The sequence below is a fragment of the Mytilus edulis genome, chromosome 11, assembly GCF_963676685.1.
Source record: "Mytilus edulis chromosome 11, xbMytEdul2.2, whole genome shotgun sequence".
NCBI lineage: Eukaryota > Metazoa > Mollusca > Bivalvia > Mytilida > Mytilidae > Mytilus > Mytilus edulis.
The window spans coordinates 28,411,555-28,483,643 of record NC_092354.1 but is presented as its reverse complement, the minus strand read 5'-3'; the positions used below and the strand labels follow the sequence as shown (position 1 = coordinate 28,483,643).

The following is a 72,089-nucleotide window of genomic DNA, read 5'->3' as shown; positions in this document are numbered from 1 at the left end:
TCGACAGTAATGTTCATGAACTTTAATGTTCATGAACAATTCATGAACAAGAAAGGTTCATGAAGATTTAAGTGTTCATGAACTTCAATGTTCATGAACAATTTATGAACAAAGTTCATGAACAAGAAAGGGTTCATGATCATTGTTGTTCATGAACATTTAAATGCTCATGAACCTTTCTTGTTCATGAATTGTTCATGAACATTACTGTCGATTTTCAGTTCATGAATTGCTCATCAAATGTTCATGAAGATATGATGAACTGTTCATGAAATCTGTTCATGAACAGTTCATGCAATGTTCATGCATATTCATGAATTATTCATTATCATCTCACAGGGGTACTCTGTTATAAGAGTGCTTTTGCGTATATTTTTAAACTCAATTTTCTTGTTCTAATGAAATTCACCGGGAGTCTACCTGGTTTTCATTAGTCAAGGAGTTTATCTGGATCAGGAGTCGACGACTACGGAATTTTATATTGAGTCATTGACTTGGAATATAGTTGCCGTGTAGTTGGTGTATAAATGTTGAGTTACGGTTGAAGTATTTGACAAAATAGTATTTTAACCACAGGGATTTTCAATAACATTCATTATTAAAACAGTCATTTCATAAATTGGATTATATATCAACTCTGTTGCAACAAATTTAGAATCAAAATTTAGGATCAGGATTCAAAAAAAGATTATGAAACTTTCCCAAAGAAAATGGAGTGGAGTGTGGTAAAGTCCAATATCAAGGTGCTCCGATTAGGAGGAACAATAACTTCACAATGCGCAAGACTGTTCAACCCAACAAGACGTGCTAATCTTGGTACCTCGAAGACAACGAAGTCAAGTGACTGATTCAGTGACTATAACAGATAGTTAAAGGTGTGTAGCAATGAGTATAAACGCCCATAACTGAAACACAACAACTATAAACGACAAATTTATTTTCCATTACCTGTGGTACAAACAATATCATGAAACAGTTGAAGTTATCGTGTATGTATGATCAAATTGTTCAACGCAGTTGAACGGCAAAAGATTTAATGGCGTCTGCATCAGAAATAAAATTCAACATTACTGAAACAATTATCTCCACTTTTATCAAATCGTTATGGATTTCAAGTCAAATGTATTGATTCAAGTCAAATGCCATGTAAATACTGTGTTGAAGAAAGGTTTGCGATGTTAGAAATTGCACAAGGGAACAATGTTTTACAGGACAATAGTAGTGTTGCGAAAGATTAAGTAGCAACCTAGCATACGCTGTTACACACATACATTAGAAGTGGGCTACATTTACTGTATTATAAAGACATTAAATACATAATTGACATAAAATTAATTGCCAAAAAAAGTGCATGGAAGGGACGGAGACCAGGAGAATAACATTATTTATGTAATGGTGACATATACCATCAACAAGAGGTATGTGGTTATGTACAATGTTCTTTTACATTTCCCATTGTCCATAGCGATCATGTGTATTCCTTATTATTTGAGGTCGTAGAGGAATAAGGATAGGGATATTCTGTGGTGCTGGAACATTAATTTGTTGCCTCTGCTGAGCATTCAGTTGCTCACCGTTCATTAACTCTATCAAATCCCAACGAAACCTTAAAAGAACACAAACTACAACTAAAAAAAGCACATGTCTACAACTAAAACCAAAAAAAAACAAACTGTAACACATTATCTATCAGTAAAGATTAAGTTTGTTTTCAAACCTGAAAATATTTTTGTTTGCGGTGCCAAGTTATCAACAGATGACGGGTTGGTAGGTAGATTACAAAAAAATCTTTCTCAATATTATGATATTTAAGAACATATATCATTTGTGCATATCATATTTTGTTTGTAATTTTTTTTAGGTTATATTAATTTTTTTAAATTGTTGCCTTAGTTGTGAAAAAAAAAAACATCCCAAAAATTCTGTTTGCTAAAGGTAAATAGAAAATAGTTTTAACGTTTTTAGTTGGTTGGCAACAGCAAACAAACATCTTTCCATTTTAGACCTAAACACTTTCTTCTGCAGTTACATTTTGTTCCCTTCTTTCATTCATTCTTTCCGAGATTGATTTCTGTCTGAATTTTTATTCTCTGTTGCCTTTTCCTCCTTTTTCATATCTTCAGAATAACTTAAACAAAACTACAGCCAATAGATCCTATGCAATAGACAATAGCAACTGTTATCAATGAATAGACATTGTTCAATAAACTGAAGGTTAAGCATGATTTTCAATAGTCACGACCGTTAATTACAACTATGGTTAACAAAACAAATGTCCTTGGTTACATCTTCTGACATCAGACTCGGACTTCTCTTGAACTGAATTTTAATGTGCGTATTGTTATGCGTTTACTTTTCTACATTGGTTAGAGGTATAGGGGGAGGGTTGAGATCTCACAAACATGTTTAACCCCGCCGCATTTTTGCGCCTGTCCCAATAGTTATCAAAGGTACCAGGATTATAATTTAGTACGCCAGACGCGCGTTTCGTCTACATAAGACTCATCAGTGACGCTCAAATCAAAATATTTATAAATCGTTTATACATGATACTTAAAAATAAAGTGTACATGTCAGTTCTTTTATACCTATAGTATATCAAACAAACATCACAATTTGTACGGTTACACTACTATCCCAGGTTAGGGGAGGTTTGGGATCTTGCTAACATGTTTAACCCTGCCACTTTATGAAGGTGCCTGTCCCAAGTCAGGAGCCTGTAATTCAGTGGTTGTCGTTTGTTGCTGTGTTACATATTTGTTTTTCATTCATTTTTTGTAAATTGATAAGGCTGTTAGTTTTCTCATTTGAATTGTTTGAATTTGTTCTTTTATAGCTGACTATGTGGTTTTGGCTTTGCTCTTTGTTGAAGGCCATACTGTGACCTATAATTGTTAATGTCTGTGTCATTTGGTCTCTTGTGAAGAGTTAGTTGTCTCATTTGCAATCACACAACATCTTTTTTTTTATATTATATGGAATATTTGCAATTTTGGAACAGATTATTCGAAAAATAAATATAATTAAATAGAAAGTTCATTCCAAGTTACCAAATAATTACTTTAAATCAAATATTTCTAAAATTATTCATGGATGAAATCATAATCTTTCAGTCAGTTTAATTGAAGTCTGGAGCTGGCATGTCAGTTAACTGCTAGTAGTCTGTTGTTATTTATGTATTATTGTCATTTTGTTTATTTTCTTTGGTTACATCTTCTGACATCAGACTCGGACTTCACTTGAACTGAATTTTAATGTGCGTATTGTTATGCGTTTACTTTTCTACAAGTCAGGAGCCTCTGGCCTTTGTTAGTCTTGTATTATTTTAATTTTAGTTTCTTGTGTACAATTTGGAATTTAGTATGGCGTTCATTATCACTGGACTAGTATATATTTGTTTAGGGGCCAGCTGAGGGACGCCTCCGGGTGCGGGAATTTCTCGCTAAATTGAAGACCTGTTGGTGACCCTCTGCTGTTGTTTTTTATTTGGTCGGGTTGTTGTCTCTTTGACACATTCCCCATTTCCATTCTCAATTTTATTCAATATATCTTGGGTCAGTTAGCCTATCTTTCCAAAAGCACCCCTATGAATCTTTGATAGCTGATCATCATAGCAGTCCGTAATTGCAAGACAGTCTTCGTGCTTTGATTCATTTTTAAACTGGATAGGCAATGGTAGCACTATGGACCTTTCTGACATCTTTGTCATAAACTCATGAGGGATGTGCTCAGGTATTGTCCTTTTGAAATGTTCAAATGCACGAATTTTGCAAAAAATTCTTCCTAACAGTACACTATAGGCAAGGCACACCTCTTAGAAGAAGTTGGTGCTTTCAAAAATGAATCACATGAATGGCTTAATTTTTCCAGGAAAACACTTGTTTTATTTACAAGGTTATAACAGTTTCTGCACAATGAGGCATCGTTTAGAATAAGTTCATTATAGGTGTTCTCATTTAACAAAGAAGTCAACTTTTCTTTAAAGTCTTCATTAATGAGCTTCCTTCCAGATAATTTAAAAGCTGTTATATTAGAACTAAAACACACGAAACAGTCAATGTCACGATCTTTGTGTGGCGTTTGATTCATATTATTAAGTTCACCTATTTATAATATTAAGTTCACATATTCATATTATTTAGTTCATATATTTATATTATTAAGTTCACATATTTATATTATCTAGTTCACATATTTATATATTTTCTATATGAAGTCAACATAAAGGTTAATTGTGTCGAATTTACATCGTGCTCTTATTTACTATTTCATATCTTCCGCCATGTTGTTCAACTTCCTGCTAAAAAATATTGTCACATGATCTTTCTTGAACACGTGTTTTGGGACTACTTTTGAGACATTAGCAGAGATTGAGAGAGAGCAAGGACCGACAACTCTGCATGGGAGATTGATTCTGGGACATGCATATCTACTGTAGAAGCTTAATTAGTTTATATAAATAGAAATCCCAAAACGACTGTCATTTAAAACTAGGAATTAGTCTACCAAATGGAACATTTAAGAATATTGATAAATCAATCATATCTTTTGTATGGAATAATTGTAAGATGTTTTTGACTGACTGGTTGCATTTTACCTGTTACCTGTAACCTGTTACCTAATCTTTATCTCCCTCCTCTAGCAGGAGCTTCGCTTTCACAGCGCACTTATCTGCGCCCTTATTGAGACCCTTTCACACGGAGCACTCTTAATTGCAATACTGTACATATAAAACGTAAAACAAATAACTGTTCACCACTCATGCGAAAAGGTATTTACAGCATTCTGAATAATCCATATATATGAATGTATATATACGATTTATTATACGATTAAAATACAAAATATTCATACTGTGAATATATATCCATTTCTCAATGATTTCACATAATCCCTAATGTTCTATATATAGCAAATAACTCCTGCCCACGGATAATCGTTTACTGTTCAAACATATCCACTATGATAAAATCTAAAAGAGGGTACTATTTCCTCAACGCTAAGCGTTACAATGCATTATTTCACTCACATATTTAAAATGTAAAATCTTGAGACGGACATCGTTTTCGTTTCATACACCTTGGATACGAGTTATCAGTTCAAACACTATCCATCACATTACCATGTAACATATGTTTCAGTTTTCTAAGATCGGTTATATTGGTGATATTTGGTTCTTAGTTCTGTTCTCTATAAGTCAGATGTTAAGTTTAATTGTTGTGTGAAAATATTGTGAAGCCTATTTGTCTGTCTTGAAGGGATCATATAACCTTGACTGCATGTACATACACTCTAGTATTCATATATTGCTTGATTATTTTAATAACATAAAGCCAATTATATATATATTACTTTTAATATCGAATAATTAGATAATTGATGTATTCAGTACAATCACTTTCAAACAACTGTTACATGTAGTTCATAGTTGGTTCATTAAACAAAAGAAGTACATTCTGAAGTTGAAAAAAACATGACTAACATGAAGTATCCATCATACAACTCTATCTATTCAAAGGAAAATATTGTTCATGGAAGATATTGAAGATGTCATTTCATGTATGTGTTTACCATGCCAATAACAATTAGTAAAGAAGTTTGGAAAAAAACCTTGTCGATTTTTATATTTTGGAATGTAGATTTATAAACATTTTATAATGATTAAAAATGCGTTAAATAAAAATCTTTTATTAAATGTGCAAGTGCATAACACTTCATTAAACAAAAGAAGTACGTTCTGAAGTTGAAAAACATAACTAACATGAAGTATCCATCATACAATTTTATATATTAAAAAGATAATATAGTTCATGTAAGATATTGAAGATGTTATTTCATGTATGTGTTTTCCATGCCAATGACAATTATGTTTCCTGAAAGTGGTTTTCTTGTAAAGAAGTTTTGTAAAAAAAAAATCTTGTTGAGTTTTATATTTAGGAATGTAGAAATATAAACAAGGAGAATGATTAAAAATTGCATTAAATACAAATCTTCTATTAAACGTGCAAGTGCATAAAACTTCATTAAACAAAAGAAGTACATTTTGAAGTTGAAAAACATGACTTACATGAAGTATCCATCATACAATTCTATCTATTAGAAAGAAAATATAGTTTATGGAAGATATTGAAGATATTATTTCATGTATGTGTTTTCCATGCCAATAACAACTATGTTTCCTGAATATAGTTTTCTTTTAAAAAAGTTTTCTAAAACAAAAATTTGTTGAGTTTTATATTTAGGAATGTAGAAATATAAACAAGGAGAATGATTAAAAATTGCATTAAATACAAATCTTCTATTAAACGTGCAAGTGCATAAAACTTCATTAAACAAAAGAAGTACATTTTGAAGTTGAAAAACATGACTAACATGAAGTATCCATCATACAATTCCATCTATTAAAAAGATAATATAGTTCATGGAAAATATTGAAGATGTTATTTCATGCCAATAACAATTATGTTTCCTGAATGTGGATTTCTTGTACAGAAGTTAAAAAAAATTTGTTGAGTTTTATGTTTAGAAATGTAGAAATATAAACAAGTATAATGATTAAAAATTGCCTGAAATTAAAATCTTTTATTAAACGTGCAATTGCGTACAACTCATATACTTCAATTTGGTACTAATATCCAAGTAATTCAAGTTTTCATTCGAGTTTCGAAAATACCTTCATTAAAAAGGAAGTGGCGTGTTCTGTTTGAGGAAATACTTTTATCAAAGAATGTTTTGTCCGTGTAAGTTGTTTTTTAAGATTAATCAGAAGACTTATAATTTTAGTATGACATAAATAAAACTATGTGTAGCCTTTTTAAACGGTATCATCCTGGTTTGTCTTAATTTAATTGAAGGTTTATTAAAACATAGGGTGTTTTGTTGCTTTAACAATTATAGTCTTTTTTCTGAATTATAATAATTATTTTTATTTTACCTGTAAACAATTTATGAAAGATAATTAATCGTAGCTTTTAAATCAAGGAGAATGATAAAGAATATTTTTATAAATTTAGCAGGGAAATGTATTGAATCTGACAAATATTAAAAAAAACACCCCAAAAAATCGATATATTATTTTAAGATGTTGATACATTTTTGAAAATAAAAAATGAAAATATTTTTTTTATAATTAAATTCTTTGTTCAAAACTTAAAATAAGCTTTTCTAATATTACTGTTTATATCACAATATAAAAAGATATGAACTTCAACAATTTTGTGTGTGCATTTTTTCGCATAATCTTCTATTTTAAGATATCATCCCTATTCTTTTAATAAATCATTGTAACCTATTCTGAATTTTGTTATGAATTAGTATACGACTTCATAGCAATGAGAACCGTTTAGGAACTAATTTAACGTACCAAAGAGAGTATTTGCTACTTTAACTTGTATATTATTCAATTAATTAGTATATGACTTCATAGAAAAGAGAACTTTTTTTTTATAATTAGAATAAAAAAAGATTTTTTATCTGCACAAATAAAAATGGAACTACAAGCAAAAATTAAAAAAATACCTAGATACATCAAAAACACATATAAACTATATATTTATAAAATGTATGTAATACCAGGTATAAAGTTGGAACAGACTATACAATTGCATGTTCATTAAACCTTTTGTCTATTTTGTTTTCTTTACCAATAGATAAAAGATATAATTAAATGTAGACAAACCAGGAGTAAACCTTTTTAAATGTGTAGCGTTTTAAAATGAAATAATCGAGTATGATATTGTAAACATAGACATTTGGGGTAACAAAAATCAAGTTCATTCATCAAACGTCTCTATATAAAAAAAAAATAAACGTGGTATAACAAAAATTGTAATATTGAAATAAAATGTTTTGCAGTTAAATGACATTGATCTCGAAATATTGATCTCTTTTAATATAGAATAAAAGTTAAACTACAGTAATATTAGGAATACATTAATGAAACTGATTATTATAAAGAAAATACAATCTGGAAAATAATTTTACAATTGTTATTCGATTTATTTTACGATAAATATGGAAATCAGAGTTCATAATTTGAAAAGATTCAGTTAGTACATATGATTATAAAACTCTTGAATAAGACAACCATCAATTACTTATAATGGATGAAGTGTTAATTTATTTTAAATAATTTTATGACTGGGTTTATTGAGTACCTGCTAAACAAAATGCACGTGCAAAAACATTGATAGACTATAATATATATAATGAAATAAATTAATAAATCTCTTAAACATAATAATAATGAAAAAGGAATCAAAACTTTAGAGAATAGTAGATTCATATTTTGACTGATAATATTTGTAAAAAAGTAACATAAAAACTGCATTTTAGCAACCTTACAAACACAAAGCATTTTGAACTTAATTTGTTACATATTTTCACGTGAGTGAACATAGTGTGAACTATTTGTGTTGAAGATCCATTGGTGGCCTTGAGCTGTTTTATGGTCTTTAGTAGGATTGTATTCTCTTTGACGCATTCCCTATTTACATACATAAATAAACTACTTTTTATTGTACAATTTTAGTAACGGTTTAGGAATATTCTCCGTTGGCTCCCAGGTGGCTTCAGATGCCTTACATCCCTCCCAATGAATTTTATATAAATGTTTCCTACCTTTTCGTTTCTTGCCCATTATTCTGGCAACTGGGTACAGTCCCGATTCTAACTTCATTTTAATCTCATCTGAAAAAGTAATCAATAACTATATTAATATAAAAAAATAATTTAAACAAATCCAACATTGTCTGTCTGTTTATCTATTTCTTTTTTAGTCATGACTTTGTCAGTTTATCAATTTTACTTATGAGATTAAACGTCCCTTTGGTTTTTCGCTCCTCTTTTACAACCACCGGGTCGATGTCTCTGCTGGTGGACATTTTGTCCCCGAGGACATCATCCGCCCAGTAGCATAATATGCATGAATACACGAAGATCAAACAGAATACTGGCTCGGACGTCGCCCAGTATAAAAAGGTCCGAAACAGACGTCGCCACGGACACGGTGTCGTCTGATATGGCAGGTGTCCCCTTATCACCAGACATGACAAATATCTCAAAAATGACACATTCAGATCATCAAACTAATAACAACATCAGTAATTTACGTACGCAGCCGTGTTCAGTTCTTCTGAAAGACATTTTGAATTTTGACGACTCGGAACAGCACTGTCTTATTTCAAAATGTTTTGTTAAATCTGGAGGAAGTGCAATTACGAAATCTTTGCCAAATTTCTCTGAAGTTAATCAAGCTTTGGTTGAATAAAAATAAAAAATTAGAAAAAGTGTAACAATGATCTGTAAATTACCATAGGAAAAAAGGAAATAAGTGATATGATTGCCAGTAATACATTACATACCACCCCCCCAACCTACACAGCCAAATATCAAGCAATTTAATTCAAACCTTTGGGTAAAGCAACAGATTGCTCCTCTTCAAAAAATTCCCCCATCGTGTCAGCCAATGATTCAAGAACATCTACAATGCAAAGAGTATAATCGTGTAGATTAATATGTGTATTTCTATTGTTGTAAAAATCAATACATACTGTTAAGTTACATAATCCAAGGTAATAATTTCTAGATAATAAGTAATTATTATGATAAAAATATAATAATAGTTAAGATTCCGGTAGTTTTTTTCTCATTGCTCACAAAGTGTTGTCATTGCAGGCGTATTCTACTTGAATGAATATTGTTAATGCTTCATAAGCCTCTAAAGAATTGCTGATATGGTATACTATTGATAATGTATTGAAATGTAATTGTATTGTTATGTATGATGTATCAGGCTGCACTTAAAAATATATAAAATCTAAATCTAAATTTACTGTTGCCTATTTACTCTACAATACTCGAATATAAATTTTAACACATAATCCCAATAATACATATTTGTACAATGAAAGATTTGAAGAATTCAAATGTTAAATATAAAATTAGTCATTTATCAATTGCTTAACTAACGTATTCATTTATACTTGTAAGAATACGAATACGTTTTTCACTCTTTACTTATGATAGCGCAAACTGAATACAAACCTAATGGAATATCTGGCGCACCTTCTACTTCCTCCATTTCAACATTTCTCAAATCTATCAAAAATAAAAAATAATTATCTTTAAAGAAATTCACCTATCGCCCATATAGGGTTATGCTCCGCCCATTTATGCTAATTAGCTATTGCCACGGAGACTCGGACAAACAAAGCGGAAAAGATGGCGACCGCTAAGCCTTATCGTGCGGCAAGTTTGTCTGATCTGCCAAACAATTTCCAGTTGGGGTATCTTAATTGTGAAATTTCTTTGAAATGCAAGCAGACTGGTTTCAAATATTTCAGCGAGGGATACATTCATAATGTGAAAATGTTGAAACAAGTCGTTGAGCAGACAGTAAACATCTCCGCGAAATGTCATAGAAGTCAACGAAAGAACGAGATCCCACACAGTGTTGAGATCGATGTTAATGGAGGACAGATAGAACTTTCCAACTGTTCATGCACTGTTCATGCACTGCAGGGTACGTTTATTTTTCAATCATGAATTTTATTTGCAAAATGTTCAATTTTCAGCTGCAGTATTTTTTGAAAAAACGAAATCGACGACTAATATTTGTTTTGTCAAAATTTGATTCTCTGTCTATTGAAGAATGAAATATCTTCAAGGGACAAAATTCTGACCGTCAAAAATAAACTGTTGGATATGACCTTAAGGTAACATCTAATACAATTATCAAAAGAGTTTTCAAATTTACAGTAAAATGTAGAAAAATCATTATTAAAACCGTTGGCAGGTTTGGTGTTACATTCTATACAACTATCTGTAGAATATGGTCGATATACTGTAACATCTTATTGATGACCGATTTAAGGTAACATCTAATACAATTATCAAAAAAGTTGTCAAATTAATACATATTAGAAAATTATCTTGATCAAATGACCGATTAAGGCAATATCTAATTCGTTTATCAAAATATGTCATATATGTCATTATACTGGAAAAAAGACAAAGACAGATTTCTTGGCCCCATGAGGCCATTTTAGTGCCAAGCAAATTTGACATTTTGTAATTTTTAACAATTATTTTATAATCTTTGATATTTTTTTTATCAAAAATGATTTCCTTCAGTATGCGGAAGGGAATTAGGCCCAGCTACACAGTATTTTCTCCTATGTATTGTATGAGACCATCTCAATGCTGCATCTCTAGGATCGCATCTTATAAGAGCTTCACGTACTTTGCCCTCTTTAATTACGTGGCCAAGATTTCTCAAACGAGCCTGGACAGATCTTTATCCCATGAATGGGTTTCAACTTCCATTGGGGAAATTAATAAATCTTACTCTTCATCCGAAACTACAGAGAAGGTGTCATATATTGATAATGTAAGGAGCAAAACAAATATTCTGCTTTAGTTAACAAATTATCTTGAAAGACGACTTCAAGTCGTCAATCCTCTATGGGGTTGACCCGAGTGACATCCCCTCACATCATTAATTTTGTTTTTAAAGTGAATAGATTGACTTTAAACAATTATTTACTCATTTCCCTTGTTTCTCGTGAAGTTATCGTATGTTGAGCTCTCCTTTACACTATGTTTCTTTTACGAAAAAATCCGTTTTTCCGTAGTAAAGTCAGGACAAATAATGGAGTGGAATCATTATATGGTTCACCGAAAAACTTTTACACAAAATAAACTGGAACAGGCAGTATCACAAGTTTAATAGAAATACTGGTAAAAGATTTTGTGCCCGACCAAATAAGTACGTACAGAACTCTGAATTATCTGTATTCCAGTGAATACCGACAATACAATCAACACATTCATATGTTCTTGCATAACTTGTCAAGAAATGTGGTCCATTGTCTTACAAGATTTGTTTATGCTGCAAATTTCAGTGGGGAACACATTGATCTTTCTAGAGGGTTATTACTGGTTAAGATTGAAACTGAAGAAAGTCTTCATTACACTGTCTTGCTCGTGTGGTGACTTCATAAAATCATTTCTACCTTGCAAACATATATTTGTAATCTTGCGTCATACACTCTACTGTTGATATGACGTTGCAGATATCTTGAAAGTCCATATATGGGTAAAGCCATAAAGGTGGTCTGGAAAATGTGACATTAGGATATAAAATTGAAGTTTTTGACATCTCTACCAATTCACATTATTTTGTTAGCAACCATCTGTATCTTACTACCTCTTTTTATTTGAAACCCATGGTCTTGCTGTTATTTTGTAAAATTGAACTTCCTTGTATATTTTGTGTAAGTTATATTGACAAAAGTGCAATCTTTTGCTTTAAATAGTTTCTTATGGGAATTATGAAATGTATCAAAACTTAGCTGCACATAATATCTTTCAACATCATTATATAATAGACAAATTCACAGAGATATCCCTGATTTTCTTAAATGTCAGTGCTCTGAGCAAGATCAGTATGTTATGGATGTCCAAAATAAATTTTTCTTCTAGTAACTTGTGTAAAACGTTTTTTGAACATAAATTATATTTGTAAACATAATTATTATATTTCAAATGAAATATTTTATGTAGTTGTTGTAAACCCATATCTTCGTTGACATAATTAAATCCAAATTCAATGTATGTTATTTTTCTGCCTTAATTTTAAACAGGCCACTCAAAAAACAGGGGGCAACACTAGCTGATTTTTGAAGTAGGGCAAAATGTATCCAATACAGCTTAATCTTCTAAATGAAAAAGATGACTATTAAATCTTGTATACCATATCTTTATACGTGTAGGTTATATTGAAGAAGAGTGTTTAAATTTACCCCTTTTTAAAATCATTTTGCCTTGCTACATGACACCTCTCAAAGAGTTCTTGCAAGGGTTCTTAACGTGCAAAGAACGTGGAACTCTCTATACACGAGGCATCGGATTTAACGACCCCTTCTGACCTGCGAACTTGATACATCCCGCACAGCCAAACGGACGCCCCACTTCGGCAAGCGTTTTACTGACGGTCGGGAAAAGACCAAGTGACCATATTTCTATACCCCGGGAACTATTCAATTAATTCCTTTCTAGAAATATGATTGTATCATAAGTGGTCGAATCTTTTCCTGCCTTAAAAATAGTTGCCATAAGTTTGTTGGCCATACCTGACCACATTTTTGTCAAAAAAATGCCTAACCATGTTCTGGAACTACGCACCTTCGTATCTCTAATAGAAACAAGATGTGATGCTAAATCATTGAATGATGTGTTATCAATGCCTGTTTAACTGATGTACTCTGCATCCCTTAACTTAATGTCTTTTTCAAATTTCAATCTTTTGTCATCATTTTTTAGGAGTAGCATTCGTATTTTTTGAATAAGTTCCAAAATATCACTTCGGTTAATATCTGTTGTTTTTCTTAAAGTCAGATAAACATTCAATGGCTTGTTCAATAAAATTCTCATCAGAAATATGACAAGGGCAACATCTCGCTCCAACGACTGATAGCACAGACAGCACATGACAACAGCGCTGCTTAATCCAAAGAAAATCTGGTAGTTCCAATAGGAGTTAATGTAAAAAAAATGACAGTGGGGATAACTTAATGGCTCGGTTTTAATCCCATGTCAATCCATTTTCACATGCATAGCTTTCAAGAGTTTGACTCTGTTTTTTGTCAGTATATCTATATTTTTTAATTTGATGACTTTGTATGGCAAAGGACAGCTTCCATTTTCAACACAGAAAGAATTTGTTAACTTAGTCATTCTCAATTTTGTAAACTTAAAATACAACTTCACAGCAAAGGAAAAATGGCAACAGCAAAACCATTCCTTAGGATTAACAGTAATGATTGTCACCATTTTTCCTTACTAATAGGATAAGAAAGACTTGAACTGAAATTGAATGCTGGTATTTTACCCCTTGGTCTGAAAGAAATAATCCACAATGTTTTCAACATAAAAATGGTAAAAATTTAGTACTTTGTGATATTATCATAAGGCATATTATGTAGACGAAACGCGTGTCTGGCGTACTAAATTATAATACTGGTACCTTTGCTAAACTATTTACATCTCTGGGTCGATGCCACTGCTGGTGGACGTTTCGTCCCCGAGGGTTTCACCAGCCCAGTAGTCAACATTTCGGTGTTGACATGAATATCAATAATGTGGTCATTTTTATAAATTTCCTGTTTACAAAACTTTAAATTTTACGAAAAAATAAGGATTTTTCTTATTCCAGGCATAGATTACCTTAACCGTATGCTCGCCGCGATATAGCCTTTTTGTGCTAATGCGGCGTAAAGCAACCAACAATCAATCAACCGTAACCGTATTTGACACGTGTTTTTGGAATTTTGGATCCTCAATGCTCTTCAATTTTGTACTTGTTTGGCTTTATAAAAGTTTTGATGTGAGCGTCACAAATCAGTATTATGTAGACGAAACGTTTCTATTTATTATTTGTCTCTGCAGCCTGCTTTACTCCACTTTCATCTTCAGGTTGAAATAACACAGATAGCTGACTTGTCTGCTGATCATTGATGTCAGAAGTGTGATTAGTCTGCTCTACTTTATGTTCATCACTGGGTTCCTTTACTTTGTGACTATCATCACTAGCCTCTGGTAATGTAGGTTTTTGTGTCTGATCTGAAATATGATTAAATACAATGTTTTAGTCCATACTACTGCTACAGTTATTTCCTGCTTAATTACTGTTTGTCCTTCAAAATCTTGCTAGTAGTTTTATTTCAGAAATATTTTCTTTTTGCTGCTTCACACTGTAGGGACGAAAGTGTACAGAAAATACGTTTATGTTTTTTTCTTGTTTTGATGCAGAATTAAATAAACAAATCCCCATTACATCCGATTATTGATGCAAAGGTTCTCTGAATAGGAAGTTACAACATGCACAGTAAGTTTTGAAATTTTTCATTTATTGAATAAAAATTGGCACAAAACAATTCAATTTCGATGTTAACCTAGATATTTTTTTTAATTGAAACAAGTTACTCCTTGCTGTAATACTTTTTCCAGCAATATGCTTATAAATACTGATACGTAACAAAATTATAATAGTTTTGATACCTCATGCTGACTTGTACAACATAATTATTTGACCGCATTGACCAAAACTGACCATATGTACACATTTGTAAAACTATATACCCGCATTGTAAGTCAGCCATATTGTTTAGGTCAGGAATCAATGTATACATAATACAATGGACAATATTGCAATACAATAACAAAAAATTTTTGTTCACATAAATTTAGGGTGCCAGCATGTCCTCTTTTTATTCAAAATATTGATACGTAACAAAATTTCAAAAGTTTTGATACCTCATGCTGACTTTACAACAAAATTATTTGACCGCATTGACCAAAACTGACCATATGTGCACATTTGTAAATCTATATACCCGCATTGTAAGTCAGCCATATTGTTTATGTCAGGAATCAATGTATACATAATACAATGGACAACAATATTGCAATACAATAACAACAAATTTTTGTTCACATAAATTTAGGGTGCCAGCATGTCCTCTTTTTATTCAAAATATTGATACGTAACAAAATTTCAGAAGTTTTGATACCTCATGCTGACTTTACAACAAAATTATTTGACCGCATTGACCAAAACTGACCATATGTGCACATTTGTAAATCTATATACCTGCATTGTAAGTCAGCCATATTGTTTATGTCAGGAATCAATGTATACATAATACAATGGACAACAATATTGCAATACAATAACAACAAATTTTTGTTCACATAAATTTAGGGTGCCAGCATGTCCTCTTTTTATTCAAAATATTGATACGTAACAAAATTTCAGTAGTTTGATACCTCATGCTGACTTTACAACAAAATTATTTGACCGAAACGACCAAAACTGACCATATGTGCACTTTAATTTGTAAATCTATATACCTGCATAGTATATCAGCCATATTTGTAATGCCAGGAGTCAATGTATAATACCATGAACAGCAATATTGCAATATTATTAAAACAAATGTTTGTTCGCATAAATTTAGGATACCAGCATGTCATATCCAGAAATACTATGAACGACAAATTTATTTTCCATTACCTGAGTGACGTAAGGAAAATATATTAGTCACTTCATGTCTTGTAACTTGCTTAAATTATTTCGTCCAATATATTTACATGATTAACAAGAGAGAAAATTGTTCGAGATATATCCTGTAAGTGTTTAAAGTTGCAGAAAATTTACCTATTATGACCTTCGTTCGGCGCATGTGTAGGTGAGGTTGCGTTTGACAAAAATTGAACCGATTTATTCGTTATTTACTGATCGATGCACTTCAAAAGGTAATGGAAAATAAATTTGTCATTTACAGTATTCGGAGATCCAATTATACGGTTTCTACAATAAATATGTTGTAGCAGGAGGGGGTCAACGACAATTCATCAATGCCATAATATAGTCCTCCTGGGACATGTAGTGGTAGTACTTCGCTTAGGTTCGATCAGCAGGATACACTCTACCTATATAGGTCTTGTTTTTAAATGTTTCACTAAATTATCTAAACAAGAGTTTTCCCACTAAAATATTTATTATACCAATAACATCAGTAAAGTTCAATACATCGTATTTATTAAAATTCAACAATAGTAAAGTAACACAAAATACAACAGGTAACTGTTCTGACCAATAGCCTTTCTTAGAAGAGAGCTATTAAATATCTTAAAACTTTATTTATTCACCAATTCACTTTATGGATATAATTCCACCCAACTTATCCTTAAATCAATAGTAACTACCTATATTCTATGTTAAACGGACTTTATTTAAATTTAGCGCCGGAAAAGTATACCTTTGTCTCTTGAAACGGTCCCTCACATTTAACTATCAATAATTACATACCTTTAAGGTAAAGGACACTGGAGTGTTATTGCACAAAAACGTGTTCGGCCCAAGTAGACTGGTAGTCTGGAGGGTTTGAGGGTGGCTTGATACAAGCCGGCTCAATGCAGCAACTCCCAGATGTAGCAAACACTCCAGTATTTATACTTTTTTTAAACAATGGAATCAAACACCGTGAAAAACAACAAGTATATTACGTAATTGAGGAGATAAACACCGAGATCTTCGAATTAATGAGTATATTAGATAGATAAATCGTACATGTATTTTAGTATTTTTCCAATTCCTGTTATAGACACAGGTTCCTGTTCTGCTGGATCATCTTAAAGATCCTGCTCATTGTTTAGCAATGGTTTCAGCTCTTGGTCTTCTGGTATGATCTGTGATAAAAGAATAATAGCATACATGATTATAGATAGTCTATATGGTTTTGATTAGTATACTGCAGGGCATCATGGTTATATAGACATTATATTAAGATATATGTACAAGATTTTGCTTATATTGATAGTCAATCTACATATAAATAGATATGTAGTACATTTAAATAGATATGAAGGATATATATTTTCATGTATTTTAACTTAGTGTCAGATGAGGCATGTGGTTGCTATATTCTTTTTTAATACACTATGTGTTATATTTATATTTGCCATGGTATTTACCTGAAGTGTTGCTGATGCATTTTTATTTGTGATTGCTGGAACGGGTTTGTTTTTGTTGTCGGTCACCATAAAATAGCGAACAGTTACACAATCACCCTTTGATACCACTGTCTGTGCCAGGTCACCCAATAAGCAGACTTCAACATCAACTTTAAGGTCCCTCAATTTTAATTTCTTGAAGGGCACTTCTTTTCCAGTAGCTCTGATTCTTTTCTTTTCTACAGGTGATGCCTGTAAAATTACATATACTATATATCTGTGTATAAATATGCATGTAAAGCTAATATGTTTGAACATGAAAGGCACAACTAGCATTGTTTTTTGGATCTTTTGACCCGTCAGTGAATACTTTCTCTATATATGACTACGTTATTTTCTGAGAAACTAGTTCCTTTTAGAGTCTCTTTTGCAATTAATGTAAATGGTTTACGTTTAATATTTCTACTATAAAACTCAAAAGTAGCTGTATTTTGAATTGACTTTTTAGTTGAATGGTTGATTTCGAATGTAGAAATATTTTAATATGATTTTGCGATTAAAGCTTTTCTCCTGATTTTGTGAGGGTCTCCCATTTCCACCTGACGTGCATTTAACCATGGAATCTGTACATAAACGTAAAGATTGTGTTTGTATCTTATCTAGTTTTTTCTTAATAGATGCAGAGGCTGTATTGTATACATCACAACCATAGTCAATTTTTTATCTGATTAAAGCAATATATTTTTTTCTTAGAGTATAACTTCTTTAACAACAGCTATCTTCTTCTTCATGCACATTCCCGTTTGTGGTAAGTAGGTTCTTAATTGTAAGAAGTATTTGATCTCGTAGGTAATTCCACGCTTCACATTCTATAAGCAAATGTGCTAATGTCTCTTCTTTACAGTCACAGGCTATACAATGATCTTCAGTTCCTTCTTTGTTTATGTTATATCTTGAAGGTTGTAATATATACGTCGCAGTTAATAATTAGATCTTGATTGGTACGCTCGTGCTGTCTCTTGGAGATTGGTGCTTGATTCGCAAGATTGAATGTATTTTTCCTGGCATTAATACAGTATATCACTGTTAAGTTTTTCTCCATGATTTTTAGACCCACGCAAAACGTTAAGGAGCAGCTCAAGTCTGTTTGAGAAAAAGTCCTCTGTAAAAACCGGCTTCTGATCTTGCTGCATTCTCCGTTATACTACTATTGGTACCCGCTTCTCCTGCTTGACTAAATTGTGTCAATTTAATTAACTCTTTATGTTTTCGAGTTGCTAAATGCTTCAAATAATTACTCTTGTTTTTCTGAGGAAATCTCGCAAGAAAAACGGTCATTAATTATGTTAGATGCCATCTTTCCATGTGGTAGTGTTTGCAACAAACAGTTATACTTGGCTTTTTTTTAAAACGTCTACAGAACCTGTGTTTATGAGGGTCGTTAGGGGTAGCTTGTACATGAGCGAAGGTGAATTGAGAGTAATTTGACGATAAAAGAGAAATAAAAAAACGAATTGTTCTTTTTTTATTTAATTTACACACACGCAGTTACAGGTGAAATAAAAATTGCATGACAAAAAAAAAAAACCTTTACTACCCTCGTTCAACAAATAAAATTCCATAAGTTAGATGATTGATTTTTACGTTACCTTTACACAGCCCTATGAAAAGTTTTAAATATCTACCATGCGAATATTTTTTGGGAAAACTATTTTTTCATATTTCATCGCAATTATTCAAAAGTGTTTATTTAAAATACACTGCAGAGAAAAAAAAAATCAAAAACGTTCCGCAGTTATAAAGATCTTGGACAGAAAAAATAAAATTTTCCTTTGATCCGATAATGATACAAACCCATTGAACAGAAAATGAAATCACCAAAATCACAACGCACGCGGAAAAGATATTGCACGTCTGAACATAAATAATGATAAAATAAAATAGCTTAATCATCATAAAGAAGAAGAAAAACGTCAAATATGTACATGCATTTTACAATTTGTTGGTATATTTTCAGCACAACCGATTGCCAAGTTCGACAAAAAGCCAAAATTATTGACCTACAATTAAACTATAAAAAAACAAACCAAAAATTGTTTTGTTTTTCCTGTGTATATGTACATGTCTGTTTCCCTGTTTTCTATTCTCTACAAACCAATGTCTTCTCTTATTTTTCTTCTTGTTGCAATAAAGTCTACCAAAAAAAAAATAACATAAGAAAATCACATGAAATAAGTTATATTTATTTCTAAGAAAACATTCAAAACTGCCATACAGGCTTATATATATATATATATATAAAAGTTTAGTTCTAAATCCTTTAATTTGGAAACTGTTTAACCATGTATTAACATCTGGTAAATATACAATGCAGTGGTCACCAGTTTATTTATCGGCTGTTTTTAAGTCTGGTTATCCAAGTTAAACAGATAATTGTTGTGGCATTGCCATTAACTCTTGTGTTGGTAAATTGTTTAACTCTGTTTTGAATAACAAACTAGATAATTTTTTGGTAAAAGAATCAGTGATTTATCCATGTCAAAGTGTCTCTCTCATTCGGAGATTAAGAGTAAACCTTCTAAAATTAAGCTGCTATTTACTAGTAAATTTGATTTTTGAATTCTTAATCAAGTTTCAAACACAAATAAAATTCATTCTACCTTAAAGGATTTAAACATGTGCAAGAATATTAGCTATAAAGCTAAAAACCTTATTAAGACCATAGGTGGATAAATGTAATTTGTCAACTGTAAACGAAGTGTTAATTGGCTTTCTCACTCTACTTTAAAAAGTCTTCTCACATTGCATTTATTTGACATCAGTTAGAGAAGAAGCCAACTGTTTTAGTACATTGTTAAAATTAATGACGAACAATTCAGACTGATTAAAATCACACGACCTGGGTAATACAGAAGATAAAATAATAACACAATCTGGATTACAAATCCTCAATTCATGTATAATATCACGAATGCATTTTTCAAATAAATTAGCATTTATATTAAATACATCATTTGTACCAACATGTACAATTATATTATTAAAACAGTACCAGGTGAATACCCTGTTTTTTTAATTTCCTTAAAAGCATTTCACAACTCAGACTCCCAAAGGCCTGCAGTTGCGTATTCCTCATCTCTGGAAGATACTTTAAAAGGTATCTGATATAACTAAACTGTGTTTACCCCATGCCTTCAAACCTACAATATAATTTAAATTATTAACTAATGAAATTATAAAACCAAATAAAAAGAACATATATCACAGTCGACACATCATTTTTGACGAGACTTGCATCTTGTCATTGAAACCATATCTAAGATACAATTTAAAGGCGTCACTCTTCCAATCCCCTTGTAATTGAATGAGTTCAGAAGATACACCACATTGGAATGCCCAAGTTGCACCTCCTCTTCTGAAGCTATGAGAAGAATATTGTGTTGGATCTAACTCAATTTTCTCCACAATGTTTTTCAAAAAATTCTGTTACATATTGTAGGACACTGGCTTATTTTTCTACCAGATAAAACAAGAAAAGCTGGGGAAGATGCTGAAGCAGGATTGATTGATTATTGGTTGCTTTACGCCGCAGGAAATTTTGTGCACATGGCCTCAAATGCACTAAAAGCACACAACGGAGAGGATAAATTTTTAACAATTGGTATTTCTAAAACTCTCTCCCCAAATTGTATAGTCTTAGACCAACGAAACTGAAGTAGTAAATAATCTTCAAAAACTGAAATATTTTCTCTATGCAAACATTTAGAGCTATCGGCTACTGTCCCAACCAAATTGGATTTTTTACAAATCAAATAGAAAGCAATAACAAAAATGCACCAATATGTGTAACTATTGATATATTTTACCACTTTTTGGATAATTCATTCAGATGTTACCTTAAATTGACCATATTCTGAGGATAATTGTAAACAATACAACAGGAAATCTGATATTGATATTTTGAAGATTTTTCGACATTTTACTGTAAATTTGACAATTTTTTTGATAATTGTAATTGATGTTACCTTAAATCAGTCATTTGATCAAGACAATTTTCTATTATGTATTGATAATTGTATTTGAAGTCAACTTGAACCAACCAAGCCTTTACTATAAAATTGTAAAAAAAATCAATAACTTTTACCACTTTTTGGATAATTTTTTCAGATGTGACCTTAAATTGACCATATTCTGAGGATAATTGTAAATAATACAAGAGCAAATCTGATATTGGTATTTTGATGATATTTCGACATTTTACTGTAAATTTTACAATATTTTTGATAATTGTAATTGATGTTACCTTAAATTGGTCATTTGACCAAGACAACTGTCTTATATGTATTGATAATTGTATTTGTAGTTACCTTAAATCGGTGATGTCACCGAGATACCACTAATATATATTGACAATTGTATTTGAGGTCAATTTAAACCAACCAAACCTTCATTAGAGAATAATAATACTTATTTAGTCAGTTTTTTTTTATAAATTAAATTGATCTTACCTCAAATCGGTCATTTGACCAAGACAATTTTCTTATATGTATTGATAATGGTAAAAGAGGGACCATAGATACCAAAGGGACAGTCAAACTCGTAAATCTAAAACAAACTGACAACGCCATGGCTATAAATGAAAAAGACAAACAGAAAAACAATAGTACACATGACACAACATAGAAAACTAAAGAATAAACAACACGAACCCCACCAAAAACTAGGGGTGATCTCAGGTGCTCCGGAAGGGTAAGCAGATCCTGCTCCACATGCGGCATCCGTTCTGTTGCTTATGTGATAACAAATCCGGTAAAAAGTCTAATTCGGTAGCTCAAATTCATGAAAGGGAAGGGGATTGTAGTTTTTTTCAGAATATGGAAATTGAAGCAGTTGTGGGTACAACTGATAAAGTTAATCTTTTATAAGCTTTTCTGTCACCATTTCGTTTCAAGATGCACATTTCTCTGTTCGCAAGTGAATGTATTGCGTGGAAGATAACGTCCTCAAATGTACTCGTCTCTATTTTACACAGACTGCACTTAACTCCGCAATATTAATCTTTGACTTAAAAATAATACAGAAATATCTTTTAATTAATTTTTTTAATAAAGGAAAAACGTAATTTGAAAAATACAATATGACATTTTGAGAAGCGCTTTTGTTACAAGTGTAAAAAGCTATATATTTGATAAAGAATGAATAAGGAGTTTGTATTTCAATTTGAAAATACAATAATCATAAATTCTAAAGTCTTCAACTAAGTGTTTTCATTTGTTTCAAGTGCATTTATCACATAATTCTACAATAAAAATTCCTCGCATCTTCGAAAATTCCACATCAGAAATGACTGCACTAACAGTGATAATTCATCGCATCTATAGTTAAAATGGATCGCTTTCAATAATCGATATTTATCAAAATAACCTACATTTGCAAGAAAAAATAGTACAAGTTCATTACTGGTCCGATTTTTAAGCACCAAAGCTAAGGATGCAAATTTTTCAGTTTTTTTAAAGGCAGTGCTTTAAGGCCTGACTTTCAAGTCATGATGTTCATTTTTCCTTACGCAAATCTTTGCTGGGGGTCATTTTGCAAGAAATAGATCCGGAAATGTTTAAATTTCTCCTCTACTTTTTGTGGTATGAAATGGTTTTTGTTCCCTTCGTTTACATTGGGAAATAAAGAAACGATCAGTGTGTATTTTTCGTTTAAAAAATCTGTTTATTAAGCGTCTTTTGCATTATAAGAAGTCAATATGATTACAAACTATCATTATTTGAATTCCGTGTGGAAAGAGGTCCGTTCAATTTCGAGTACTATTTGCGATCTAAAGATATTTTAAAATCATTTCACTCGTTGATATAACGCGATATTACAATTAAAAGTCGACTGACCGTGAATTATATTGCATAATATACAATTTAAAGTATTTATGTATGTGTTCAAAGCCGTATAACGTTATAGTTATTTCGGTGTCAGTTATGTAAAGTATGAAATTATCGTTCCTGAATAGGGTTCCACTAATTAAAGACAAGAAGCGTCAAAAAGTGATAAGAAGCGACAATAAAATTAATATAGCGATAAAAAGCGACAATACAATTAATTTAGCGAGAAGAAGCGTCAAGAAGACTATAAAGCGACTATACATAAATAAAAAAAATATCATTGCAACAACTTACTCCCAATAGATATTAAAAAAAAAACATGCATTATTTTTTATTGTAGGGGCGGTTATAAAACATTTTTTATATTACTGTACATTGATAGATAAAAAAATAAGTTTTTATTAAGAAAGGGATTGTCTAGTTTTTATAAGATATAAAAAAAATATGTTTTAAGCACACGCTAAAAATTGGCAATCAAAACAAAAAAAATCCAATTTCCTTTTAAAGAATTTATTGAATCAAAACCATGCAATATAATTTCCTTTCTAACAGTGAAATTCTTCTTTTTCATAGCTTCACCCTATCTTCTTGTCGCTGTTTGTCTCTAAAATTCTTTTTGTCTCTTATTAGTGAAATTAATCAGTTCCGTCCTTAACTTCCGTTTTTACACTACAAAACAACCACACAATTAACGATGCCTAGTCCTTGTTGGTGTGTACCTGAGTGTCATTTAAGGGGAGGACATGCATTTTTAAATGACTTGATAAGGAGGAAAAGTTGGATCAACGCCATGGCTCAACGTGCGATGCAATCGTAGAGCCCATATCAATCAGCTGTTGTTTGCAAGACACATTTTACTGAAAACGACTACGTTCAGGAAACTATTCATGGTAAAACTGGATTTTCTTTAAGAAATATATACTGTTATTTATATAATCGCCATGTAAGTAAACCAAAGTCTGTTTGCAAACGCAATTATCGTTTTAGAATAAAAAGGGGGGGGGGGGGGGGGTGAATTCAAGACGCCATAATTTATATATCATCTGTTTGACATTTTTTGGTTAATACTACAATTGTATGCTTTTTCTACAAGAGATATATTATACTAATAATTATTTTAGCAGTAATTATGTTAATTTAGGTTGTAATGACAAGAATTCATGAGCTATGCCTCCGGCTCTCTTGAAAAATATCAATGACAATGTAAACAGGAACAAAACATTGACATGAATGATGCTCTCCACCTATGTTATAGTTATTTAGGTATGTGTGTTGCACAAGTCTTTCACAAGTTTCAAAAAAGCTAATGTTATAAAACTTTTTTCAGGGCACAAACCCCCTTTAAAGAGGCTTGTCTACTTCCATTCCCATCCTATTTTCATGCACCATTTGTAAGCAAGAGACTGAATGGTTTGCAAAATTAAAAATCAGGACGGTGTCCTGTTGAACCAAAAGAACTAAACTGGATGACTATTGTAGGAGAAATCTAGAGGAAAGTTTTGATTTGTGAAATTGGTTTTCCTGAACAGATATTCATCCTGCAGGAAAGATTTACAACTGTCCACCACCAACTGACGAGCTAATGTTGAGCTTCACAGATGGAATTACTCAAACACCATCAATGCCTATGTTTTCAGCACAAATTCCACAAATCATGACACACTGAGCTGTGCATTTTTTTTAATACCTAACAGAGTCGATAAATAAACATATATTGTGTCATTTTAGAACTTGTATTTTGCCAAAGGAAGCATGAATGAAAGTAGTGAAATTCATTTTGCTTTGATATATAGATTTGAATTACAATTGTTCATGTTATTGTCATGCATAAAATAAGGAGATGTGGCACAATGTAAATATGATATTCTATGAGTTTATCAAAATAAAGGGAATAAGAAATGGGTATAAGCAGTTACAGGTACTACTGTACAATCTCCAACAATGAGAAAAATTCATACTGTAAAGAGAATTTCATATTTACAAGTAATATAAAAAAGATGTGGTATGATTGCCAATGAGACAACTATCCAGAAAAGACCAAAAATGACACAAACATTAACAATTATAGGTCACCGTACGGCCTTCAACAATGAGCAAAGCCCATACCGCATATAGTCAGCTATAAAAGGGCCCAATAAGACAATGTAAAACAATTCATGCGAGAAAACTAACAGCCTTATTTATGTAAACAAAATGAACGAAAAACAAATATGTAACACATAAACAAACGACAACCACTTAATTTGAGGCTCCTGACTTGGGACAGGCACATACATAAATAATGTGGCGGGGTTAAACATGTTCGCGGGATCCAAACCCTCCCCCTAACCTTGGACAATGGTATTACAGTACAACATAAGAACGAACTATAAAAATCAGTTGAAAAAGGCTTGACTTATCAGATAGACAAAATTTAACCAAACTTAGCCCAAATCATCATTGTCGTATCTAATTTAAAAAATGTGTGGTTTGACCCGGTCAACCAACCGAGATGGCCACCATGGCTTAAAATAGAACATGCAGGTAAAATGTAGATTTTGGCTTCTAACTCTGAAACCTAAGCATTTAGAGCAAATCTGAGATAGGGTGAAATTGTGTCTGCAATATAACCATAATGTGTATATCCTAAACAAGATCGGGATCTTGTTGTTTCTGTTGTTCATTACAGCGTGCGTGCATCTTCTATCTGTCTTGCCTCGTCTACTGATTTCTCACATTTAGCCATTGTATCTAAGTGTTCATGACAGTGTATAATACTGTCTTCTGCTCGAGTGTTCGTTAGGAATGACATACATGATGAAGCCATTACATCTAAGTGTTCATGATAGTGTATAATACTGTCTTCTGCTCGAGTGTTCGTTAGGAATGACATATATGATGAAGACGTTGAGCCCAGTTTTGTATAAGCTTTCGAAATGGCTCTTTCAATATTGTTAATTTCAATTGAGCTTGTAAAATATTTTCCAAATCAACTTTTTTTCTTTCTCTTTGAAAATTATGTAAAAAGTAAAATCACAAAAATACTGCACTCAGAGGAAAATCAATTTGGAAAGTCCATAATCACATGGCAAAATCAAAAAAACAAAACGCATCAAAAACGAATGGACAAGAACTGTCATATTCCTGACTTGGTACAGGCATTTTCAAATGTAGAAAATGGTGGATTAAACCTGGTTCTATAGCGCTAACCCTCTCACTTTAATAACAGTCTCATCAAATTCCGCTACATTTACATGATGCGTTAAATAAACAGTCACAATTAATAAAATAGTCAAAATATGGGTACATCAGTCATCATCGTATAACAATTTTAAAAGGAACAATTTAACAGGACACAAAAACATCTACTATCTACGAACACATGGATTGATTTGAGTGTCTGACGTCAGAAAAATTAGAACATTGCGAATACAAAAGAAGATGTGGTATGATTACCAATGAGTCAACTCTCCACAAGAGACCAAATGACACACTCACCTTTGACAATGAGAAAAAGCCTTTACCGCTTAGTCAGCTACAAGAGGCCCCGAAATGACAATGTAAAATAATTCAAATGAAAATTATATCGCAAAGCCCAATTGAATATTCTTCATGTACAACCAAGTATCTATATATGAACATAGTATAAGCAGATGAGGAGTATTTTCCTTCATGTAAATCCTTAGAATGCTTTCAGCAACTTAAGAAGTTTTTGTCCATTTAAAAGAGAGAACTTTTCAGATTTATAATTAAAAGAACAAGAATGTGTCCCAAGTACACGAATGCCCCATCCGTACATCATTTTCTATGTTTTGTGTGCCGTGAAAATGGGATACAATCTCTTAATTTAGCATTAAAAAATCAGAAAAAAACATACCATAGGGAACATGTTTACTAAGTTTCAATTTGATTAAATTTCACCTTCATCAAAAACTACGTCGACAAAAAAACTTTCGCCTGAGGCGAGAAAGACATACGAACACAGGAACAGACGTTCAGACCGGAATGGATAATGCTCATTAATGGGGCATAAACAAATAAATTTGAAATCATCATAGAAATAAGTTTAGCAACCTGAATACCATACTTTCCAAAACCTAGTTAAAGGATGAATACATTTTTCTGCATTAAAGGCTCTTCACTTTCACTAATTCTAAAATTAAATAGGTGCAGTTGCTTAACATTTTCCTTCAAAATAAAGACTTGCGATAAAATTATAGTAAAAAGTAAATATCTACCTTTAATATAACTTAACCCTAATTAAGTGTTCACAAACAATTATAATAAAACTTTTTATACTAAATCTCAATCATATTTGAAACACTTTTCAATTGTAGGAGACCTTGATGTTGCCCTATGGCTTTTTAAGTTAACCTGTTTTAAAACTTTTTCATTAATGATTACCAAACATCTTTTAATCTAAACAATAAGCAAATATTTCATGAATGAATAAAATAAAACAATATTTACGTTTCCCTTTGTCTTGTTTTCCCTTCTTCCCCCTGCCCCTGACAATTGGGCACCTCTTCCTTTTCCTTGCATTTCCTCTTTCAGATCTACAAAGTTGACACTTTTTATTAAAATAACATTGTGTAGTTACTTGCAAAAGAAATTCATGTAGTCAAGACAATGACAGAGGTGACATTAACATTAATGTTGTGATTGGAAAATTATTTTTTTTTTTAAATAAATGGTGATTTAGAGTTTTAAACTTCTTTCAATTATCTTGTTATAGTAAACACTCTACTGCTTTTCAGTAAAACTTCAAAAAATGTATGAATTCCAAATATTTTTTCAAATCTTGAAATTGTTCTAAGATTGACTAACCTCATTAATTCATATCCCTTGTAAAAGATAAGACAGAGGCAAATATAGAATATCAGAAGCAATGTGTTTTGGGATAAATCATGTGTTTGATTTTAGTGAAAAATATATATTACTGAAGATTTATTATCAAGCTGACTGTTTTACCTTGATATACCCCCGGCAGTGTAAAGCTGTTGCTAAATACCAGATTTCCCAGATCTTCCTTCTTTCTTCTAGCAAGATCTTTTCCTGCCCCTTCTGTAAAATTAAACTTGTATTTGTTTGGTGTCAAGAAACTATCCTTCTGAATTTTGTTTTTCTTGTAAAAACAATAGTCTTTTGACGACCGGGATATTTTCAAGTCCGTTCCAAAGCGATTGACCATATGACATGTACCAAAATACTTATATATTTTTTAACGAATATCGCTGTTGCCACCATGAAATTACCAGCTGGATTGCCCTTGACTAATGGCAGGGATTCCCAAAATGTCTGATGACCCTACCATGCAGAGAAAGTTTACTTCCATTGATGCTCCATTGTAGGTTATCAACTCCACATTCTGTGCATACGACTCGTGTAAGCAATGACCTCATGGAGCTCTGAAAACTCGTACACTTTGGTTCTGTGTTGATTTGTTGAGAGGAGTCTGAAGAGGTTGACTAATTTGACTCATGGGACTTTTAATTTTTTTAAATTTTATAAAAGAAAGACTTACCTCTTACTTTTAGCAATGGCGCGACATGGTGCATTTGAACTGAAGTGGCTTTAAACTTGATCCACACACTATCCCCTTTTTGGCATGGGCATGGGCTGCAGGCAAATGTCATACCCATATCGCTTTATTTCAGAGTACTGCTGGATTGGCCTACCAAGTGCACCAGCCATAAACAGAATCTGTAGCAAACCTTCAGAAAAAAAGTATTCATTAAGGTGCCATGAACTACATTACCAATAAATTATGTCAAAACATACGTCAACATTTAAAGCACGTTTTACTATAAGATAAATACAGACTTTATATGCATCCTTGATTAGACCAGTGGAGAAGGATAGCAACTTTTATTTTCAACTAAATAGGTTAACTCAATGCTGAGATTAAAACACTCAAAGATTTTGAAAGACACTAAGATAATTACAGATTTTTTAAATATTCTATAATACAAATTACCACAGTCTAGGTTTAATTTTGCAGTTTCCATAACCTCAGATACTAATATTTTAGTGCATAGAAGCTACATATATCTATCAAGTGAAAATACCATAAAAACAGATGAAATGCACTTTTAAAATATTATATAAAATTATTCCAATGAAAAAGAAATTTTTATAATTATACATGGAGGTTGATGAAAACCAAAATGAATCTCAGAACCAGAATGAAATAGCCTTGTTAGGTGTTACCATCGCAACATACAACATTGAACTGAAAAAAAATAAAGAATGACATTGACTTATATAACAAAACTAATGACCAAGCTTTGGAAAATATAAGAAAAGATCTAACCATGTTGAAATCTTCTCAAAAAGATGAGATTGAGAGCTGTCTGAACAATGCAACATTGAGCATAAAGACTCATTCAAATGCAACTGACAGAGACAACTTTAGCACTACAATCTTTGAAGTGTTTCCTGGGTTGGAGAGAGACCTTCTTTCGGCGGAAAATATCCCAGTCACGGAATACATTGCAATAAACCAGACACCACATACCAGTACACCAAAGGAATGCATCGCTGAAACCAATAGTGAAATTTCCTGTGACTATTCAGAAGAAACAGAAGTATGTTTCGCTATTCAACCAATCGCTCACGTTTCACCAAGCGGTGCTATTCCAAGTTGTTCTGAGGAAGGAAAAGACAGTGAAGAAAAGAAGATTCGAATGGAAACCGTATGATAAGGGAAACCAATTCATTCAGGATATGTGTAAAAAGTTAGATTACAAGAGAGCAAATCACGTAAAGGAGAAAATATTCGCAGAAGGAGTTATTCACAAATATTGGGAAGAAACGGACAAAATGAAAAACCATGTGTACAACAGGGTGGACACTGTGTGTAAAAGCAAGGAAGGTAAACATTAAATCTTCCCATTGTCTATTGTTAAGGTTTCTACTTTTGAATTTGTACTTTTTCTGTACTTAAAATCTGTAGTACTGGAAATAAACTTTTAATATCTAGTACTATTTCTTCACTTTAAACATATTGTAAGTTTAGGTACCTGTATTTTATAGTACTTGATTTGTATTTAAAGTTTTGGTACAGAAATAATACCAACAATATTCCATATTTGAAAATCATAACTTAAAGAAATTTGAAATAGACAAACTTTCAGAATGCAGAAAATGTGACGGTGTAACCAAAAACATATAGACTTAAAATTTCTAGTAAAAAAATCAAGTACTGTAAAATACAGGTACCTTAATATTGCAATGATTTGAAAGTAACAACATAGCATTAAATATTAAAAGAAGATTCCAGTACTACATATTTATGGAATAGAAAAAGTACCCATGCAAAAGTTTCTCTGTACATCGTTTTATCAAATGGATGAAGATGTTTATATACTGTTGTTGAACTGCTGTCTTGTTAAAAAATATTAAAATCGACGTGGGTAAAAATACAATGCAAGACAACAGTTGTCCGTGAAACAGTTTTGAATGTTAGATAGGTTTGAAATAAAACTAAGGATAAGATTAGGGTTAAGCAGCGATTATTGTTAAACTTAAGTGTAAGAATACAGTAGTCTTTAGATAAGTATTTCTGATTGTATAATGGGCGATGCAAAATCTTTTAAGCGATAGGATCCGATAAGAAAAGGAGAAGGTCACTTTTTACACCACTGGGTCGATGCCACTGCTGGTGGACGTTTCGTCCCCGAGGGTATCACCAGCCCAGTAGTCAACACTTCGGTGTTGACATGAATATCAATAATGTGGTCATTTTTATAAATTTCCTGTTTACCAAACTTTGAAATTTTTGAAAAACTAAGGATTTTCTTATTCCAGGCATAGATTACCTTAGCCGTATTTGGCACAACTTTTTGGAATTTTGGATCCTCAATGCTCTTCAACTTTGTACTTGTTTGGCTTTATAAATATTTTGATATGAGCGTCACTGATGAGTCTTATGTAGACGAAACGCGCGTCTGGCGTACTAAATTATAATCCTGGTACCTTTGATAACTATATATTCAGTTTTGGATACGATCTTGTAATAAATTTCTAAACAATACACCTTAAATTGAATGTTAACCACGATACCTTTTATTAGCAATTTTCAAGTTGACCATTAATTTGAATGCAAGTTTAAGAGTAATCTGAATATTGACTTATTAAAGTTTAAGAGTAATCTGAATATTGACTTATTAAAATGAAATTGGGAAAGTAACTTAATTAAATTAAAAAAAGCTATGTCTGAGCTGCAAAGCATTATTTAATGCAAGCTGTAATAACAAATGAATAAGTTAAAAGTATTCAGGCTAACACAAAAGATGTGAAATTTATTAAACTCAAGGATTTAAAACATTAACTGGGATGGTTAAGTCCTGGAACAATATATTCACATCACAAAGGTTTCTTCATGATATGCACTGAACAAAGGTATATCATCTACATGTATATCAGTCAGGTGTACTACTTGCACAAGTTATTTTTATTTACTTGAAGAAGTAAACAAAAAATATACACATATAAGTAAATAAATAATGTTTGAATAATCTCCCCTAAGTTTTCTCAAAAATTTACTTGTATAAGTAAATTTTTCTTACAATCCCTCAAAAGTCCTCAAGTTTTGAGATGTCAATTCATGCCTTTAATGATTTTTTCCCAGCTTTGCTCATATTTTTTTTGGTTCAATGTGTCGTCTCATTAATTCAACACACCCCAAGGGTGACTGGGGTATAGAAATATGGTCACTTGGTCTTCTCCCGACCGGCAGTAAAACGCTTGCCGAAGTGGGGCGTCCGTTTGGCTGTGCGGGATGTATCAAGTTCGCAGTCACGTCCGGTCAGAAGGGGGACGTTAACAGAGAGTACAGAGAGTGCCACGCTCTTTGCACGTTAAGAACCCTTGCAACAACTCTTTGAGGGGTCCGTAGGTGGCCTGTTGCAAGGCTAAATTTCTGTCCCTATCCAATATACCCTCATTTTCCAGTGGCAGTCCAAATTTCCCCGACCATCATCCCAGATGGCCTCTATTGTATCAACATACCTATTGTATTTATTGTGAACTTGTTCTCGTCCTGAATATGCATGAAATATTTGCCGCTGGACGTTAAGCAACCAACAATCAATATCAATCATTAATTCAACAAAGAAACTGATTGCGCAAAGTATTTGAGCAAGGCCGTCAAAAATTGCTCCTTAGGCAAATGTTGGGGGCTTGTAAATGAGCAGTGTTCTGAAGAAAAGACAAATGGGATGTTCATTGTCCATGAAATTACACTTAAGGAGGCTCGAGGGTATAAGAATTTCAGAAAAAAATAAAACATTTGTTTTTCAATACAAATTTTATTTGTTACCTTTTGTAGTTGTTACTTTATCATATGGTACAAAAATCATTCAAAAAAATCAATTCTTGTTGGCCCCGGATGACTTTTAAAATGTATACATCATTGAAAAAGTTCCAAATTATCTCCCTTTGGTGGAAAAATGCAATTTTTTGGCTTTAAAATTGAAATATCTTTTTCAACTCATCGGTGACCTATATTTTTATATATAATTTCCACATAAGCTGTACTTAAACTAAATTATTGTAAAATTTGAGCGATTTCTGTAATAAATTTCTTATTTTATTTCGATATTAACTTTATTTCTCCTATTACTTCACAACAGAAAAAACTCACTTTTACAAAAATATATGCTTCTTTCGAATGCAGATTGTGAGCGCAAATGAACGGTGACCCCACTTTTTATTTTATTTTTCTATTAACTTTTAGATAGTTCATTTATAGAAAAATATAGAGAAATCCTATATAAATGATTTAGACCCGCGAACCCCCTTAAATGATTAGTAAAGGGTAGATTATTACCAATTTATGAGTTTTTCAAATATTAATAATGTATTCAAACGTCAAAAAGATGAAAAGGTACTTAAAAAAAAATCTTCATAGAATTCTATCGGAGATTTCAGTGTGAAGAGAGTCCTTTGTTGAAGATGAACACAAACCCAGGTGTGCGACATAGGGGATTTCATACATTTTCGTCCTAGATTTTAAAGACCACGCTGCTTGCATTTTCTTTGCACTTGCCTAAAAAACAGAAATAGGAGAAACCAAACATACATTTAATTTGTCAAATATAAAACAATACTCACTATTATATTGACAAGATCTTTTTAACGCCTCCTCTGAGCTGATGGCATTTTTAAATCCATGCTTCCAAGCCTGGAAGCCGTTTCTTAGTTGATATCTGGCACCAGTTAGGAATGAGAGAAGGCGTCCTCAAGTTGAGGTTGATGAAGATGTCCCTGTAGTAAGAAGACGGAGGGTTGATGAAACTCATTTTGTTGCCTTGCAACCAGATGTAGAATTGCAAGAGAATGAACCTCAATTAGCTGCCGTAGGTGAGGTTATTGAAGTTTTTAATGAACCTAAAATGTTGCCTGGTTTAAAGAGGTTGATATATTTATAAGTCAAAAGCTTAAGGGTAAGATTTGGAATTTTGAATATATTGATTTGTCCCTTATGCATCGCAACAATTCCAACAGTCAAACAAATAAAAACACCATTGGCATTACAGGCGGTATGCTGGTAATACAAAACAAAGTTCTTCTGTTAAGGATTGGACTGATTGTTTTATTGCTTATGTCCCTGTCCTTATTGAAAGGTATCCTTGAAAAGGTTTCATGTTTAAGAGAAATAACATTACACCTTTGGTAAACAACTCTGATAATAGACAAAACCCAAAAGGACAGAAACGACATTTTCAAATGTATATTACTAGTATGCCAAATGACGACTCGGATTTCGGATAGATTATAGACCATACCATAATAAATCTTGGTGATGTTTTGTAAAAAAATTAGAATCGTTATCACTTTTCAAACATCCACACAGGAAAGAACGAATAATAACAATATCATTTCTAAGTCATATTAAGGAATTGAAAAATTATTACTCCAAATACAGAGTCAATGGTTGCGCTCGGCTGGCAAGTTCCGAACAGGTTCCGTCAGTTCCAATTCCATACGCCACCCGAACGGAACGGAACCGGATGTATCAAATTCAATATGGAGGTTGGGGTTGCAATTATTGCGGCATTGACCGTCATTGACGATGAAGACGACCAATATGAAGATCCTATGGATATTATTCCTATTCTGCCATTGCTGACCAATTTAATGTACGTGTGTGTGTGGTATATTTTGCACAATATATTGTTTTTATGTAGAAAATAAGTTGTATGACTGATACAAATGAATCAACCATATCAATTTGTGAAGTCAGAGTGATCTGATTAAATCAGTACATGAATACTGCACAGAATTCAACCAAACCCATCTTGGATGTTTAAAAAATGAAACAGCATATTTATCTATCTTATCTGGATATCTATCGATAAACTTTTTAAGGAAAAGTACAAGACATGATTTAACAAAAACCTGGATTCCACAATTTTTTGCTTAGACATATATTTAACTGGGTGGGACAATGGTTTTTCCACTGACATGACCGAGTTGGGAATATTTTTGGCAGATACAAAATGAACATGACAGTCAAAAATTTCCTGTTGTTTTGTTTAACGTTGTCTACCAAAATATTTTTGGTCAAAATTATTTATATGGTATTTAAAAGATTTTCTTCATTATTTATATGGTATTTAAAAGATTTTCTTCATCACCTTCCTGACCAAATAATATTTTTTTCTGAAAATTCAGAGTGATCAAATTATTTTTTTAGGAAAAAACTAGACCCCCCACCTTTTATTTGGGTTTAATAGAATAAATGGTTGGTTCTTACTTAATGTTTTATTGTATTTTGCAGGGAACCGGAACTGCGTCCTAAGATATATGGCTATGTGGAGGAGATTATTCCACAGTATGACGAAGAGTCGTTTAGAAGGATGTTCAGGATGTCTCGTGCAACATTTGATAGAATTTGTACTTATTTAAGGGACTGTCCTGAATTGCAGCCAACACAGACAGGTGGAAGTGATGTAGTAACTGTTGAAAAACAAGTATTAATTACGTTATGGTATGTTGGGAGTCTAGATACTATTAGAAAGATTGCAGATCGATTTGGAGTCTCAGAATCAACAGTCATAATGTGCAGGGAGAGAGTAACTGCTGCAATACTGAACAATCTGAAGCAAAAAATTATTTCTTGGCCAACTCAACATGAAATGCAGGATGAAGTTAATGCTTTCCAACAAAGGAATGGGTTTCCTGGCATAGTTGGTGCCGTAGATGGAACCCATATAAGGATTAAAGCACCATCTTCACATCCACAATCGTATGTTAATCGTAAAGGGTTTCATTCGATCCAAGTTCAAGCTGTATGTAGACATAATATGTTTTTCTCCCACATTTACGCTGGATATCCTGGAAGCGTTCATGATTCCAGAGTTTTAAAACAATCAGACTTGTGGACAAATGGCTTGCGAATGTGCAATATGGCAAATCATATTTTAGGAGATGCAGCTTACCCAACTCGCAGATGGTTGCTCACACCATTTAGAGACAATGGACATCTTACTGATCAACAAAAAAAGTACAATCAATATCATTCTTCAAATCGTGTAGTAATAGAAAGAGCATTTGCACTACTCAAGGGCAGATTCAGGCGTTTAAAATACTTGGAGACTATAAAATTGGACACTTCAGTTGAGATCATAATGATTTGTTGTGTTTTACATAATATTTGTATACTCACAAATGATAATATTGACGACTTCTTAGTTCAACAAGATGATGATGATGTTGTCAATAATAGACATATAGTTCAAATAAATGATGAAGAGGCAGAGGGTTTTTTGAAACGTGACAATATTGCACGACATCTACTCTAGTGCTCAGATGAAAGTGACTATTACTGTGTTTATATAAAAGCTTACTTTAAATTTGATATTGATTTATTGTTGCCCATTCATTAAATATTTCTGCAGATTTTCAGGCCATATTGATAAAATAAGACACAGTTTAAATATCTCATAAGAACAATGACCAGGCAAACTGGTTTGTTGGAAATAGAGGTTACCATACAGCCTGCAACAATGAATTGGGTTTACATTTTCTGACAAAATCGAGATCTTGGTTCCTGGATATATTTATCCCAAAAGTTAAAGCACCTGAGCAAATGCTACATATTTCAACACTAACAAAAAGGTGAACACAGACATTCATTGACAAGGATGCCAGAAAAAAAAAGTACATACAAATCAAATGTCACTGAATGTAACACAAACAACTGAGTTTGAAAATTTATACCCACAGTATTTTAATTTTTCAGATGGCGAATTACAAAACTAATTGGAAAAATCACAGAACTATTCATAACAACCAACAAACAAAATTGTCATATCCCGACTTGGAACAGGCTTTTTCATGAAACAATGCATGCTGCAATTGGTAAACCTCCCACTTCCATAAATGTTTACGACAGTGATTCAAAACTGTAACCTAATAGGGCAGATAAAGGAACATTGAACTATAAAACATCAGGTGCAGATTCAGGCTAGGGTGTATTCCTGGATCTGCCCTCACCTATTTCAAAGATGCCAAATTAACAGTCGATGAAGCATAGAATGTAGTTTGCATGGGTGCTTACCTACTACTCCAGACGTATCTGTGTACCAGTTTACATAATCCTACAACTAAAAGTTGCATGGACTCAAGACATAAATCTTAACCAAAAGTTAGTGAACATAAAAAGTAGGTCACAGTGACCTACTTTTGTCTGGATATCCCAGATACATCTGTGTACAAGTTACATGGCCCTACACCTTATAGTTACTGATAAATACACTCGTACAGAAAACTTAACCAATCATTGATAAAGCATAAAATGTCACAGTGACCTACTTTTGCCTGGATGCTGACCTACCCGAGGTATTAACTCAGTTGTTAACCTCTACCAAGGTGTGGATGGACACCGTAGGTACTCCAATAGTTCTTCCCGACTTTGTCCAAAACAAGTGAAACACACTTTAGATGTTTCCCCATAGACAGTAACCTTGACTTTTGACTTGCTGGCTCAAAAATTGATGGGCATGTGTACGCCATATTTTCCATCTGTCTGCAATAAAAAATCACACAGCAACCTTTTTTTCTCTCTAAAAACAGTCACAGTGACCTTGCTCTTTTAGCTGTCGACTCTTTTAATGGAACTACTAAACTGTTGCAATTGCATAAAATTTCTATCGTAAGTAAAATACATATGGCTACAGAAACAAAAACTTGTTTTAAAATCAATATTTTTATTCAAAAAATTAAAAAAAATGTAACAAGTGTAAAAGAAAATATCCATAACAAATTAAGATTTTATACCTTAAAATCTTAAAAAATAAAAATGTATAACAAGTGTAAAAGAAAATATCCATAACAAATTAAGATTTTATACCTTAAAATCTTAAAAAATAAAAATGTTATAAGAAACTGTACTATAAAAAAACAAGACCAAACTTAACCTGTGTCACGCAGTACCAAACTAGTAAGAAGATGTGCATCTTTTGTGACAATACATTCAAAAATACCAAAGTTTATTAAGATAATAAAAACCTGTTTTAGTTTCTGCTAAATATACCTTCAAAATATTGACTAAACTTCAACAATTGGATAATTTGATTTTGGCTGTTCTGTTTATGCCCTATTCAGTGTTAATGCTCCCATTTGATTTGATTTTTTTGCTTTCCTACTTTTTGAACTTGAGCGTTCCTGATGAAGGTTAATCCAGAAAAGCGATTCAGACGCAGTAAAATTGGCATCTGTTTTTTAATTTGGAAAGAACGCAAAAAAAGAGAGTACACATCTTCAATATTTATCTCATGACTATGCAAAGTATCATGATTTTGGAATTTAGATTAAGATTTTATACCTTAAAATCTTAAAAAATAAAAATGTATAACAAGTGTAAAAGAAAATATCCATAACAAGTTAAGATTTTATACCTTAAAATCTTAAAAAATAAAAATGTAATAAGAAACTGGACTATAAAAAAACAAGACCAAACTTAACCTGTGTCACGCAGTACCAAACTAGTAAGAAGATGTGCATCTAATTTGGAAAGAACGCAAAAAAAGAGAGTACACATCTTCAATATTTATCTCATGACTATGCAAAGTATCATGATTTTGGAATAAAGTTCCAGATTTAGATTACACACAGTAGGTACCAATTAAAACAATATTTCCAGAAAATGGCTGCATTCAATACATGAAAATTTGACAAATAATTTTAAGAATCTGCCTAATATAGGAAGTGTACATCTTCAATATTTATCCAATAACTATGCATATTTTTAAGAATGTCGAATTAATGCTTTTGGAGTTACAGATTACACAAGGTAAGGCTATATCAGTCTTTGGCCAGACAGAGTTGCCCTTCTTTCGCCTTCGGTGACACAGGTTAAAAAAAACATTCAGAAACAACAACTTTCAGACACAGGGACGGACAAGGTGACACTTATATAGTATTATACTCAATAATATGAACATCAAAATGTTATAAAATTAAATGCATTTAAACTTGTTTCACTTGAACATTTACAAAGGTTTAACATCTGAAGATTTTAAGTCTTTTGCAAATATCTTTTCGGCAGATTGGACAGTTATCTAACATTTTCGCACAATCCATACACATTGCCAAATGGTTGCATGGTGAAACTAGGCAATCCGATTCACTGTCCATACAAATCTTGCATTCTGAAAATATACATGTTAAATTTGAATGAATGCATTAAGCAGTCCAAAATCATAAATATCGAACTATTGTAAGCAATTGAAAATGAATTGGTCTGTCTTTGTGTGTGTGTGTGTTTTGTGTCACCATAGCATTTGACCTGATTATTTGCAGATTTCAAGAAAGCATACCATATAGTATGACAGTCCATAAAGCTCTATTTCTTTGTTTGCGATCACCTAAAAATTTATATGAAATATAATGTACAAAGGTTGGAAATTTTCAATAAAAACATGACCAACTGTAATAGCACTGTCCGTTTATAGTCACGGTGTTACATGTACTATTAAACTCTGATCCTGCCTTTTTCTTATCTAAGAATTCTGAATTAAGCAAACATGACCCAAAAAAAATTAATTGCCATTCAATAAGCATAAGTTTCTAAAGACCGGTTGTAATGTTTGTTTTAATTGGTTGATTTGAAATTATTCAATACTTTAATATTTTCCCATTTTTTATGAACTCTGTAACACAATGACAATCAGTGAATTGAACATGTTCAAATTTTATATACATGTATTACTATTTCTTTGCAAGGAAACTCCTTAGGGCATCTTCAACTCCTTTATAGGCGTTAATCCGATCCTTATGCATTCTTTCCTGTCTTTCTATTGTGTCTTCCTGATGCTGTTTTGACTCCTGCAAGTATTGTTTAATGGTATCTGCGATGTCTGCAGAGGTGGTCTTTCTTGGCTTTTTTGCTGGTTTTGGTGTTGCTATTTCTTCATCATCTGGTTTATCAGTAGCAGTGGCAGATTTTTTATTATTATCGGTGCTGCTTAAGGTAAGTACAGGTTTAATGATCGGATCATTTTCAAATAGTTCATCCAATACTTCTTCAAACTCGTATGATTTTTTTCCTGCACCAGATTTTTTGTTATTGTCCTTCACACTCTTGTACCCCCTCATTAATGTTTTCCACTTTCCATTTACTTGATCACCATTAACAGAAAATCCTTTTGAGCAGAGCATTTTAGCAATCTTCTCCCAAACAACCTTCTTTCTTAAAATGCCCTTTTCCATTTTATTCTTGTTTGCCCTATACTCCTCAATTAGGAGTAACGTATTACTTTTTGTCCAAATTATATTCGTACCTGTTGAATCCTCTTTATTACTGCTGGATTCATCTGCAATGGAAACATGATATTGATCTAAAAGTTAATGACATTGCACCACAAAAGAATACTGTACACTCTGAAAAGGATTTTATATTTATAAACCCCAAAAATGCTAGATATGAGATGGTTAATAAATATGGCATCAACAGATTCCAAAATCTTTAAATCTAATTTAAGGAAGAACTATCAGGTTTATTTGATTGTCTTAAATTGTCATACAGCACTGATTTTCAAACTTGACTGAGGTACATCATTGGCTTCATAATAAAAAAAACATTTTGTGAAAATTTTGACAAAATTCATTAAGAAATATAAGTGTGAGAAAGCTAACCAGGGAATTGTTCACATAATCTAAAATTCAAAGGGCATTAACTCCCAACAAAAATTGTCAAACGACACTCATTTTCGAATTCAAAACAAAAGCCTTTTGTGAAAACTGGATCAAATTCCATTCAGAAATGTTAGCATGAGAGCGTTAACAGTTGGTTGTTTGGATGGAGGGACACACACACACACAGGCGGACTTCAGTTATACAAATAACAATCCACTTGATCAAAGAAACATGATGGAAGGTCTTCAAAAAAAAATCTTTGAGAAAAACGTTTTGAAAAAAGACCCACAGTGTTAGAAAATTACAAATGTTTTGAATTTGACAATCCTACCAACCGACGGTTTCGAACGGGGCTCACCAATCCCACAACATCCCAGGTCATAAACTGAAATTCCATGTTTTTAAGAAGTGATCTTGAACTTTTTCTTTTCAAGATACGAAAGACGCACAGATTTTAAAACATAGGTAATCAACGATTACAAAGCTCACCTCGTTAACTATTTTGACTCTATAACATGTAATCATTCAACCGTAAAATCTAGGTCACATCCAGCATCCGAAGCATGCATTGTGCTTAGCATCCCTAGGTGCATCATACATACAAATATAATTGATGTGGGGGACTTAAACCAAAAATCTTAACTGAATCGTTCATTCGTAAAATATAGGTCACGGCCAGCATCCGAAGCATGCATTGTGCATAGCATCTCTAGGTGCATCATACATACCACTATAGTTGAGACGGGGGTTGTCAGTAAGCGGGAATGGACTTTAACCAAAAATCTTAACCGAGTCGTTCAAGCGTAAAATATAGGTCACAGCCAGCACCCGAAGCATGCATAGTGCTTAGCATCTCTAGGTGCATCATACATACCAATATAGTTGAGGTGGGGGTTGTCAGTAAGCAGGAATGGACTTTAACCAAAAATGTTAACCGGACGCCGACGCCGATGCCGACGCCGAGGGTATCACATAAGCCCCCCTCACTTCGTGAGGTGAGCTAAAAATCGTAGGACAAAAAGTTGGAGCTCCCTGCATGTCTTTTTTCATCATATTACAATCTTGATGCAAGCTGCATATACCCTGTATCCCTTCATTTTCCATCATATACATGTACTTCTTGTAAATTACATTTCATGTATTGTTCAGGCTGTGAGATCTGAGCATTTGAAATTTTCATGAAACAATGTTATTTCATTATGTCTTACCATCTGGACTTTGTTCAACATCTGGGCAAACATGTCTGACACCTCTCTCAACTCCCTGACTACACACATCGCAAAAAGTGAGAGTTGCTCTATTACTGTTTTCTAAAAAGTAAGACAAATAATATTATACATTTAACAAGAAAACAAATCAATATACATGTGCATGAGTAAACAAAGGGCCGTATAAAGAGGAGCATCCCCTTGGCATACAATGATACACAAAAGTTGCAATGCCCTTATTGACCTTGCACTTGTGACCTAGAAAATCATAATTAGTTGATATTCCTCAAAAGATGTAAAATAGAAGCAACTAGGAGCCTGAATCCCACATCCGGCATTATAGACTGAATTGGACCTTTTTACATCATCCCAAGAGCTACTTTTGGTCCACTGGAGCCCATATTGGAATTTTTAACTGAACCAAAGGGACAAAATCTATTAGGTACTATATATTTGCATGGTTTGTTTCAAGTTAACTTTATATTTGTACTTGAAAAAAAAACTAAATGCAATTTTCCAAAGTATTGTAAATTCTGTAAGTAGTTCATGAGAAAAAGATGATGAGAATGTGGAAAGTTAACTGTCAGACTGTCAGACTTACAACATTTTACAATGAACATCGCCCACACTGGCTGAAGTGAACTAAAACGGATTTAAATACTGTACAAAATCCATACATTGCCACTATGGAAATGTACATTTTTTACCTTCCTGCTGGTTTTCAGTTGTCGTGTCGTCGTCGTCTGTATTGGTTTTAGCCCTCACAGCATCAATTATTATCTTTTGCGACTGAGCTTTCAGCAAAGGATCTAAAGCACAATAAAGTACATGTATATAATGTATAGGTATTTAAATACATTTTCCATTTAAAAATTAAATGTTAGTTTAAATAATGTACAAGTACAAAATGTGTTTAGATATATAACAGTATGTTTGAAGGAATGTAGTTGCATATACATATGTAGTACATGTACACTGTAAAACAAGAAACAATGCATGTTTTACGTGCCTGTCCAAAATCTGATATATGCTGTCCAAAATCAAAAATATGTTGATCACGGGTGTGTCATTCAAATTTAAATAATCTATATGATGATCTGACATCATAGTCATGGTGATGTGACCTGAAATTTGAATACTCATTATGCCATGTACGCAGTGACATCTGAATGCAAGTTTCGGCTCACTCTCTTTTTGGTGTTTTTTTACTGTATTTGTGACATTTTGCCATATCCGTTCTTTTGCATACATGTACATGATGTACATGTATTAAAAAATTATGACTAGGAAAATTGACATTATAAATACATGTCTGTAAGCTTTTATGCGCTCGTCCCAAGTCAGGAAAATGTTGGTTAGTAATCGTATCTGTCTCATTTTTACCCTTTTTGTAAGGTAATTCTGATGTTGGACAGTATTAGCCACTTGTAAACACTTTTTTGTTAGAGGCCTTCTAGAGGATGTGTGCCAACCGAGTGCTCTCACCATTCTCTGAAGCTTGCACATTGATCTCTAGTCGTTTAACTTAACACGTTTACTGACGGGGAGTTGGTGGTTGTCTCTTTGGCATTTACCCCATATCCCTTCTTTTTTCTATTTATTGCAAAACAAAAAACGTGCCAGACTATGCAAATTTCAACAATAAAGTACTCAACAACAACATACAATTCCTAAAAATAAATTCCTTTATACCAACCGATACCAGTACACACATAAAACTAAACAGTTAGTACTGTTCAATCAGATAATGCCCTCTATTAGCAAACATAGAAACATTTTTTGAAAATTGAAAGCAGCATAAGCAGTTGTGTGTATGCAATATGCTTGAGAATCCAAATGTATACTGTCAACAGAAAATAACAAAATTGTAATCTCCCCTTTTTCTGCAATGGGAAGGGGCCACTTTAAATTGGTCCTCACCATGCCACTGATCTGAAATTTAAATTGGATCTTTTTAATGTTTCTTACCTGTTGAATTCAAATTGTGGTTCGTCATAGGATCTACATAAACAGAGTATTTGACTCCATCGAGCGTGCAGTATACTAGTTTCTTCCTATGTAAAAGAAACATTAATTACAAAAATTGCTTTGGTGTCTATGACAAAATACACTAAAAAACTAAATTATAGTAAGTTTCTTTTTTGGCATTATACAACATCATGTATTAATTACATGTACTAATTAAGTGTATGAAGTTACAGCTCCAAACTCGGCTAGCTAAAAAAGTGTGGTGACAGAGTTACTTCTAAATTTAGTAGAAATTGCCTTTGGTCATTCTATTTTGCCTCCTGAGATACATTGTAGCTCTCAGTAATTGCGAGCATTCATTTCAGAATGCCTCATTTGTCTTTATCCATGTTGGAGTACTTCCTTAATGGATTGAAAGAATTTTGGATTGATTTTTTTTTCAGTCATAATTAATATTAGTTTAAATTACCAAGTTGATTGGGCATAAGAAACCATAGAAAATGCATGGAAAAGTAATTTTTGAATTTTGGCCCCTATTTCTGGAACGGGAGGGGCCACGGACCCCATCTTCGAACTTAGGTTGCATTTTGTCATAAGTAACATTGTGTTAAAATATCAAAAGGATCGGTCAAGGCAAACCAAGAAATAACCTGCGGAAACCAATGTTGACAGACGACGGCAGACCTATACCAATATACGACCGAAAAAAATTTGGCCGTATATAAAACACTGTCTGACTGCATTACAAAATTTAAACCTGTAGTATTCTTGGGGGGAAAAAATCAGCTACGATATATTATTTTGTATGACCCACCCCCCTTTTTTAAGGTTGAAGAGTTGGTCCACTGACCAGCAAAAAAGGGCAGACACTTGTTGCATTTCTTCCTGTGTAAATAAGTGCTGCAATGCATGTAACCCAAGGACAAAGGGGTTGTGGCATAGGCAGATCCAGGGGGTGGCCCGGCCCCACCTTTTGAGAGGAAATTTATATTGAAATAGAAAATCACTGAAACATGACCAGAACTGTCCTTTCTTAGCCAGTCAATGCCCCTCCCCCTTTTCGGAAGTCCTTGATCCAACAATGTGTGGTACATGTACACAGGGTTTTGTTGTACACAATCTATAGTATAAATTAAAATTTCAGTGTCGTCATTATTTACATCTTCAGGACGGGAAAGGCTGTCCGATCGGCGCTGATCAGTGGCTGTCAGACAGAAATGAAGTTTTTAACACAATCAACGCAAATTTTCTCTTATAAATAGGTCAATATGATGTAGGTGATACAAGGTGATGATTCGATTTCAAAATGAGTAATATTTTTCATTATTGATGTCCCTGGAAGCTAAATACTGTTGTAAATTTACCCTTCAACTCCTTTGGTCGCCATTTTGAATTCTATCTGCACCACCTTTTTTTTGGGGACGCACGGAACTCGTTCTGAACGCAGTTCCATTTTGTTTTTCTGGACTTCCGGTTAATTCCAGACGTTCAGGACGTCCAGAACCTGTCAGCCGAGCGCACCCAATGACTTTCAAACTTTCGAAACACCTGAAGATGATGATCCATCACGGGACAGGGTTATGAACTACATACCACCGACTGTGCATAAACCACGAGAATAAACTTCCTCAACAGCATTCAACGTAGGTCTTATTGAATGGAGAAATAGGAATAACTGCCTTTTAACCTACTTCCGTCCAGCAATTGTTTATAAATGTTTGACGATAGAAGCTGTTTTCGTGTACACGTTGGAGAATTAGAAGATTGATAGTTAATTTGTTTTATATTTTATATTTTATAAAAGGTAAACTTATATCAAATGATGATTTTTTTTCGTTAAATAATCAAGAATTTCTCAATATACTGCTTATCCCAAGGAACTTACTGTAAATACATTAAGTTTTTTCGGTAATAACTGTCCTTTCCTGGATTTAGATATTTCTTTTTTATACGTGAGAAAGTTATGAAAGTAGTGAAGGCCTCCACAATACCAAAAGTTAATGAATGTTGAGATTCGAGAGGATTGAAGATAGTTAGTGATAGAGAATGCACATGTCTTTATATTATCAATGTAATATATTGTAATGAAAGTGTATTTATGTGAACCTGTACATAATAAATATGTTTACAAGAAAATTTGTTTTTTAAAGCCTTAGAAGAGCTCCGTGACATTTTCATCCCGAACAGACAGACGAACGCCCCACTATATCCAGCATTTTACTGTCGAGCTGAAGAAGACCTTATTTCTATTTCCAAGTCACAATTGACTACAAATACACCTACATATGACAACATTGTAAAAGGCCCATTGATGTCTGCTTTCATCTTGATGAACCAAATTTTCTAGCATCCTTCTCAAGCTTGGTTGCTATTTGGACAACTCGATCAAAGACTCATCTTAGCAAGTTTCCTTATCCTCTTAACACAAAGCATCGGATTTAACGTCCCCGTTCTGACGTGACTGTAAACTTGAAGCATCACACACCGCCAAACAAACGTCCCACTTCGTCACGCATTTCTGCAGGTTATTGAGAATCCAAATGAAGTGGAAATTTAAAAAAGTGTTAAAAATAATAGAACGATATGTTGTGCTTTTGTATGATCTGTCTAGTACAGCTAATATAATGGTGAATGAGTTAAGAAAACAGTTATTCACGCAAAAGACAAAAACAATTGACAATATTCATCCAACACGAGATGCACTTCTTCATAGAACATACGAAACGTGCAGCTTACCAAGGCAGTGTTATTTGGGGGTAATTGTTAAGTTGCAAATCCAAGTATCCCATCATCATGATAAAGATATAAATACATGCCATAATAATATTGTGTTCACTAGATAACTTTATAACCCATTTTTGGTGTTATAACAATAGACATAAGAAATCATACAGTCATTTCTTATAATTTATATCTAAGTTCAGTAATCATGGAGAATTTCATTAAAAAAACGGAAATGCTGCCACGGTCAGATGACAAAATGATGTCTATAAGGTGATATAAGACCAAATTTCACGCAATCATTTAGCACGTGTTGCATTCAATTTCAATTTATATTTATGATTAATTTAATTTAATTCAACCAAGATTGACATGGTAATGCATGACAATAAATATTATATCGAGTCAGTTTAACTTACATAAAGGTTATAAGAACACACGCATCACAAGCATACTTACTGTGAGAAAATGTGTACGTATGCATCAGTCTGATATACAGACTAGAGATGGGCAAAATGTTATCGTATATAAAGTTATGGAAGTTGGTCTGAAACAAAGTCGTTGTGTCGAAGAGTGCTGTAATTAAAAGAAACAGTAATAAAAACCAGGTTGGTATGCTAGCATACAGACCTGAAAAACTAAAATTAAATAAAAAAATAATCTAGGTTCAGCATACACCAGGTTGGTATGCTAGCATACAGACCTGAAAAATAATGGAGGTTCAGCATACACCAGGTTGGTATGCTAGCATACAGACCTGGAATTTATATTTTATGAGAAAAATTATGTTCAGCATACACCAGGTTGGTATGCTAGCATACAGACCTGGAAAAAAAATAATCAAAAAGAATTGGAGGTTTTGCATACACAAGGTTGGTATGCTAGCATACTGACCTGAGATATATCATTAATTAGATAGAGTAACATTTCAGCATACACCAGAAGAATGCAGACATATGGAAATTAATCGATAAAATGACATTTCAAAATACTCTATGTCGGTATGCAAAAAAAGAGACCTGACAAATAGAAGTATGAGAAAAAAGACTGATGTTGGCATACTATTCACTGATGCATTTCAAATAAAGATTGGTTAATGCTATGTAATATATATGTTAGGGAAATGGCATAAAAGTCTAACAAATAGTTATCAAAAGTACCAGGATTATAATTTCATACGCCAGACGCGCGTTTCGTCTACATAAGACTCATCAGTGACGCTCAGATCAAAATAGTGAAAAAGCCAAAACATATACAAAGTTGAAGAGCATTGAGGACCCAAAATTCCAAAAAGTTGTGCCAAATACGGCTAAGGTAATCTACTCCTGGGGTTAGAAAATCCTTAGTTTTTCGAAAAGTTCAAAGTTTTGTAAACATAAAATTTATAAAAATGACCATATAATTGATATTCATGTCAACACGGAAGTGCTGACTACTGGGCTGGTGATACCCTCGGGGACGAAACGTCCACCAGCAGTGGCATCGACCCAGTGGTGTAAATAGTTATCAAAAGTACCAGGATTATAATTTCATACGCCAGACGCGCGTTTCGTCTACATAAGACTCATCAGTGACGCTCAGATCAAAATAGTGAAAAAGCCAAAACATATACAAAGTTGAAGAGCATTGAGGACCAAAAATTCCAAAAAGTTGTGCCAAATACGGCTAAGGTAATCTACTCCTGGGGTAAGAAAATACTTAGTTTTTCGAAAAGTTCAAAGTTTTGTAAACATAAAATTTATAAAAATGACCATATAATTGATATTCATGTCAACACCGAAGTGCTGACTACTGGGCTGGTGATACCCTCGGGGACGAAACGTCCACCAGCAGTGGCATCGACCCAGTGGTGTAAATAGTTATCAAAAGTACCAGGATTATAATTTCATACGCCAGACGCGCGTTTCGTCTACATAAGACTCATCAGTGACGCTCAGATCAAAATAGTGAAAAAGCCAAAACATATACAAAGTTGAAGAGCATTGAGTACCAAAAATTCCAAAAAGTTGTGCCAAATACGGCTAAGGTAATCTACTCCTGGGGTAAGAAAATACTTAGTTTTTCGAAAAGTTCAAAGTTTTGTAAACATAAAATTTATCAAAGTTGACCATATAATTGATATTCATGTCAACACCGAAGTGCTGACTACTGGACTGGTGATACCATCGGGGACGAAACGTCCACCAGCAGTGGCATCGACCCAGTGGTGTAAATAGTTATCAAAAGTACCAGGATTATAATTTCATACGCCAGACGCGCGTTTCGTCTACATAAGACTCATCAGTGACGCTCAGATCAAAATAGTGAAAAAGCCAAAACATATACAAAGTTGAAGAGCATTGAGGACCAAAAATTCCAAAAAGTTACAAAAATATAGATTGAGTAATTTATGAAGGTTTAATCGCCTCAACTATTTCCAGAGTTTTAAAATAGATCATTCTAGCATCCTATAAAAACAGATTATGCTAAAATAATGCAGTTTGCATTTTGCAGTTACACAAAAAGAACAACAATCTTGCAAAAAAATAGCAGACAAATATAAATTATGCTATACAGTGACTTTTTAACGCAAATTATATCAGTCATGTCAAACGATGTAGCTTTTACACACACAAATAAAAGAGGGACGAAAGATACCAAAGGGACAGTCAAACTCATAAATCTAAAACAAACTGACAACGCCATGGCTAAAAATGAAAAAGACAAACAGAAAAACAATAGTACACATGACACAACATAGAAAACTAAAGAATAAACAACACGAACCCCACCAAAAACTAGGGGTGATCTCAGGTGCTCCGGAAGGGTAAGCAGATCCTGCTCCACATGCGGCACCCGTCGTGTTGCATGTGGAGTCTAAGTGAAGTGGCATATGAGAATTTCTAATTTTAGATGAGAACGTGTTATATACATGTAAAAATCTTATACAGCATTAACATGTTTAAAATACATACTGATATGGTTTGTTTAATTATAAACGAACAGTCAAACACTATATACAACAATTTCTAGTCTTTAAACATACATTATATACAACAGTAGAATCTATTAGTTTTTTTTCTTTAAACACTATACACAACTGTATCTGATGTTATCTGAAGTTTTTCAGATGGTACCTTCTTTTTGACAACCTTGTTGTCTGATAAGGTGAAAATGTTTTTTTCTCGGACAATGCTATGCACACGTACTGGAAAGTTAAGTTTAAAATACCAGTTACTACTTAAAGGTAGTTTGCTGAAATCTTCTAGGCAAAGTAGACTGTTGTTGGCATCAGCCCCTCCTGTGGAATCATTTAAACAAACAAAGCAGAATTAGTGGTAGAGACCACCTGAAAAGAGTTCGGAGAGCTAAAAACATAGATTGTTGAAGTCCAGAATTTCTTAAGCAACCCCAAGACCATCAAAACAATTAAAGGTATTTTAAGAAGCCTAAAAGGCAAAGGCATTAATAATATTGGAATACAAGTAGCACCTAAAATGTTCAAATTCAGCACCATTAACAAGGACGGCCAATTAACAGAACTGAACAAACAAATGTATGGCAGAAAAATACCTCTCCAGGACATAATTTAGGCTGAAAATAACAGCATGACTCTTCTTAATCTTCAAAATAAACTAACAACATTGAACAGTAGCAACATATTGTCAACATCATCAGCCAGAGTCATCTACGCTGAACTGAACTGCCAGATGCCAGAGCAACATTCCAGATAAAGAACTTATTGCGCCAATTTCTCTCAACATTAGAACACCAGTGATTTACCCACAGTTTTTATCTTTGCGTTTGACAACAATTTTACAAAACAAAACTTCTTCTGTTAAAACCAATTTGCACTTGTTTCAACCAGCACCTACGATATCGACATACAACCAGATCCCTGACAACCATCTGCAAGATGCCAATATATCTGCAGGCGATTCTTGTTGACGATATACCGTCTACCTCTTTAGGAATATTTGCTCCATAGAAGATGTAATGAACAAAAATGTAAAAAGGAAAGTGTTTCGAAGGAAAGCTTCTATAAAAGGACAGATAGCAACTTAGAAGATCAATGCTATTCGCTTAGCCTGTCAGACTCATTATCCATCGTTACCATCACTTTCCGAGAAGAACTGGTCAGTTGTGAGAGCAATCGACAAAGCAAATTGGAACTTTCAGCAGCATTTGAGGAAATCCTTTTCAGTCGGGTGTGTCTATTCTGTGTTGGTCTTAGCATTATGTGGGTTCAGTTTTCTGTAATTATTTAATACTTCAGTTTTATTATGTTTATCTCTTTCATATTCATTTGATAAAATTTACTGTTTGCAATAGCATTAATTGTTCTAAATAATAAGGATGTTCTTATCCCAAGCATTAAAACAACGCCGTATTTGGCACAACCTTTTTTCAACTTTTGATCTTCAGTGCTGTACAACTTTGTACTTTTTTTCACTTTCGATCTTTTATATCTTGGCGTCACTGGTGAGTCTTGTGTTGACGAGGCGCGTTTTAGGCGTATTGAATTTTAAACTTGATGCCTTTTGTTATATATTAAGCATGTGTTTCTTTGTCTAATATGTTCTCCTATTTATTTGTATTGTAGTCCTGTAATATTATGTTGTCATTTCAATGTTATATTTGTGTCTCGCAATGTGTAGAGATACTGAAATAAAGCAACAGCTTAATATCTACAGCAAACAACTTTTCCATCAAAGCTATATGTATGTCTAGGGTAGGGTTCGGCTTAGGCTTATTTCCTGTTATAGTGTCAGATTATAATATTTTAAAGTTTTATTTGGTATTATTTTTACCGGTCTATGCTACCAACAATGACCAGTTTATAAATGATTTGTTTAAGGTTCATTACCTACATGTATCATGATTCAGTTATGAGAATCTTCCAGGAATCTTTCTCCCAACGGTTGATAATGAAGGTCTAGACTGCTCTAATGGCCACGTTATTATAATAAATCTCCCAACAGGAATACCATAATTGATTGGAGATATTTAAGGATCTGACTATACCAATTTTACAATCCTAGACTCAGTAAACGTAGTCATATAATGGTAGTTCTGGTATTAAAAAATAATCTGCTCCTCTATTAAAATTTCTCAGTATATTTCCACTCAAAAATTAAGTACAATCCCACACTATCACTGTATTAATTATGTGTTAAGAGTAAAACTCAAACGTGTAAATACGCCTGGGGTTAAACATTTATGAATAAAGGTGGCACACACCTAGACAATAAGTTACTAGCCCAATCTTAATATATTGGTCCTTTCAAGCATGGAACCACTAATGTATAGACAAGAATTTATGAGAATTATTTCAGGACCAGTAAGTAGACTTGTAAAGCGAACTAATTGATATCAGCTTTGCTCATTGTTGAAGGCTGCGCATGATCTATAGTCGTTGAAGTCTGTGTCATTTTGGTCTCTGTTTCAGAGTTGTCTCATAAATTTGCAATTATACCACATCATTTTTGTAGTATAGCTGTCTACACATGCAATATCAACTTTACTTGTGTTGAAGGCCGTATGGTGACCTTTAGTTGTCAATTTCTGTGTCATTTTGTCTCTTGTGGTGTCGTATCATTGGCAATCCCACCACATCTTTTTCTATGGTATATTAAATATTCAATCAACCTGTAAAAGAACCAGAAAGTAAACCCCTGAGGGAAAAATGTTCTGTCCTGAATATGCTTTCACAGTGACACCATCAGTATTCAGGAACCACTGGAAAGGATCAAGATTGTTTCCAATACATAATAAAACCAGGATTACTAAGTCATTTGAATAAAAGGACCAATTCGTATAAGGGATATGGCATTTCTCTGTAATTAAATAATTCAGTTAAGTACAAATTTTAGTAAACATTTTAAAGTACCTGCATATGATTATTCATCATCAAAAAAAAATGTCTCATGTTTCTAAGATCACTAAGTTAAAAAGTGTTTGCATTTGAAATCTTCCCCAACTGCTCATGGTGTGCATTTGAGACTGACTTTTGTACACGTTAATTAAACTTAAATTTAGTCACAAATAATTACCCCAAACCTTTTTAACCAGAAATCTATAAATAACTTCAAGCTAAACAACTGAAGAGCTTTACCATTAATCAAATCTTGTTATTTGCAAACTAACATGTTTTATTCACTTCAAAGAATTAAAAAATAAACTCATTTAACCAGTGAACCGTTTTCAAATAAAATAAGCCTTGATTCTTAAATATTCAAAGATTCCGCTTAAAATTAAGTGCAAAACCGACCAAAAATGTGCAAGGGTTCTGTGGAACCCAGTGTCTCGTCTACTTTTGCTGTTATCACAGGCTCAACAAATATGGGGGAAAAAATCAAAAAAATATTCCAGTGGATACGCAAAGGATCGTCGTAAAACGCTTCTGTCAAAGTTTGATAAAAATCCAAGATAGTTTATGAATCTAATAAATGTTTTAAAACCTTAACTGCAGACTGTTTGTAATGTTAACTGGAAGAAAAATCAAGTCCATGTTTAGGTAAAATACAGATACACAGGTACAATTTTTTTACAAAATTTTATTCTAGAAACTAGCTTTTGATCATAAAAAAGCTTCTGTCCAAGTTTGGTACAAAACTAAAATACTCTTCTGCAGATATTCTGTAACATGATTCAGATTTCCAAGTATTTGTCTCTACGTTTATATTTAACTTCATGTTCTTCTTAGTGTATTTTGTATTCCATCTTAATTTTTTTTTTTTTTTTACGTTTTCCATTTCATTTAACTTAGACTCTTAAGCATTAATTGTGAAAATGCTTGGTTCTATTTCAATTAAACTAAGAAAAAAGGAAAAGATCATAAAGAAAATATTCCAATTACTTCCATTGTTATTTGTGACTTAACTTGTAAATTTGTTGTTAACAAATATAATACAGGATAAACGAGGATTGAAAGAAAAAGAAGAACAGAAATATGGCAAGAAAAGACGAACGGTTTGTTGAAAACAATTTGTCTATAACATTTCTATCCAAACTTTGTTCATTTTCTAAAAGCGTTGTTTCATATAGTCTGTCCTGATTCAGGTTTTCTATTAATTGTGCAACAGTGTTGAGGAACCATTAAACGATTCATCAGAAATACCTTTGCATAATCATTCTAAGTCTTCTTAGGTTTATAGTTGAATAATGGCCCTGGTATTTATTTCAAACCTTTCGTTAACAAATCATTTACTCCTTGTTCGATAATTTGATTTATAAAAGGATGAGCTACATGCTTTTGCATGTGCAAGTTTTAGATGCATATGATAATCATTATGTTTAATTTTTTTATTGAAGAATCAAACATTTTGTCTTTTCTATCAATGGAACGTGCAAAGGAGTAGGTCCAGTAAGACCTCTTTTCGGCCCCAAAATATAGCAGTTTTACAAAATTGTCAAAATGTAAACTTTTAGTTATTTATTTAATAGTAGAATGGTTCTGCTACATAAATATGGGCTGTTTTTGACAGTAGAATGCACATATATTGGAAACTAGCACCAATAAGTCATGCTAAATAACTGAAATCTTCACAATTCCAGCATTTTAGTTAAATTTAAGACGGTTTCCGTGTAAAACGAAAGTGGCCGCATTCGTGTTCATCCAAAATATTGAAATGGAAGTTGTATTTGATGATAATACATAACATATGTCAAGATAGAGGATGAACTAGGATACGGCCACTTTCGTTTCTAACAAAAACCATCTGAAAAGTGACATTTTTTCGCATATTTGGTAGATTTTTCATATTTGAGCATTATTCGGATAGTTTTTTTATGACTAAATAAGTTAAAATCTTTCACGTAAATTTATTGAATCATATAAAATAGACACTTAAGTGTTTAAAAAGTTGTAAAAATCTTTCGTCAGATGAAACTGAAATTTAAGGCCAAAATCGGTCCTTACCGGACCGGACCTACTCCTTTTAGTTCACACTGGCTGATTCTCGTTGACACGTGTCTTTGTTAGACTCAAATGAAACATATGATTGACAGATTTGCACATGTTAAGAATCTATCATGTGTGTCCCCACTTGATGTTACTAGGACAAGCATATGTGTGTCAAAGTATGATTTACTTAGGAGATAACTCGTTTTATATCACGTGCACGTTTATTTGTATAACTGGCTTTATGAGTTGACTTCCAATGATATTTGTGACGTGATATATAAATTTGTTGTTTATATATATGATATATATGATACAGGAGGAGACAGGACAGGATGACGAATTAACAGAGATAGAACAAGAATCTGACAATAAATACTTATATAGTGCAACGGCTGATACTGAGGTTTGTTGATAAAGGAAAACAATATGTTGATGACATTTCCATATACAATTAGTTTATTTTCTATGTACTGACAATGTTTCAGATGTTCATGAAAGCTTGTTGTGTCCTAGTCTGGCGTCAGTCGTATTACTTGTGTCAGTGCACCAAATTATATTTTTGATACCACTTTATGAGTTCACTCACAATTATAATTGGTAGTAAGATAGATAGATAAAAGTCTAAAATTCTCCAATCATTGATTGCAAAGATGTCAGTATATTGCTATATCTTCCCTGATTCAAAGGCACAAGAAAAAAGCATATAATCAACTAATAAAACTTGAAAGTAACGTTTTCTCAAAATTTCTATTGTCCCCATTTAGTAAAAATCTATCCTGTGGGTCCCCACTTGATGTTACTAGGACAATCATAAGTGATTTACTTAGGAGATGTGTGTCCTAGTTTGATTTACTAAGGAGATGTTTGATATCACGTTTATTTTTATAACTGGCTTATAATTTGACTTCCATTGTTATTTGTGACGTGATATGTCAATTTGTTGTTTATATATATGATACAGGAAGAGACCGGACATAATTGAAATACTTCAGTTCTACCGGACTTCAAGTTTCATATTTTTTTCATTTTTTTTATTTTTAGGAACAATGGTTACTCTCCATGTTGGAGCATAGTGGTTTCTTGGAACCACTGAAGAAGACAGTCAAGTGCGTAGAGAGCAGTCTATATCCCGGTCGACACAACCCAGTCACACGTCATGCCTCTCCAGTGGAATTACTCGGCATACGTGCCTACTTCATGGGAAGACCTGTTTCACCCCTCATCTCAACCTTCCACCATGCAAGAACATGGTGGTTACCGAAATACGACCATTGAGAGTGAAACACAAAAGGAAAGAGGGTCTAAGGTGCTGTTAAATAACTGTGTTGGATTCATTTCGCTCTTCTACGGTTGTAGTGGTGAAGATCTTGACTTTATAAGCTGGTTTGGATATCTAGACTATGATACTGGTTCCAGGTGTTATTTTGTGGAAAGGAGCAGGAACTTTCCAAATTGTGTTGTACCTGTGAAAGATGTTTCAACCCCACTGTTGTATGCTGAGGAAAATAGGGTCATTCGGATTCCAAAACTTCCAGACTTAAGAATGAAATGTTTGCCGTGTCTTGACATTCGTCAGTTATGAATTCTTGAACAGAGAACCATGACAAGGATACCCATGTCTGGTGGTGAAATCATTTAAGACCCAATTAAAGTACCTTCTATCAGGAATGCATTTGCAATCATTCTTAAATGAAACACAAAAAGTAAACTCGAATTGTTCTCCGGTCATGCTTCAGTAAATCCCTATGTAAGCAACCAATTTTAAAGGATTGGCGGATCCAAGAGGGGGGAGGGAGTGTTTCGGTGGTTGGAACTCCCTTTTTTGGCCGATGTATGCATTTGAATGGGGACATATGGTTGGACCCCCTTTTTGTCCTGGGTTGGGAACTCCCCCTTTATTAAATGGCTAGATCTGTAAATTTAATACTTAATTGAATTTCTCCTTTAAAAATAACATAAAGATACAAACACTACAAAAAGAAAAGGAGGGCCATACCCCCTTTAAATCCGCCTCTGGAGACTTATATATAAAAGTCTATAAAAAGGACCAACCCGTAAATTTACTATGTATCTGATGATTCTCGTGTGTACTATTGTTTTTCTGTTTGTCTTTTTCATTTTAACCGGATTTTTGGGACAAATATGTCGGTTATTGATTTGGGGATGTACGGCGGGCGGCAATCAATTGTTGTCCGTGCACTAACTCATGAACCGTTCAACCAAAGCTTTTAAAATTTAAATATGTTGTTACTGACAACTTAATGATGGTCAAGTTCAATAATAAGGATTTTGACTTTTACCGTTCAGAAGTTATGGTTCTTGAAAGATTGAAAAATGGAGTTTCCAGTCGTGTCCGTGCATTTACGCATGAACTGTTCTACCAAAGCATCCCAAATTTTTATATGTTGTTACTGATGACAAAATGAAGGTCAAGTTCAATAATGACGATTTTGACTCTTACCGTTCAGGAGTTATGGTTCTTGAAAGATTGAAAAATGGAGTTTCCATTCAAGTTATTGTATTTACTCATGAACCATTCAATCTAAGCTTTTCAAATTTTAATATGTTGATACTGATGACCAAATGGAGGTCAAATTTGATATTGACGATTTTCACTTTCACCATTCATCAGTAATGGTTCTTGTGATATTGCCAGGACACAAATAAATGTCACCCGTATAGAAATATGGTCACTTGGTCTTCTCCCGACCGGCAGTGAGCACCTATTCTCATAATACATATAGCTCTTCTTGTATTAAAATCTTTAATTGATAAATAAGCCTCTTTTACGAAGTCTGTCTTATGAATAATAAGAAAAAATCTAGAGAAGTCTGTAACTAAGCATCGAGTTGCTGTCTTAGACAATCAAATTAACGTTGTTTTACAACAGCAAAATGTAAATTTCCCTCCGGAAGGCCTGTCAGATTTAAAATGTCAAAACTTGTTTGCGCATTTTCTATTTTCTATTGCAAGTCTGAAATAAGAGTTTGGCGATGCCAGTGAAGCTCGAATTGAAATAAATAAACTTTGGCCAAAGACGAAAAAAATCGTGTTGTGTTGTCTAAAATATAATTTAAATTTCTGCAAACATAACACATAACTTTCTGCATTGACATTTTTTTTCTTTTATGAATGTGAATGTCACAGAAAAACAATTGAATTGATTTTCTGAATGGAGAAAAAGAAATCTTGGAGCTGGCATATGAAAGAAGGATGAAAAACACCAGCAGAAACTGTTATGATGCCATTAAGAGTGTTGCTGAGAGGTTGTCTTGTTCTGAGTGCTACACAGATATCTGCCTTGTTCCAGTTACAAAATATACTTTGTTGGTGGTTTATTATGATACAATAAGAAACATCATCTTTATAAGGGAATGTAAGAGTAAAAAAGGGTAAAATTTTAAGTACATTAATTATTTACTTGATACTTTTATATAATTTAAGATGTGGATTGGCAATAGAAATGCTAAAGTGAAAGGACCAGGGGAAGCAAAGATACAGAAGACCCGATACACGAGAGGACCATCGGCGTATACCATCATTGCCAAAACAGTTGAAAGAGGTTAATTTTCATTTTGTATCGATAATTTTATTCAAACTCAATCTTTGCCAAGCCTTAATTTAATGTTCAACTCGATATTTATTTGCAGAAGTACAAATGGCACGCAGAAAAATATAGCGAATTGGGAATAAGTCCTATCTTGTAAAAGAGCCATAAACATATGAGACATTTGATCGATTATACTTAAGTTTTTAGGTGAGAGACAAAATGATACTATAAATGAGACACTAAGACATGATGTTTTCCGTGCATGAAGAGAGTATAAGAATCATATTTTAAAATGAAATTACCTGCTCTACCTGTAATGCAGCTGTTGAACTTCCTAACACAAGGACTAGAAGGCCAATTCCAGCCATTACCGAAATGGTCCATGACGGACAGACTTGCAGAAACTGCCTTATTTATAGAAAGGACTTGATTACGTCTGCAACATTCTAGGCTGTTATTCCCGGTTTGTGTTTGGATGTGCCACAAAAAACATCAACGGAAAAGGAAAATGCTGACATTGTACTCGCGTTAATTAACCTCTACCGCGTATACTACAATCATTTAGATAGACAATTTAACCTAGGTCTTTAGGGTTTTCCCTCCGGAAGGCCTGTCAGATTTTAAATATCTAAACTTGTTTGAGACAGGAGGATTCATTCACCTTGAAAAACCATGCATCAGGTACATTTACACAAGGGAAAGCAGATATAGAAATGGACGATGCAGCAGATGTTTTTTTTTTTTTTTTTTTTTTAAACGATAAATCTTTTATTGCACATTTCTTTGCTGTTTAACAAATTACTCGACTCACAGCATTCAGCCGGGTATCCCTGTGAATTAGTTACTGTTTAACCAGGGAGATTATACAGTAAATTTATAGGTATATATATATATATTAATTATGATTAGTTATTATAAATACAATACATTGATTTTAACAATTTGTCTGAGTTCTTAGTTCTGTGGAGGTCATCATAATGTAACGTAAATACGGAAGTTGTACTATTCATTATCCGATGTTGGTTATAATTTAATCATTGACCCTTAACCTTGATCGGCATAATCTCGTGAAAATTGAGATGATCGAATGATTGAAGGATAACACGTGGAATGATTTCATGAACAAAGGATCTAAATTGAGTATTTCTAAATGTGAGTTTTGTTATATTCCCATGATTTATGATAAATTGATCAAGAAGGATTTTTTTTTATCCTAAAATATTAGATATTTTCTAGTAATTAGACCGTAGACAGTACGGGTCAAAAATCATGTCCTACAGGTAAACATTGACCATGCGTCACATTAAACATCTTAAAATAATACATTTGTTTACATTTGAGTTTTTCTACATGATATATATAGTAATACAGAAGAATGATCATGCGCAATAATACATTTTGGTTCTTATATTTTTTTATAAACATCATTCAAAAATCTGCTTGTTGTTTTATCAAGAAGTTTCATGTTTTCATAATGTTGTTTAAATTCTGTTTTAAATATTCTATAGACATCAACATTGTTTAGTTTATACTCTGATGCATATGTAGATTTATGAATAGAGAATAATATTACAGTGAGAAATAGATTAATGTCATAATAATTTTTATCATATATTTTGTAGCCTAGTATTAGATTTTTGAAGGTGATTATGTGTGTTCCCATTTTTATTTTATCAAGGAGTATTTTGACCTTTTTCCAAAAGTTTTTTAAAGTATTTGCATGAAATGAAAAAATGTTCATAGTTTTCTAATTGGTTTCAAATATGGCACTGGTCATCATTTTTCAGATGCCAGGTGTACAATAGTTGTTTACAAGGAAGTATATAATGAAGTAACTTCCATCTGAATATTTTTAGTGTGTTTACTTGTAAACTATTGAATATAAAGTTCAGCATTTTGTACAAATGGCTTGATGAATCTAATTCTAATTGTGTTTTCCATTTAAGAAAGCCAATTGGTGTTTTTCCAGTATATAACATGAGCTAATACTTTTATAAATTTCTTTTGATGGAAGGTTTTCAATTCTGATCAATTTTGTATTATTTTGTGTTTTTAAGTATAGCCTTTTATCTGTTTTAACTTGAGTATTGCGCGAGTTATCTGATTTCATTATCATTTGCCATTTTTTTTGTATTGCAGCTCTTATTCTCGATAGTTCTGATATCCAGTTGGATTTGAGGGTCAATTTATCTAATACTGCCTTTTGTGATATATTTCCTGCTTCATCTATTATATCATTAATAAATAGTATTCCATTGGTTATCCAATGTGAGAATATTAAACATTTGTTTTGAAATTTTATATGTTTATTGCCCCATATGTATTGTTGTCTTATATTAATACAATTTGTACTGTTGGTTTTTATTTCAGAGATATTTTTTTTTATCTTAAACCAACTTTTCACTATTTCTAAATAGAAAAGAGGGATTGTTTTACTGAGTTTTGGGATTGCTTTTATGCTACCTGGATTCATGTTAAATAAAGAAAAGTTTTCTCCAAATTTATTGAAAAAGAAAAGGGGAATGACTTTCCAGTTTGCAAATTGTGTTGATGTTAAACGTTTGACCTAGGATAATTGTATAGCTGATAAAAAATCATCAATGTTGATCATTTTAAGGCCTCCTTCCAAGTAATCTTTACATAGCGTGATTCTTTTAACTTTTTCTTTTTTATTACCCCAGATGAAGTTGTAAATCAATTTTTTAAATTCATTTAAAAATTCTTTGGAAATGGTTGTTACTGATGCCAAGAAAGTTAAATTTGGTAAGATGAGAGATTTAATTACTGTTATTCTACCTATCATTGTGAGATTTCTTCTGTTCCAGCTATTGATTGTATCTTGAGACTTTCTTAGAATTTTTTCAGTATTTAATTTGTCACATTCATTTTTATTAAGTCCAAAGTATACACCTAGGCTTTTAATAGGTTCTTTATTCCAGTTAATGTCTTCATATTTATCTTTACAGCTTTTTAGTCTGCCTAGCCATATTCCTTCTGTTTTCGATCGGTTGAGTTTAAGACCTGAGAGCGTTCCAAATATTTCAATAATATTCAGAGCATAGCTAATTTCTTGCTTGCATTTAAAAAAAAAGAGTTGTGTCATTGGCTAATTGTGAGATTTTCAGACTATGTGTTTTGGAATCTAATTTTATTTGAAATCCCTTAATACCAGTATCTTGTCTTATTTTGCATGCAAGAATTTCTACTGCTTGGATCCTCAATGCTCTTCAACTTCGTACTTGTTTGGCTTAATAAATATTTTGACATGAGCGACACTGATGAGTCTAATGTAGACGAAACGCGCGTCTGGCGTACTAACTTATAATCCTGATACCTTTGATAACTATCAGATAACGAAACAATAAATGTAACCAATATTCATAAAAAACAATTCACATAAATTGACATTATTCTGGACAGGCAGACTTGTGAAAATTAGAGAGCTGCACGGACAGCCTTGACGTATCCCGCGAGATACATTGTAAGTTTCTGAAATCCACCCATTATTTAGCATGCAGCCTTTAATATTCTTATATAATGTTTTAACCCATTTAATAAAAGAGTTTGGTAGACCAAATTTTATAAGGGCTTCATACATAAAGTCCCATTCAAGCGAATCAAAAGCTTTTGAAAAATCAATAAATAGTAATGCACCATCTATGTTAAAAGTTTCAGCATAGTCTATAATGTCTTGGATTTGGCGTATATTAAAACCAATATATCTATTTTTGATATACCCATTTTGATCTCCATGAATTATTTTCAGCAGTATTGGTTTTAAGCGCTGGGCTATTGCATAAGCAATGAGTTTAGTATCTACATTTAACAGCGTAATTTATTTGTGCACCTTTAACTTTATTTAAATAGAGGTGTTCAAGTTCATTTTCAATGTTTTTTATAATTTGGCTTGCATTTGTTTTCTCATTTAGTTTTCTTAATTTTATTTCTAAATTTTTTATATCATTTTTATTTTCAGATGATCTTTGTTTGCAGTAAGTAAGAGTTGCAGTTCTTAGCTCTGATTTAAACATATCCCAGAGTGTTTTTAAATTTTTGGTGAGTATTTGTACTTTATAATTTTTGATTAAATCATTTATTAGGTCAATATATTTTTGCTCTTTAAGTATACTATTGTTAATTTTAAAGAAACCCCTGCCTCTTTCTTCTGAATTTTGTCTAACTTGTAAAGAAATGGCTTGGTGATCAGTGTATGAGATCATTGCAGGTCTAATATCTGCTTTTATAACATGCGGTCTTATATCGGGACTAATCAAGAAGAAGTCAATTCTGCTCGCTATGTTTGTTTCATTTTTCCTTCTCCATGTGAATTGACTAGTATTTGGATTAAGTTCTCTCCATATATCTGTTAAGTTATTTTTCTTTATTAGTTTTTTTAAGCTATTTACTGGTTTGTAGTTTCTTGGGATGATATTAGTTTTTCTATCATTAATTGAGAGAGTTTCGTTCATATCACCTCCTAATATAAGGATACCCAAACGCTTGTTTTCAATCATATTTTGAACCTTTTTGAAAAATTTGTTTCTATTTTTGTGTAGATTTGGAGCATAAACATTTATTAGAGTAAAAATATTGTCATTTTTTTCTCTGTTTATCAAAATTATTCTACCTTCATTATCTTTTATTTCGTTTATTGTTTTACATTTTAAATTGTTTTTGACAAAGATTGAAACACCTCTTGATTGTGTGTTACCATAACTATGAAACATTTTGCCATCAAACTCTTTATTTATTGTTTGTTCAATATTTTCTATAAAATGTGACTCTTGAATGAAAAGAATGTTACATTTTTGATTTTTTGTCCATAATTGTAATCTTTCTCTTTTGTTTTTTTGGCCTAAACCTTGACAGTTTATTGATATTATATGAAGATTTTCACCCATTGTTTAATTTAGAGTTTATATGTGTAGTTGATATCAAAACTACATTTACAAGGAGACATATTTGTTTCACATCATATTCACAAAGTACTTTCATTAAATGTTTGGTTTTAAAGTTACACAGTATACTATAAAAACATTTGTACATGTACATGATTATTTGTGATTTAAATATATACAGTACTGGTAAACAAAATATGTGCACATACTTCACAATGTTCATGGAAGAAAATGAGACATAACAACACAAATATATATAAGCATTCATACATGTATTTAAACACATATTTTCATTTAATTGTCTCCATACATTAGATTTTACTATTGCTTTTTTGCCATAATTTGAGACTATAAATATATAATAAAAAAAAAGCAGATATATTTTTTTTGTATCATGTATAATAATTTCATTGTTATTTATTTGTAGGTTTGTTAATCTAACAGTATAATGAGATTGTAGGACTATGTACATGATGTAGGCGTTTACCATGTTTACAGTATTTACGGAAACAATTGGAGTAGTTATTGTTTGCAGAACATACAGAATCAGTACTAGCATTTTTTTTACAGAGGAACATGTTAGATGGTGATACATGTAATTGACTTGCGATGGATTGACAAAAGATTTTTATATTGTGGATTAAATTGGGCATTTGAAATATTCCTGATGTGTGGATTACAAGTGATATCCAAATGTTGTTTACATGATGTAAAATAGGACTATGAATATGTTCTACTATTATAAGGATTAAAATGGACGGATAATTTGTTATAAAGCAAGGATGTATCATTGAGAAGTTGTTGCGGATAGTTAGCGAGATAAACAGAAAAATTGAATTCAGATATATGTGGATTAATGAAATGATATCTATCAAGGATAGCTTCTTTATAAACTTTAAGTTTGTTGGATCTATTTTATTTTTATTTCTGACAGCTATTCTATTTTCTATAAACAGTTCAAAAATATATTTATTTAATATGTTTATTGTATTTTGATTATGTATTATTAGCGTCTTAATAAATTTGATTATCAATACAATTTTTCGTATGTATTTTTCATAAACAGGGAAGGCTGTTTTAGTGATTGTTTTATCACAACTTGACTTGTTCTCATCTCTTGTGTAATGGATCGCATATTGAGAGCAGAAACATTTATTCATTGGTTTGAGGAATGGGGTTATTTGAAGATCGTTCTTTTCCGTAATATACAATATTATACACAGTTCATTACATATATTTACATTTTCATTCACATGATTAATATTTATTTTATTACTAATTTCAAGGTATATATAATCTAGAATTATATCACACTTTGACTTATTTTTTTTTGTATTTTTTTTTTGCATAAAAAGAAAAATAGACAAACAAGTAAAAAATATAATACAATATTTACAATTATTCATGGTTGTGTTTTAATTGTAATTGTTACGAGTTTTCGGATGTCCTTGGTTTTGTTGAGCCAATATCTCGGTCATGCAAAGTGTCGGTTGGTGTGGTTGCAGATCGTTTTGCTGTTTTTTGCTGCGGGGTTGTTTCAAGATATTTGTCCAGTGGACCGTGAGCTGTTTCCTGGGATTTGGTTACTTTTTTCTTTTTCTTTTTTTTTGGGGGATTTTGTTCAGGGGACTGTTCTATGGGTGCCTCTGACTCCGACTTAGATATGTTTTGTGTTGGTACATCTACTTTGCTGGTATCTTTGGTAAGTTCGGTAATATTACTGGTTTCTTTATTCTGTGGAGTATCATCAGTATGTGAGAGATTTTCAGTCGATTGAGATGTAACAATCTCCTCATCTTTCTCCGATTCATTTTCACTTCCTTCATCTGACTCTTCTGTTGAATCCTCTGAGGCAATTTGACTGTTTTTATCAAATTCAGAAATGCAGTTCTTTGAGATGTGTCCGTTTTCACCACATGTCTTGCATTTCCAATCATTGCTACAGTTTGTTTTTTTGTGACCTTTTTGCAAGCATTTGGAGCATTCAATGTCTGTGTTGTTCTCATTTATTTGTCCTTTATATAATATGAGGCCACGGTACTTGCCAATTTTTACGTTTCTTGGAATTGTGTGTGGAAAGGGTTCGCAATGAAAAATTCTGTCACCTGTTTGACAGTTTGTCATAAACCCATCGATCCTTAATCTTTCTCTGTGATAATTGAGTATGTTGAGGTGCCAGTTTTGCAGGTATCTTAACAATTGGCCATCATCGGCGGACAGTGGTATATTTTTCATCCTTATTCTCACAGTAGTTGGACTCTCTTTTTCTACATATCTTGGGTTTCTAGGGTATACCTCAATGCGTTTTTTCCTTACTGTAATTGAATTAACCACAAGTGTATTCCTGTCTTCCTCATTGTCTGGGTAGATGCGCCAGACGCCTCCAATTACCCTCTGAAGCCCGTTTAGATGGCTAGCTGGTATTGTGAGGTCAATACATCTAAACAGTTCTGTGTGTGTTAGGTAGTTGTTTTTATCTGGTTTTGAGCTACCGAAAATGTCTGATTAAAGAATAAATACAGGCTTGATGTTGAAATATTCAGCGTCAGGTTCTGCATTATCTTTGGAAAAGTTGTTGTTGTTTTGTTTCAGTGCCGAGACATAGGAGCCGGCCATCTTGTCATTGTCCGGATTTTCACTGTTTTGATTACTCATATTGCAAAGTATAAAACTTCTGTATTTTGTTCTCTAAAGATTATCTGACAGTTTCTAGATGTTAATTAACGTTTTGATTATTATTTAAATGGTTGGAGTGACTTTCACACTTGTACATAACTATAAATTGTTGTGTTATTCCGGGAGCTCTGGAAAACCGTGGTCAGCCATTCAAACCGGAAGTCAAAAAAAGATGCAGCAGATGTTAAAGACACGTCGTTTGTAGTTGTGCTATCGAAGCCGCCAACTTCTACTATTATTCACATACTTTAATAAGAACATACAAATTTGATACTGCATAATGTGCTGACTGGTGCTTGTTTTACGCTGCATCAGCACAAAGGGACTATAACACAGCGAACGATATTCAACATATTAATTAAAGTTTATATTTTGAAATCAGACAAAGTTTCCGTCGATATACTTTAATGAGAGAAAAAATGGAATAATGAATTTGATAGTCAGATAATACAAAGCAGCTGATAGCAATGCATTTACAATGCAATTTCGTTGGTAATAACATACATACTGAAAAGACCCAAATCTACAGAAAAAAGATGAATAAAGAAAAACTAAAGCATGCTATCTGTCAAATTTTCTGGATCCTAATTTCATACAGATTTTCTCCTTTGGAAGTAAGGATTTGCATTTTGATAATCGAGATGCCGTAAATATAACTCAAGTTGTACGGACAACTTGTCATTTTGCACTGATACATATGTACAAGACAGTTTACACGGAAGCTGATTTTACTCCTCTGTCAGGTGGGGTTCTAGGCATCGACAGAACATTCAACCTCGGGCCAGTATTTGTACTAACTTTGTCTACAAAAAGAATGAAGTTGAGCGCAAGAAAACTGGTGGTCATCCAATTTTCATCAACCCATTGGGAAGGATCATACTTTCCTGTCACACATTAATGCACGCTTGCAAGAAACCATTAACAGTAGATAGATACATGTTAGTAGTGACGACGAAGGTGGTCTGACTAAAGCATCAGATAGCGTCTTTCCAAACGCAACAAGACTTTTATGTACAAAACACATTAATGATCATGTGTCCGACCACCTGAAAAATCAAATTGGTTTCAACGACAAAGAACGCTACTAAGTATTAAATTAAATTTTCGATGCTACTGGACTTATCGCAGCCCAATATCACGATGAGTTAAATGAAGAAGCAGCAAACATAAATGTCTCTTACCAAAATTTCGACACTTACTTTCAAAAACTTTAAGAGCGGTTGTACGAATATGTATTAAAATCACGTTATCAGCTTCAACTTGTTGATTTTATGGACAAATAACAATTGTGAATCAATATATCATGTGTTCAAAATGGCTGTTAACTGGAAACCAAGAAGCATACAAGAACTTGTGAAAATTCTCCAAGAACTAGTCAATCTGGAGTTTGTCGACTGAAGACGAGCACTATACAGCCGCTGTTTGGATACTGTTTACAAAATCAGCTGATCAAAAAGATCGTCTTTTTATAAACTTATGAAAGACAGTGACAAGTCTAGATTGACTGAAGAAAAAGAAAAAAAAACTGTGACAAGTACTCAGTATGACTAAACCATGCCATTACCCCCAAAGACAAAAAAACCTAGGGTTGCCCGAACACAGATTTTAACATTTAAATGTCTTATATTCAGTGCTATGAAATGTAATGTAAATATCTGTATAATATATGTATATTATATAGAAATGTGAATTAAAATATTGAAAAGAAATATATATATTCTGTCATTTATATATATGAACATCAACTAAAAAAACTTAAATGGGTATAATATACATTGTTCTGGAGACAAATTTATTATTTTCAAGAAATAATTACAAAATACACTTGAGAAAAAAATACTTCTTCATTCTGAAAAAAAACCCCAATATGAATAGACTAGTATTTGGATTAAGTTTTCTCCATATATATGTTAAATTATTTTTCGTTATTAGTTTTTGTCGAGCCTGCAACTTTTGTTGCAGAAAGCTCGACATAGGGATAGTGATCCGGCGGCGGCGTTAGCTAACTTCTTAAAAGCTTTATATTTTAGAAGATGGAAGACCTGGATGCTTCATACTTTGTATACAGATGCCTCATGTTACGAAGTTTCCGTCAGTCACATGTCCAATGTCCTTGACCTCATCTCCATGGTTCAGTGACCACTTGAAAAAAAAATTCAGATTTTTTGTAATGTTGAATTCTCTCTTATTATAAGTAAAAGGGATACTATTTTTGGTATGTGCGTACCTTGCAATGTCCTCATGTCCGTCAGACAGTTTTCACTTGACCTTGACCTCATTTCATTTCAATAACATTAGTTACACCTTGGCTTGAAAGTTCCTCACCGATTTCTTCCACGGTAAGGTCACCAAGGTATTGACGATCCCCTTACAGCTGTTCAAACTGTTATGAGGAAACATAATTTTATGTTTATGGCAGAAACAGGAAAGTGTGTAATTGTAGTCATTGTAAGTAAATTTGTTGATTGACTTATGTTGGAACTTTCAACCAACGAATTGCCAGATCTCATTTTATGAAACTTTTTTTACAGAACCAGCAACGCTTTGAATTTGTTTGTTCATTTTATTTCAATAAATCTGGGCTAACTGTAATCTTCCCAACAGGGCTCTGAATCATCACATTTTCTTTTCTTATGTATTAAATCTGATTTAGAGGGTTTGTTTTGTTGTGCCATATGAAAGGAGAAAGATTCACTATTCTTGTCATCCACCCACCTCGGAGTGCCTACAAGGGCGATGTGTTTCCATGGCGAATCGGGATCAAGTGCTAATGCTGAAAACGAGCTCCAACTACATTAAACAGCCTAATATTAAGCATTGGTAAAAAATACCAACCCTAACCTAAAGACTTTTTATGAATATTAATATTTTATCCTCAATTTAGTCCTGTTATTTATGGTGAGTTTATTTATTATCAACATTTCCAGTTTGAGGAAAAGGTACAGAAGGTATCTGTCAGAAAAATTATTAATTTTACAAGATTATATCTTGTAAGCAACACATATAAACATCATAACAAATATTTCTGATTTAATAATACTGTTAACTTTTGCTACATCATTTAAATCACTTTTTGATTTAAGCTTTCACGATAATAGATTTTCAAATTAAAACAAACTGAACAGATTCTTCAAATATTATAATCCTGGTACCTTTGATTACTTTTTTCTTAAACCAACCCTCTTATGGACATTGTATTTTTTTTTACAACAAACCCCAAGGGTGACTGGGGTATAGAAATATGGTCACCTGGAAATTATTAGGAAATGCCATTGTGCACCTCCTATTTTGTTTTTGTGAAAATCATTTTTTGAGTTTCTATTTGAAAAAACATGGGACTTAGCTATTGCCATGAAAAAGGGGCATCCATGTTGTATCCTTCTAAACCACGGATTATAATTTAATGAAACTTTCCCAGATTGTTTTATGATATAACGCAATTGTGCACCTATTTTGTATTTGTTCAAAATCATTTTTGGGATTTCCATTTAAAAAACATGGACTTTTCAATTGACAAAACCTTGGGGTACCCATGTTGTATCACCAACTCCTCCTAAATCACTTATTATAATTTAATGAAACTTTCCGAAGATTTTTTATGATATAATGCTATCATGCACCTCCTATTTTGTTTTTGTTCAAGATTATTTTTTTTAGTTTTTATTTCAAAAACATGGATTTTTACCATTGCCATATAATTGGGATACTCATTTTGTATGAACAACTTCTCCTAAACTGCTAATCATTATTTAATGAAACTTTTGGAGATTCTTAATCATATAATACCATTGTGCACCTCCTATTTGGTTTCTGATTAAATTGATTTTTAGAGTTTCCAATACCAAAACATCAACTTTGCAAGAAGCAGGGGTATAATTTTGTGAGCTCTGATCACAGTACCTATAGTTTATTCTATGTAAAATAATAATGATACCCCTCATAAAAAGTATACAGCTAACAGGAAGTTATTAAGTGACGAAACTGAAATCATATATGGCTCACTCATATTAACCTTTATACCACATTTCAGAAATCACAGATAAGTTACTAAGTAGCGTTCATTTCACATGTTAAGTAATGAATCTTAAAATTTTACATGGTATAGAACACATTTCTAGCATTGATACTAAATTCCAGAAAGATCGTGTATGTAGTTCTAGAGAAAAATAGAACGGAAATTTTCAACTATGTATAAAAGAATTTAGTGTTTGGAAGTTGTTGAGTGATGAATCTGAAAACACAACATAGCTCACTCATATATAAAAAATATTTATGAGACAGACATGCTGTGAATTTAGAAATATACTAACTGCGGTAATTGACCTGAGCATGAAGACTTTCGATACGCTGACAGTTGGTGTATCTAGCTGTATTTAGTCTGCAGGAGAGACACGTGTACTGGCTTGCGTGGTCAACGTGCTATATTGGTTACTTGCTGGTGGGGTCAACGTGCTATATTGGTTACTTGCTGGTGGGTTCAACGTGCTATATTGGTTACTTGCTGGTGGGGTCAACATGCTATATTGGTTACTTGCTGGTGGGGTCATAGTGGTATATTGCAATTGGTAAGTCTGCAACGAAGATGGAGTGGCATTTTGAGGGGAGTTCCTTGAAGTTGATAGTGCTGGTAGTTCTATATCACTGTCTTGACTGTCAGAAGCAGATTGGACCTCAAATATAGGTATCTGCAATAAAAAATTTATTATAAATACTACATATATATGAATAATAATACTACATGCACCTTTAAAATCTGAAGTCCAGTTTCACTAATTACAATTTAGGCAAAATATGTACTGTGTGCCACATTTTTAGGCTTTTAGGTTTCCAGAAGCCTCCATTAATATTGACTGTTTCCAAGTTGGATGATTATTATTTCCATGTGTGGTAATTTAGTCAACCAAGAACCACACTACACAGTAACCCAATTGCACTTTTATCCATATTCAGTAAACCATGGAATTGGGGTCAAAATTCTAATTTGGCATACAAATTAAAAAGATCACACCATAATGAATATTTGTACTTTTTATTAGTTTTAATTCTATGTCACTCACTTTCATTTTTTGGCAAACATGATGAACAAATTGTGTAAAATTGTATTTAAAGGGCAATAACTCCTTAAGAGATCCCTCCACAACTTTTGGTGAATGTGTCACTTTAACTCCTTGTCAGATTTCTCTTCATGCTTTAGTTTTTTAGACATAAGCCAAAAACTGCACTTCACCCATTTGTTCTATTTTTTGCCATTGCAGCCATGTTTTTAGAAGAAACAGAAAATAAAACATAAACTTAATTCTAGATACCCTAAGAATCATTCAGCTAAAGTTTGGTTAGAATTATTTCAATACTTTCAGAAGAGATTTTTAAAATAGTTTATGAGGGATGACAATGGATGCCGAGTAGAAATGGCTAAAGCTGACATTTTTTTAAGGAAACATGAGCTAAAAAAAAACATTTTTTTATAGTGGTCTAAAAGTCGACGCTAGGGGCCATATTGATCTCATAGTAGGATATGAATGATTTGTTCATTGTTGAAGACGCTTCATTGACAGACAAGTTGAACAGAAATAAAAGCCCTGTTTATTGATAATTTGTATTTTTTCTATGCATTTTGTAAGTACATTTACTAAATATCCCTTTATTTTCTAAAAGTGTTGATGTATGATATTCTGCTTAATATGCGACAAAACCTTTTCATCACACATGTAAAAACAATGCAACATATAGTGATCCATAATTTGGTTTACTCATACCTTTTCTTTTGTGTGTAAATACAAGTGTGGTTTGTCTTTTCCATATTCAACCAACTGTGTAAAGACTGCCCCTTCACCCTTATAGTTTCCAAGGAAATACTCAATCCTGTGGAGTTTTCCTTTAAAGTTTTTCCCATTAGGAAATAAAATATGCACCATCTCCTGGAAAACTTGGTTTTGTGTCAAACATTTGTTCATTTGGATGGGTCGAGGCCCAATGTTGAACTGTTTCGTACTGTTTTTCATTACTTTTCAATATACTTGTTAATTGAATAAGAAAAGTGCTGTAATCCAATAATTACAGCCTTAGTTCTACTCCCTGATGTTGTTTTCTTCTGTAAAAATGGAATAAAATTAATTTATAAATCTTTTTGAATAGTTGAAACTTGATTAATTTTTATATTATAATATGAGCATTATTTTTTATCTTATAATATGAACAAGAAGTTGCACACAACATTGTGCTGAGCAAATTTTTGTGCCCTATAGTTGTTATTTCTCTCTTGTGGGGAGTTATTTTAATGGCAATCATATACCACATCTTTATAATTTGGGGAGTTATTTTAATGGCAATCATATACCACATCTTAATAAATTGCATTGTAAATATAGATTCCTACACTGCAACAAGTGTATTACGATATTTCTCCACTCGAGACAGTTAAATTTTATTATTTAAAGCGCGAGGCTTGCCGAGCTCTTTAAATAACTAAAATTTAACTGTCGAGAGTGGAGAAATATCGTAATACACGAGTTATAATGTCGGAATCTGTTTCTCTAATGATTTTTATCCTTCTTTTTCAAAAATTTTCAGAAACTTGTTTTCTTTATATGCGACGTCATCAGGCATTGTCGCCTTTTTTCATGACGTCACAATAGGAAAACTCAGAAGAAAACAAA

The 72,089-nt window shown here is 32.7% G+C and overlaps 2 protein-coding genes across 4 annotated transcripts; one reads left to right on the top strand and one right to left on the bottom strand.

The window, feature by feature from the left end:
- The first annotated feature begins 34,319 nt into the window (after positions 1-34,319).
- LOC139495461 (putative nuclease HARBI1) lies at positions 34,320-37,619 on the top strand. The gene is made up of 2 exons (XM_071283742.1): positions 34,320-34,525; positions 35,167-37,619. The coding sequence occupies exons 1-2, from the start codon at positions 34,413-34,415 to the stop codon at positions 36,188-36,190; spliced, it is 1,137 nt and encodes a 378-aa protein (XP_071139843.1). The 5' UTR covers positions 34,320-34,412; the 3' UTR covers positions 36,191-37,619.
- A 21-nt stretch (positions 37,620-37,640) lies between these two features.
- LOC139495460 (baculoviral IAP repeat-containing protein 7-B-like) lies at positions 37,641-45,223 on the bottom strand. 3 transcript variants are annotated; one of them, XM_071283741.1, is made up of 6 exons: positions 45,068-45,223; positions 43,704-43,789; positions 42,443-42,544; positions 41,736-41,837; positions 40,172-40,204; positions 37,641-39,040 (listed from the first exon to the last, which is right to left on the bottom strand). In XM_071283741.1, the coding sequence occupies exons 1-6, from the start codon at positions 45,154-45,156 to the stop codon at positions 38,892-38,894; spliced, it is 561 nt and encodes a 186-aa protein (XP_071139842.1). In that variant the 5' UTR covers positions 45,157-45,223; the 3' UTR covers positions 37,641-38,891. The 3 variants fall into 3 exon arrangements, with proteins under 3 accessions (XP_071139842.1, XP_071139839.1, XP_071139840.1); XM_071283738.1 differs by having other exon boundaries at positions 38,912-39,040; positions 39,601-40,204; XM_071283739.1 differs by having other exon boundaries at positions 38,915-39,040; positions 39,592-40,204.
- Positions 45,224-72,089: the final 26,866 nt, after the last annotated feature.

What these genes read in the sequence shown, in the direction of transcription:
- LOC139495461 (XM_071283742.1), top strand. Translation starts at nt 34,413, where the DNA reads ATGGAGGTTGGGGTTGCAATTATTGCGGCATTGACCGTCATTGACGAT. An exon ending in CCATTGCTGACCAATTTAAT is followed by an intron (nt 34,526 to 35,166) that starts GTACGTGTGTGT and finishes TGTATTTTGCAG; the next exon opens with GGAACCGGAACTGCGTCCTA.
- LOC139495460 (XM_071283738.1), bottom strand. Translation starts at nt 45,156, where the DNA reads ATGGAACTGCGTTCAGAACGAGTTCCGTGCGTCCCCAAAAAAAAGGTG. An exon ending in CCACAATTTGAATTCAACAG is followed by an intron (nt 42,545 to 43,703) that starts GTAAGAAACATT and finishes ATTGTGCTTTAG; the next exon opens with ATCCTTTGCTGAAAGCTCAG. An exon ending in AACTGAAAACCAGCAGGAAG is followed by an intron (nt 41,838 to 42,442) that starts GTAAAAAATGTA and finishes CTTACTTTTTAG; the next exon opens with AAAACAGTAATAGAGCAACT.